This window comes from Aulonocara stuartgranti (assembly GCF_965226115.1).
Source record: "Aulonocara stuartgranti genome assembly, chromosome: 4".
Taxonomy (NCBI): Eukaryota; Metazoa; Chordata; class Actinopteri; order Cichliformes; family Cichlidae; genus Aulonocara; species Aulonocara stuartgranti.
This window is the reverse complement of record NC_138942.1, coordinates 21162607-21216486: the sequence shown is the minus strand read 5'-3', so window position 1 is coordinate 21216486 and position 53880 is coordinate 21162607. Positions and strand designations below refer to the sequence as shown.

General features: G+C 41.6%; 3 protein-coding genes across 4 annotated transcripts; 1 reads left to right on the top strand and 2 right to left on the bottom strand.

The window, feature by feature from the left end:
• Nucleotides 1–5556: 5556 nt before the first annotated feature.
• On the bottom strand, nucleotides 5557–9912 carry jpt2 (Jupiter microtubule associated homolog 2). The gene is made up of 5 exons (XM_082529567.1): nucleotides 9728–9912; nucleotides 8829–8980; nucleotides 8271–8422; nucleotides 7583–7619; nucleotides 5557–6963 (listed from the first exon to the last, which is right to left on the bottom strand). The coding sequence occupies exons 1-5, from the start codon at nucleotides 9781–9783 to the stop codon at nucleotides 6701–6703; spliced, it is 660 nt and encodes a 219-aa protein (XP_082385693.1). The 5' UTR covers nucleotides 9784–9912; the 3' UTR covers nucleotides 5557–6700.
• Nucleotides 9913–10539: 627 nt separating this feature from the next.
• On the top strand, nucleotides 10540–26308 carry LOC309704429 (protein cramped-like). 2 transcript variants are annotated; one of them, XM_082529565.1, is made up of 20 exons: nucleotides 10540–10818; nucleotides 12587–12963; nucleotides 14758–14960; nucleotides 15055–15208; nucleotides 15661–15744; nucleotides 15922–15970; nucleotides 16202–16287; nucleotides 16727–16850; nucleotides 17696–17777; nucleotides 17947–18888; nucleotides 19182–19353; nucleotides 19529–19701; nucleotides 19809–19883; nucleotides 19988–20069; nucleotides 20245–20355; nucleotides 20993–21150; nucleotides 21813–21999; nucleotides 22267–22434; nucleotides 22671–22816; nucleotides 23739–26308. In XM_082529565.1, the coding sequence occupies exons 2-20, from the start codon at nucleotides 12588–12590 to the stop codon at nucleotides 23850–23852; spliced, it is 3486 nt and encodes a 1161-aa protein (XP_082385691.1). In that variant the 5' UTR covers nucleotides 10540–10818; nucleotide 12587; the 3' UTR covers nucleotides 23853–26308. The 2 variants fall into 2 exon arrangements, with proteins under 2 accessions (XP_082385691.1, XP_082385690.1); XM_082529564.1 differs by lacking the exon at nucleotides 10540–10818 and adding an exon at nucleotides 12032–12203.
• Nucleotides 26309–26764: 456 nt separating this feature from the next.
• Nucleotides 26765–30904, bottom strand: dhrs7b (dehydrogenase/reductase (SDR family) member 7B). Its single transcript, XM_082529566.1, has 7 exons — nucleotides 30789–30904; nucleotides 30138–30312; nucleotides 28560–28678; nucleotides 28232–28442; nucleotides 27965–28057; nucleotides 27714–27866; nucleotides 26765–27292 (listed from the first exon to the last, which is right to left on the bottom strand). Exons 2-7 carry the CDS (start codon nucleotides 30289–30291, stop codon nucleotides 27087–27089), a joined length of 936 nt encoding a protein of 311 aa, XP_082385692.1. The 5' UTR covers nucleotides 30292–30312; nucleotides 30789–30904; the 3' UTR covers nucleotides 26765–27086.
• Nucleotides 30905–53880: the final 22976 nt, after the last annotated feature.

The window sequence follows — 53880 nt, the reverse complement described above, 5'->3', positions numbered from 1 at the left end:
AATGATCTTAACTGCTTTCATAGAGAAACACCTTTAAAAAAGCCTTATAATTTAACTTATAACTTTCTTACAAGTGTGGTGTGTATTCTCAACATAGGAATGTACCGCATTAGGATTTAATGCCGCATTTGACCTCCGACCTTTTGTTCTGACTTGTCATACAGACTATAGTGAGGGTCAAAAAGATGATAATGTTATTTAGAGCTATGTTCCTTACTGCTTTTGGCAACATTTAGGAGATTATATACCAATATATGTGGATTCTAATATCACATATCCTGTCGTCCTGTATCTCTGTGAGGTCAGAGGTCAAATTTACAAATAAATACCTCTTATCTGTGACCTACTCCTACATAAAGTTTGTGTAATCAGAGTAAAACATCTGCCATATTTTAATACAATGGTTGCTACTAAAATGTTTGATTTTGAATAGAAGACAAGCACACATGTTCAGTCTAGGCTGAAAATGTACACATTTGTGTGACAATGAAAACATGCAATATTCACAATATAATTTTTTTTAGGACTTTATTAATGAATAAAAAAAATCAATTTGGAATCCCCAATAAGATCGCAGGGCTCGCAAAATCGCCCGTCGGGTTATCATAAAGCCCGACGGGCGATTTTGCGAGCTCGATTTTGGTCGCCCGACCGAAGATATCGCTAGCTCCGGGACGTCGGGCTAGCGATTTTGCGAGCCCTGAGTTGTGTATTAGTTGACAAAAATAAAACCCCAATAATCTGACAATTCCCTCTGAGCAAGCACTCGGCGACAGTGGGGAGGAAAAACTTTCTGCAAGCTGCACTACATGAGAGACATCTTCATTAGGAGGCAAGATAAAGATCACTATTTTACATGTTTATAGTGAAATAAATTTATATTAAAAAATACTTGTATGTGCATGAATATGTTAAGAAGCATATTTGATTGTTTGTTCTACTTTTTAAAATTTATTTATACTGTAAAACTGTTCATTTTCATTTGTTGCCTCAAGGCAACACTGCGCAGTTAGCCCAATTTTTTTCAGGCAATATAATGCATTTGGATATGTGTGTAGAGATGTGTTTGTGTGCATTTATATGATCATAGTCAATGTTTTTTACTTTAGAATCTACTCATAATTACAGGACATGGATGTAAAAACTTTTTATGCAAGGAAACCAAAGGAATGTGCACTTTCTGTCCTCAGAAAGTGAGGACAGTGAGTTTTCAGGGAGTGACAGTGAAGTAGAGGAGTGGATCCCTGAATGAGGTTTGAGGGACACTTAGGAGCTCAGGGGTCAGGGGTCAGTTGGTAAAGTAACTGTGTCTGTGTGTGTGTTAGTGCCCACATACCAAGCAGGTCTGGCCAGGATCTGGTATCAAGCCGGGACTTTGAGTAATCTGGGAGAGTAGAAAAGCGCTACATAAAAATCAGTCCATTCACTGTCTGAACAGAGTTTCAGCATGTTACTTTTGCACTGTTTTGCATGTTCTGGCACATGTTGTTATTGCATGGCTTGATTAAGGTACACATTATGCTGACATCTGGGGCCAGAGCTGAAACCGTTCTGGGCCAGCACAGGGCCAGAAGTGTGTCTACAACTGGCCCGTGGCTGCACACCACCTACAGATGGCCCACATACCGCAATGAATAACGGCCCTTTGGTGGCCCAGATCATGTTTGCCAGAGGTAATCTACACATGGGCCAGCACAGGACGACCAGGGTGTCTGAAACTGGCCTTGTGCTGGCCCATGTGTGGGCCACCTCTGGCAAACCAGGTCTGGGCCACCAAAGGGCCGTCATTCTTTGCGGTATGTGGGCCATGTGTAAGCACATTGTGTGGGCCTGATCCCTGCCATACCAATATTGCTGTGTGGGTGTCAGTGTGTGTGGTCATGTATTACTTATTGTTGTGGGGACACAAATTTGTTTACACACTCATATTATGAGGTCTCGCCTACTTTATGGGGACAAATTGCAAGGTAAATCATTCAATTTTAGGGTGAAGGCTTGAGTCAGGGTTAGGGTAAGGTTCAGGCAGGGACTTGTGATGGGTAGAGTCAGGATAAGTCTCCAGGAAATTAATGTAAGTTAATGTAATGTCCCCAAAATTTTTTGTGCGTGTGCGAACCCTACAGCTCGACCCACAGAGGAAAAGAAGCTTCTGATGAAAGGTTCACTTTCTAATATGGTTACAGCATGCTCTTTGTAGACCCTAATAATGAGCTCGTAAACATATCTGTGGTCTAATGCCATGAATGTCAGTATTACATCTGGGTCTTTCCACTTCTCTATGAGAGAATTGTACATCATATTACTGAGGAATATCACATGTACAGCGGGGATTGGAATCCTTTTGATTCGAGGCCAGACTTTACTGAACAACTGTTTGGCGATAGTATCAGCTTTTTCAGAAGAGCAGGGTGAGTCTGCATTTTCGACAATCTGCTTCACCAAGTCCTCAATACACATTTCCACAGAAGACTTGTATTTTTGAACCTCTCCAGCTGCCCTAAGGGCAGGATTCTGCAACGATTTGATCAAGTGATTTTTAATTGTATGAACCGTCACCCTGCGCATTAAGGGGTTCCTGTCATTCAGTAACTTTAACAAAGGTTTTTCTTTGCAAAGTGTTTGGAGCTCTTGGTAAATGGCCTTATCGAGACCTTTTAATTTTTTTTCATCTACATACAGGTCTTTGATGTTGACATCAGACAGCACATTGTCAAAGAGCAGCTTGTGTAGTTTAGCTGAAGGTTTGTAGCGGGACGTTTTTTCAGCATGTGAGAGTACACCATGAATAAGTGCGCTCACGTGCTCATTTTTGCCAGCATCATAAGATCTGCCAGTAACTCCAGATGATGATTTTTCTCCCGGTATTGGAAATATAATATCTTTAAATTCGTTCAAAAGTGTCTGGGAGATATTGTCAGTTTCTGGTAGCTGGTCTTCATCATCCTCTGTTTTTCCACACCATGCGAAAAACCTTGTAAGTAGGTTTCGCTTCTTTCGAAACAGGTGGTCTTTGAATATCGAAATCACCACTTGTTGGTACGGCGAAGGTACAGCCAACGCAATGATAACAAGGTTAGGTGTAATACCCAGTACCTTTGTAATGTCTTTGAAAATTGCCTTTGCAAGACTTTTGATCCTCTTTTTTTATATTTAGAGTTTCTTCTTTAAGTTGCGCCCACAGAGCTATGAAGAGACCCTGCTGAATCTCATCGGATGGCGACACATTGGCCTCTCTTGAGGCATGTGTGATTACTGCCTTTATGAGCTCTTTAACAAGCAACTGTTCCCCTGACAGTGGAGCTTCCACTGTCACATCATTACAAGGTGCAGAGGGCTCAGCCTCGCACACGTCACACTCCTTTGTGGAGTCCTTGGTGGGCTCAGGCACTGGTGCATCTTTTGGCCCCTCATGATTCAGTTGCTGGGTGCATGAATTGTGGCAACATGCACAGTGCTCCGATTTCTCCCCCAAGTTGACACCCGGCCCTTGGCCGAAACCACCCTCACAGTCCTTGATCATTGCCATGAGTTCCGTTAAGCAGATGTGAATCACCGATGATGTAATGCTGCCAAGTGAACGCATGGTGTTTTGATGTGGGCACCCTGTTTTCAGTGCACCCTACTGTTCGTCTGTCATAGTAATAAAGAAGTCCCTAATTTTGTCTTTTATATTATCCCTGGAAGAATTCATGTTTATATTTTCAGGCGTTTTCTGCAAACTATTGTGTTTGGCTGTGAAACACTAATGCTTCTTACTAAACTGAACGGGTAACTAACAGTTTCACTCAGTAGGTGGCAGCAAACTACAAACAATGGTTGCATTTTACACTCATCCGTTTTCATTAGAGGCAGAACCCAGAAGCACATCCAGGTTTAGGTCTACTGCTTGGTGCTACACGAGGGCTCAACAGACCAAAACTTACATACATTTGGATAAATCCAAGTAAGAAGAAACCATGTCAGTGAACATCCATAACCAGACATGGATTAGCCTACACCTAAACCTACTGATATGTTCACTGACTTTTTCTCTTAGTCTGGAAATGGACTTAATCAACCCATTACTCAATTGAATTGATTATCATGACCCTCACTAATATCCACTTAATAAGTTAAAAGTGATGTGCAAAACCCATCAGCCAAAGTAGTATAAATATTTTAACTTTTAGCAAACCCAGCAGGTTATTTAAGTGATTTCACATCATATTTTCAAACGGCTTGTCCATTGTTAATATATCCCACATAAGAGAAGAGCAGTCATGGAGTTGTTGCTCCTCATGATTTCTAACTAGTCAAGCTATTTAATATTTTTGTCCAGCCAGTCACTCAGAACCCATTTTTGTCATGTTTGAGTCACTTATAGCCACCACCTTCAGCTCAGGAGGACGCTAACAAGTCGAATGACCTGATAGATGTTTGCTGAACATGGTGGTTAACATCAGCACCTACATTAAAACCAACACAAAGACCCTGTTTTGTGTGGGCTGCTCGATACCATGAAGGAAGACCTCTGAACATCTCAGTTTTTATACATCTTAATACATTCTCAATCATCCAGGTAAGTAAATCTCCAAAAGTTGATTCTGTTCATCTGGACGTAGCGTTTTCAGTGGGAGAAAGTTTTCGTCACTTAAACAAGTGACTGCTTCGGTCTCAGCTGACTGCAGCTTTCCCCAGTCTTATACAGTACATTTGCAAAATGACTGAAACCAGCTCACTGAAGGAATAATGGGCTGGGAGGTCAGTTCCTTAATCTTAATTATGCAAATTCTCATGACCACTGATCAAAGACCACTGATCAATGGCCATGAGTACCATTCTCAGAGAGTTGGGGAATGGCTGCAATCACAGCTTTGTAAGATGGCGAAAGATGTACCCTTAGGCCCCCTCCTCGATTCAGAGATGACCTCCTTGACTCCGCTTAAACCAGCGTTCCTCCCTATCCAGGATGTTACATCCTCATCATTGAAACAGTGTCCACTGCCCTGTAGGTGTAAATAGACTGCAGAGTCCTGGCCTGATGAGGTAACTCTTCTATTTATAAGACTGAGGAAACCTGCAGTCAGCTGAGACTGAAGAAGTCACTTGTATGAGTGACGAAACGTTTCTCCCACTGAAAATGATACGTCCAGATGAACAGAATCAACTTTTGGACAGTTTTTATACACAAACACACAAGCAAACAGTGTTTTATGTGCTGTCATCTGTACCGTTGCTTCAAATAGAAATGTTTAAAAATTCTATACAGATTCTGTGGCTGCGAAGCAAAAATAAACTCCCTCTGGGCAGAAGTGGCCATTTTTGTATGTGGGGAGAAAAAAAGAAGCGGCTTCCAGAGAGTGCTGCCCGAGGACAAATTCAGACAAAAGCACCACTGTCAGTGATTCAAAATGGGACAGACAACACTGGATTGTATGTCAGATTTACACAAATCCTCATAAGCATCAACGGGAGAGACGAATTCCAGTTTAACAAAATGTACATGTTTAAATTAATCACCCCTGAGTGTTTCTCAGTTTTTAGTAGATGATGAATGCAGACACAGTAAACAAACTCTTACTGCAAAACAACCATTTTATTGCAATACACAGGTTTTCTTTCTTCTGCTGCGCTCGCTGCCTACCAGGCACATCGACACGGAGGAGACAGGCTGGCACCAGAACACCACAGGTCTGCCCCGAGATGAGTGTGAAAATGTGATTATCATCGAGCCCACCTGGACTTCAGGTAGGCCGCACGCTTGTCCAGAGTTCACTTTGTCTTCAAGCCGTTTTAATTTAAAACATAAACTGAGGCCTACCCCAAGCTAAAAGAAGGCAGATTATGTTCTCAGATAAAGCAAGCAATGAGGGCGAAGCAGAGAAAGTACCTGCACAATACATTCACATAAATCAAAATGGAATTTCTTTGAGGACACAGAAACATCTGGGGAGTAAACAGCTGTTTCAATTCCTAATCACAGATTGTGCTCTGTTGTACACGTTTTTAGTAAGGCATAATTAACAAAAAGGCTAGAGAGATGAAAGGATGCCAAGCTTATATCAGGCCTCAGTCACATGGATTGTTTCTTAAATTCTGAAATTAAGTGGTCATCCAATAAAGATCTGGCACTTCATAAATTAAACTGATGAGAGGCTGTGTTCACCCCAGAAAGCTCCCAAAAATTTGGGCAAATGTCTGCTGTGAAGTTTTTAGCCAAACCAAATTGCAGGTCAGTTTTAAATCTGAAAATTGTGCAAGTATGCCAAACTCTAAACCGTTCTTGAGATGCAGAAAAATTACACACAAAAATTAGATGATTGTGCCTCCAGACAAATTACTCTTACAAATGCTTGTAACACAAACGGTGAAAACAGTAACTGCAAAGTTGAAACCAAACTGTGTTACAGTTAAAGTGATAAGGTGACAGCTAACCATTCAGCTGACTCATTGGTGATTGTAATGATTGCAGGTTTCATTATAGAAGAATATCAAGGAGAAGACAGATGGCAGGAAGTCAAAAACGAGGGATGAAAGTGCAAGATGTTGAGGACAACTTAGGAGCCCAGGCGTCAGGTGTGAACAACAACAATAACTGGGCTGTATTTAGGTGTACAGATCACATTCCATCAAAAGAGCAGTGTAGGAATGAGAGAAGATTAACAGGGGAGCACACAGAGGTTTATGGACACAAATTCGGAAAGGTGGCACGCTCAGCTGATCAGTAGAACACCACACTAGATTTTCCTCCAGGAGGGTTGAGGACCCTGTTGTGGGAGCGAGGCTTGGGTCCCAGGTGAGGCTCGTGGTTCTTCGGCGAAGTGTCATCAGGAAATGAGGAAGGTGTGGGTTCAGGCTCCGAGGGTGCCGAGACAGCAGCGGCAATGGCAGCGGGTGGCTCTTCCTTAGCTAGTGTATCGGCTGGGGGTGCAATTTCTTCTTTCGCCTCAGGCTGGCTGGCTTTGGCTTCAGGAGCTTGAGGAACTGAAACAAACACACTGACATGTGATATCAAATTGGACACAGCCACCGTGACCCGACCCCCTGGTTTTTGCACTGTATGTGTTGTGTGTAGTGTGATGGACACCACCATGTTGATTTTTTGGATTCAGAAGTGATGATCATTAGACGAGAGCATGGAGTACCAAATTATAATCTAAAGCCAGAAAGCTTGAGTTCATGTAAGACACCACAAGCCCTGCCGTTTTCAAGTGCAGTTCACTAACTAACAGAGGAGGGGGAAATCACATATTTGTTACATTTGAGATCTAAGTGAAACTAGTAAGCTTTTTATAAAAAAAAAAAAAAAAAAAAAAAAGAATTGCAGAGATTGAGGATAGTTTATTGAGACTATCACATATTTTTATTGTTTGCATGAAGCTATATGCAGTTAAGCAGTGGAAATGCACAGATGAGAGCATAAATAGACTCAATTTATTTTTCTCTCTCATTAACTGAAGACTGATTAAAAGTTTAGGGTGTAAAACTTAGAAAACGGTACAATATGATTAAATCTGATCTGTCTGAACAGCAAGGCTTAGCAGAGGTAGTTTAATAGTATAATGCAAAGAAATTATACACAAAGAACATGTACAGTACTCACCTGGTGATTCAGGTTCAGGTCCCACACTTAGGTTGTCCTGTATTAAAAAAACAAAACAGTAAAGATAAGGAAGAAAGAAAAAAACCCCACAGGTGTTCTTGTTTCACTGCACACAGTTAAAATTGAAATTAATAATGTTAATGGGTTAATGTCAAATGGACATGAGAACAGGACAAGAAAGTGCAATTATTATACATGACTGCATACATTTCTTTAGTTTTAAAGGTCATAATGGTTATGTTTGCCACATTTTTTTTTTACTTTTGCAAATAATCTGAATGACCCTCAGTACCTACAACTCAAAGGTTACCAATATCAGGACCTTTGTTGAGTCATTAAACAATGTGCTAAAGCTAGAGGTGGCTTCAGGCTTTCGTGCTGACTTAAACACACCTTTGCTGATTAGTAATCACAGACATCTACAATAACAGGCTGACATCAGCCAGGTTTGCAGTCACTATCTATGCAAATTAGAGATCATCTCTGAGGTTACCGTACCACCGGTCTCACTGGAGGCACAGACAGGTAGGTGTTAGGGTGGGGCTCAGTTAGTGTGTATTTATTAGAGATTATTATTGAAGTGCTGCCTGTCGCAAACCTATGTATTCCTCACTAAAGAGACTTTTTTTTTTGCACAGGCTTGGAATAAAAATGTTCTGCAACTCATAAAATACAAGTCAAAAAGTACCTTTGGCTTATTTGGGTGGCTTCGGCTTGGACTTTGGGCAGGTCCCGTGCCTGCAGGCCCAAATATGTTGCTGGTTGGTCCACCTGGTGGCATGGGTCTCTGTGGTTGAGCAGCAGGCTCAGATTCACCAAATATTCCACTACTCTTTCCACCTATAAAAGATTAACCAACATACCATATAGTGACACGATCTTCAGCAATGGTAAAAAAATAAAATGCAATTTCTGTGTCCATTTCATAAAGAGTCACTCTTCTGTACCAAATGTAGCACATACCCAGTTTAGTTTTGCATACTGTGTGCACTTGCTAAATGGCAAGAATGTTCTGACCATTTCAGAGAAAAATATTTATGACCATCAGGGCAATCAAGTACCCTGAACTGTAAATAAACCCAGCTATACCAGAGTAATATGAGCAGGTGTATTATGTGCAGGCACAGAGAACAGCCAACATGTTTACAGTCGAAATTTAACATTGTAGTAATAGTTTTCACACTCTGAACATGGATTTGCAGAGACAGAAAAGCCAAAGCATCAGCCACCAGCAGGTTAATCTCACCTGGAGGATTGGAGCGTTTCGGTGCACTCTGGGCTTCCTCTGGTGGAGCAAAAACTTTGGAGGCCATCTTATTGGGTCTTTTTGATGCTGCAGAGTCCTCTTCATAGCCACCAAACAGATTGCTGGAGCCACCTCCAGGAGGCTGCAACACCCTACAGATTAACATACAAGTTAAATCTTTAAATAAACAGAATGCGGATTCATGTTTACAGTCTACTGTTACTGTCATGTCTTACATTCAAAGACTTGTAGGAAACGTTAAGTAACCGGGCTATAAATATGTTAGCTGGGCCAACTGAGCTAAATAACAGGTTACTTGATTATAGACTCGGGAATGGCGCCATATACGCATGGAAACCATTGTCTGCTATAGATTATATCAGACAGACGCTTTACTTTCTTTCGTTATTGAAAGTTTGATCATTCTACTTGGGGGAGCTGATCCGGAAACTGGTGCTTTCGAGATTTAAAAAAAAAAAAAAAAAAAAAAAAAAAAAGCACCCGAACCTCTTGCTATAAGGAAAGTGTGACCATAACGCCTCTGTTGGCGGATACAAAGAAGAGCCTTCCGAGGAGCATTTCACACTTCCGCAGGCGCAGTAGACAACGCCTGAATGGCTAGCTCGAAAGCTATCATGACTAACAAGTTTGCTAACTCAAACCACTGCAGCTCCACTTAAGCGTCCACCCAGACATTTAAGCTTTCTGGGAGCACTGCGTGTTCGAGATATGCTTAAAGAAATTAGTGGAAGGAAAAAAAAAACCTACGAAGTTCTGACAGGCAACGTTATACTAAATTCTGGGCTGCTAACTGTCCGAGCTCCTGGCTGCAGTCGGAATAAAACGTTACTGGCGGCTCTTATTCGCACATAACCAAGCCGCGCAGCTGTTGTCTTTACCTTGAACTCGGTTTCGAACCACTATCCAACCCTTGAAACATGTTAGTCGAAGTCATGGTGGCTCTGTTTTGACCCTTCAAGTTTCCGAAGACAACTTCTTCGTCAGTTTGCCAACTGGACGACGAGCGAGTTCCCCCCTCTGCCTGCGCGTGCCCGGCTCAACTCCGTAGTGAAGAATTTCGAGCCCACCCAACTATGACACAGAGGATTATAACTGGTCCTCTGCCAAGCTGAGGTGCGCTCGTTTCACTGCACCCAGACTCCCATTACGAGTGAAAGACTTTGGAGAAGCAACTGTGCATTGTTCCCGGAACAGCACTGAGGCTATAGTTTTCTTATTTAAATATGATTTACACGGCTGTTTAATTATGGCAATAGGTTATACACATCTTCTACAAAAGCAGGAAAGTTTCGCCTTGTGAGTCTCAAAAACGCTTTAAACAGTAGTAGACATGGACTAATTTCCACGTGTGCGCTTGTTTTATTCTTAAACAGATAAGTCTGAGATGATGATATCAACTCAAAACGTAGTGCTCAACACAGTTAGTGTTTTGTTTCAGTTCTTCTTAGACATGTGGGGGTTTTTTATACTCCAATACAAAATTCAAGCGCATCCTCTGAGTTCCGCCTACTGAATTGTTCGTCAAAATGTCAATCATTTTTTGGGCGGAACTTGTCTTACAGGACCAGAAATGTTAATTGCAGTGATAAACTATTGTTAAAACAAACAAAAAAAATTAATAGCTAAAAAAAAGGTTAGATTATATATCACCCAGAGTCGCTTAAAATGTTTAGTGTACTAGTCGGTAAACTTGGCGAGGCGTGACAGGAAGAGAATGACAATTGGTCTTTCGTTGTTAACTCTTCCACTAACAGTTGGCGGAGGTTTCTGTCAATCAAACTTTAACCGCCGACCTCGTGTTTTTTTAGCCAATCACAGTCTTTGTTTTTGTATAGTAATGGGCGTGTCTGCGCGCGCTGACAACGGGGCAGCTGGAGCTGTCATCGGTAGCAAGCTGGAGGTCTACAGTCAGCTAGCAATGCTAAATTGTGTCTCGTTTGGGAATACTACCAGCAATCTTCTGCTTTAGGTAAGCTCAGTAATATTTACCAATTCAACAACCTGTTTTGGACTCTGTACAAAATAGCCGTTATGCTAGGAGCAGTTTTATAACGTAAAATCTTGTTTGACTTGTTATACTGTTAATGTTAGCTAGCCAACAACAGCAGCCATGCTGGACATAGTAGCGGGCTATCCACGGAAGAAATATTTGACTACATTTAATATATTTTGCTACATCTACTTACTAGCAACTGCTTGTAAACACCTCAAATTATTACACCACCGCACTTCCAAATACACGTGAAGCTTCCGATATAATATTATACTCGTGATGAGACTATTACAGCTGCTAAGTAGTTTTTAATGTAACACTGCTGTGGGACGCGAGTAATGTCATTTAGTGAAGTAAAAAGAGAACCGCGGTGTCAACTCAGATTGCACTGAAAGAAAATGATAAAACAGAATAAGTACAGCTATAGCTGTCCATCACTTGAAGTTTAAAGATCTTATTAAGCTCAATTGAAACATTAAATAGCTGAATCAATTATCTAAGGCTTTCATAAATTATTAACTCGTCTCAATTTGTGCCAGAATTGCCTGATAATCAGCTGTATGCTGACACGAACTGAGAGATTTAAATGCTGTGTGGCAAAAGAAGACATTCGTGATGTTTCCCCATACTAAAGCTGCCCAGGTCTGATTTTTTATTTTTTTTTGTCGTCCTTAAGCACTGGACATCCCCTCTCCTGATTATTCAGCAAGCATAAAATTAAGTTGTGGGAAAACAGTAGAGCACATAGGATAAGAAACTCTGCAGTGTTTACACATTTTAACACAAGTGCAGCACCCCTTCTACTCCTTCAGCTCCTTCTACTCAACGTGTACTTAAAGCCACGTCCTGATTTTCCTCACGTGCCATCGTGTGTATTTATGAGGGGCTGTAGTATTGCTGGCAATTAATAACATTATCATGGCAAAGGTTTGAGCATAAAATGATTTCTTTTGCAGGCACAATTTCTGCTTATGATGACGTAGTGTGAAGCGAAGTCCACTCACAGCCTAATAAAACTATACCTGCTTATATCAATTCAAATGAGCTCAACCGACACGGGCTTTTTGTAAATTATTATCCATCAAAATGCAGTTAAATATCTCGTATTTGCGGCTGGTTTTGTGTCATTTATGTCTCGTTGCATGGAAAGCATTGAGTAATGTTGTTGCTGATAGAAGAGACAGTTGAACTGCGCAGAGAGTTCAGCTCAGTCGAATCAGGAGCAAGGAGAGGGCATAAAAGCGGAGCGATCGCTCTCGGCTTTATTATGCTCAATTTGACCACTAATTGCCAGTCTAACCGCTCGGACCCATGGTGAAGAGAAAGAAGACATCGTCTACTACAGAGGAGCACCAAAATGGGTAAAATTAGGTTTGAAATAAACACTTTATTTAGAGGTCGAAGGCACCGAGGGGGTTTTCGTTGTCGTTTCTGCAGGGCGCTAAACTGAAAAGCGGTCGCTTTTGAATTCAGTTTAAATTAAATCGTCATTATTGGCCATTAGAGCGGAAAGCTACTCGGAAAAGCATCGCTGCCAGTCTTCTAACTGCTTCAGTTGTTAAATCTAATTTATCTCAAGGCATGAAATGCATATATTTGGTGTTGTTTTGACGGGACTGAAGAGGGGATTTGAAACAAACAGCGGCGGCCATGTTGAGAGACAGTGAACGTCGTCTTTAGAAGTTAATTTTGCACATCGCTTTGCTCCTAATGTGACGAATTTTGTGTAATTGTGTTGTGGCAGCATGACACCGGGCTCCAGGGAGGGGATCGGTGTCGATGGGAGGAGGAATCCGTCCAGAAAGCCCGACGGTTGCGACGAAGAGGAGAACGGAGAGCAGGCGAGCGAGGAGCGCAGTACAAAGGGAGAGGACGGAGTGGAAATTCTTAATCCATCAACCACGGGTCTCGGCTCCGGTTCAGCCCCGGTCCTTCCTGCTTCTGCTCCGAACCGAACCGGACCAGGCTCGACCCAGCTTCCCCAAATATCAGCTGAGCCCGGCCCTCCGGGCCCCGACCAGCATCATTTTCTCCGATCAAGCGTTCGACCTCCGAGCAAACGGATACGGAAGGATTCAATCGGCTCCTCCATCAATGGACATGGCGGGGCAAAATCGAAAGGTAAGTGAGTGACCAGCTCGGGAAAGAGTGTGTACAGGTGGGATCAGGAGAGATTGGGGGCTGCGCTGTCAGTTTTAGTTTTCTCTGTCGGTGCTTGCAGTGTGCTTGTCTGTGATGCCGTTGTGTTGCCGTGTATCCCCTGTGGGCCACTTGCTGGGTTGTACTCTGGGTACATTTTTTGGCTGCTCCAGCCCATGTTGCAACACCATCCTGTACACCACTTATGCGGGGAAAAAAGAAGCAAAAATCAGGAGAGGCCAGAAGTTAGATTTTAATTAAGATGTCACTTGATTGTTTTTGCAGTTTCTTGGAAACTGGCAGCAATAACAATAAAGGCACGGTGTTGTTATCAGCAGGAGGAATAAATCACAGGCTTAAAATGGACCTGATATCAGGACAGGAAAGGGACATTACTGAACAGGGTTGCTTACAGTTCTTTTGTCTTTTTTCTTATTATTTTCTTTTGGGACTATATAGGAAATTGGACTAGAATGGTGTTGCAGTTTTCAGCCAATCATTTCATTGACCCACAGATTTAGCCTAGGCTACCTTTGTTTTGTTTTTTTTATCACCCCCTTTTACAACAAATACCAGTAAAGCAGAGGTTGTAATTTATTTGCCATTATTCAGTTTTGGTTTTGCAAATAATCTGAATGAGCCTCTGTAGTAACTCAGAGGGTGACTGATATCAGGAACTTTCTAAACAATGAATCAAAGCTAGAGATGACTTAAGGCTTTCAGGATGACTTTTAAACACAATGAAGGATTCCCCTGTAGGCTACCAATCACTAATAGTATTGTATTTGCTAAGTGTGAGCTGGTTGGTGTCAGTTTATCTATGCAGACGAGGCATTACCTCCTGGGTTTCCACACTACCTGTCCCTCTGGAGGCACAGACAGCTTTGGGTGGGGCTGAGACTTAGTAAGGTGGTGGTGGTTTTTGAGTTTGTTAATGAGGCTATGCCACCCAGTAATCTGTGTGTTCCTCATTGAAAAGTGGAATTTATTTGGAAAAATATTTCAGTACATTATACATCTGTGATTTTAATTTGTACATTTTTCCTTTTAAAATTGCTTTGTCCACAAAACAGCAGCCATTGATCAGATCAGAAACAATATTATTTACTTGTGTATCCTTTGACAGGTATGACTGGTGGATTTTTGTTGTTTGAAACAGAAAAGCTCTGATTGTGTCAGAAACTATATTTAGATTGAGCACAAACGTTTGACTGTCTGACTAAGAAAGCCTCACTTATTTTTATGTGATGCTATATCGGTGCACTTCTATTTTGAAGGCGACACATCTAGGTTATTGTCTGTGAGCCAGTCACATGCTTGTGTTTGTAAATTAACACCCATTTGGGCTAAAAAAACCCAAAAAAAACAACACTTTTTTTTCTTTCTTTATTTTTTTTTATAATGTAGCACAGTACTGCAACAGCAACTCTCTGGGTGCTCCTGCTAATGTCTCCTGGTGTTGTGCACAGTACTGGGCCAGAAAACTTGGCCAGTGGAGCCCACCATGAGTTGGTTTTGGAACTGTGTAATGTAGACCTGACCATAGGGACTGATTGCTTTTCCTGTCTCCTTGCCAGAGCTTAACCACAGAGAGGGAAGCTCTGCAGGTTCTGTGCGCTGTAATGGCAGTGGGTGGCTTTGTGTGCATGTATTTTAACATCTCGCAAATCACACACCTCAGATCAACCTTTTTTCGTTATGACATAAAAAACAGCCAGGGTGGTGAGCTGATATTTAAGTTGTGCCTTTCCTCTGAATGTTTCTGTGTTAAAACAGGGGCAGAGAATGGCTCCTCTTCCCAGGGTGTGGTGGGGCAGACCGGGCCTGTGGTCAGCTCCACGGGGGGAGTATCCAAGACCTCCAAGGGCCAAGGGTCTACAGAGAAGGAAGAACAAGCTGGTAACCAGAAAAGAGCCCGTCGGCAGTGGGAATCCTGGAGCGCCGAGGACAAAAACAGCTTTTTTGAGGGTCTTTATGAGGTAAAGCTTGCAACAACCTTTTACCAAGTTAAAAGTTTACCATGTGTAGATCTTTTGACGTCGTAGATTCACGGCTGCCCTCCTTTGTTCCCAGCACGGGAAGGATTTTGAGGCCATCCAGAACAACATTGCAATGAAGTACAAGAAGAGAGGCAAGCCAGCAAATATGGTGAAGAACAAGGAACAGGTCCGCCACTTTTACTACCGAACTTGGCACAAGATCTCCAAACACATCGACTTCGCTAACGGTGAGTTGCTTTTTTTCTTTCTCTCTTAATTCACCTTGGAATTTTTGATCCCCAAATATGAAGTTTGTACACTGTAATGACTTTATCGAATGACGCCTCATAAAAATGTGTACAACTCATACAACAAGGTGATGTCTTAGGCTGATCTTAATTGGTTTATTTTAGGTTTGTGTTTAGTTGTTTCAGTTATGCTACTTACTGCAGACACTGTGAATGAGAAGTAAAGAAGAGATGCTGTTAAACAGCCACATATATTATTATTTTTTCCTACAACAGAACTCACACTGACATTTTTGTTTTTTAGCAAGCAAAACATATGTTAAAGAAGTTCACCAGATAAGCTGGAGCTCTTTTCCCCTACAAAAAGCACCCAGTGTTACTCTCATGTTATCTTTATGTAGCACGCACAGGCCTCCACCAGTGTTGTGACTTGTGCTTCCTTTCCTTCTCAGTGTACTCCAGGGTGTTAAAGAAATCTTCTCAAGAACTGTACGGCCTCATCTGCTACGCCGAGCTTCGCAAAAAAGTTGGAGGATGTAAGTGAGGGCTGTGAAAGCGCTTGGATGCAATGTAGACTGCGTGTGTTTTGCTGTTTGTTCTGCTGGTTGTGGACACAGGGGATGTGATTAAACTCCAGATGATCCCTGTGGCTCGGGGCAGTTGCCCCTGAGGAGCATGTCTTAACTAGCTGTCTTGTGTTTTGTCTTTGACAGTGATGGATGATAAGAATGTGGCAAAGCTGAACGAACTCATCCAGCAAGGGTAAGTCTGTGGCAGAAGCTTTGGCTAGTGGGTTTACGTACACATCTGGGATTGTGATACTTTAAACTGATGCACTAGATCACATTTGGAAAGATACAGATTAGCACTTTGCTAGTATGAAAAACAAATCTGAGGGCTGAGTTGACAGTATGTAGTCAGATGCTTTCTCTGTGGCACGGCAAGGTTTAGAGCTTACAACATATATGAATAAAGATTCTTCTGTTCCACCAGGGCCACCACCGTGCGCTCTAAGGGGAGGAACCTGCGGATCAAAGCTCCAATGTGCCGAGCGTTGAAGAAACTTTGTGATCCAGATGGTGAGTATGAGCCTGCAGAAACCCAGCACACGCGTTACAGAACAAGCACTGAAAACCTCACTGATGGTGAGACTGGGGGGTTCACGGGGGCGGGGCTTTTTTACAAAAACCATGGCATCAAGTGGGCTGGTGGTGTTTCCATGGTAACTTTGGGTGCAAAGTGAGGAGGATGAAGGAGATGACTGTTCTGACCAGCTGTCATCAACCCCTCTGCTCAATAACACCCACTCATCACACTTACTGAAAATATTTGCTTTCATCAAGGGTAGAAAAAGACTGTCTCTTGTCATTGTTGTATGTAAATCTGTGAATGGATCCCACTGAGATTGATGGCTGCCTTTTCATTTTGTCGTGGTTGATTAAGTGAGAGAGCATAGTTGAGTTTATAGGTTTTGGGCTTTTCTTATAGTGGCTGAATCTGTAATTTTGTGTCCTGCAGGAGTGAGTGATGAAGAGGACCAGAAGCCGGTGCGTCTGCCCTTGAAGGTGGCAGTGGAGCTCCAGCCACGCAGTAACCATTCCTGGGCCCGAGTTCAGAGTCTTGCCCACAACCCTCGCCTCAGGTCTGACATGGATAAGAACCACAATATATTTTCAAAAGCATAACATCCAAGAGTCGGAGAGATGTCATACCTTCATTAATTCATTTTCTATTTTATTTATTTATTTTATTAGTTCAAGCCATGGTGATGCAACAAAGCCTGAGCTAATTTAAGAACCTCTTCTTGGCTTCAGACTGCTTATTTCAGTTTGATGGTTTGCATGTTTTCCACCGTTTTCTGGGTCAGCTCTTTTTTTTTTTTTTTTTTTTTTTTTTTGTGCAAATTAAATATGTGTGTATATGTTTTTTTTTTAAGCTAACTCGTGAAATTTGAAAAGTGTAAACACCCTCAGACATGATGCTGTTCAAAGTTTAAACTCTATTTCTTTCATTTTTAATTTTTGTTCTCAGTTCAGTTTTCAGTTAGTGTTCAGACTGGGTTTGCTTCTTTTGAGGTTCAGTTTCGTTTTTACTGGTTTCAGTGTTAGGGGTTTTTTTTGTTTTTTTGTTTAATTATTATGATAATAAGGGTTATTTATCATGGGTAGGTTGAAGAAGGGTAAAGACTTTGTGAAAATGGCTGAATTACAGCAATGTCAGTATGCATTTGTTTGCAAACGTGACAAAACAAATATAGTAAAACTATACATTAATGAACATTTCTGTTTTATTTTAGTTATTTTTGGAGCACGTAGTTGGCGTTTTGATTTTTCCCACACAGGATTATTTCGGTTTTAGAAAACTCTATTAAATTTGATCCACAGTAGTCTAAGTGTAAAATGTAGAAGTAGTTTATGTCAGACGTATTCGACCTGGTAGTGTTGTATTTTGCAAAGTTGACATCAAATGTTTTTTCTGTTTTCTCAGGATGGTGGTGGAGCTCCACAGGAAAGTTTCCAGCCTCATAGAGTATCTGAAACAGAAGTGGGCTTATCATGACCAGCGGATTGTATCCTTTTAAAAAAAAAACATTACAGTGCAATATGTATGCAAAACTCTTCAGAGTGTTTTTCATTCCTAGTGTACATATTAGAAATGTACTGCTCTAACATGCTGCTTTCTGGGGCATATACCAGCTTGTGTCGAATATAAACTGGTCCTTAATGTTGAAAACTCAGCTTAAGAGTCTCATGGAGAGAGAGGCTCTAGAAGGCAACCAGACCAGCACAGCCTCTCCCAGCATAACTCAGAAGGAAGAACTTTTTCTTTTTCCAGCTGAGAGCTGCACATTGACTACACTGCCTGGGGTGGCACGTGTGGTTCACTCCAAAGCCTCCTGCACTGTCCATTGGATCGAGAGTGGCAAGAGCCGACCTAATGCCAAGGAGTTGCCAGCTGCCCAGATCCTGGGCATCCATGCAGCTCCACAACCTCGAACTGGCAGCAAATCTGGGCGGGGAAGCGCTGCTGTTGCTGGTGCTTCACTGACTATAACGGGTGATGCTCGTCGAACTGAAACCCCCAACCCTGATCCATCAGCAGACAGTTCTGCAAAGGTAGAGGAGAAGAGACTTCAGTCCCCTTGTGTCCCAGTTTCCTCTCAGCAGACTGTCAGAGAAGAGGGAGATGGGATGGGATCTTCTGATCCAGGAAAGGCCTGCACTGGCGTTGAGGTCAGTGGTGGTTTAGCCATGACCAGAAGCACGGACAGGTCATGTAGTGGTGCCGATGGCTCCGCTGAGCAGTACAAAGAGGAGCAGAGCACCAGCGCGTCTTCCTCGGAGGCAAATCAGCCTCCTTCAGTCAAACCTTCAGTGACTGGCTCAGACGAAGCCGTGTCGCGAGCTTCCCCACCAGCGACCAAAGAACGGGTCGTTGAGCAGATCAGAGAGGAAGGCTGGAGCGCCCGTGACGCAGAGAACGTCACCCTGGCCGAGCTGTACCTGATGTTTGGGAAGCCAGGCAAGCTGCAGCTGGAGTACGAGTGGCAGCCGGTCACAGCTCCACCCAGCAACTCAGAAGAGGGACAAGCCTCAGTGCAGCCAAAGCCCGACAGGACAAATCGAGTTTTGCGCTGCTTACTCAAGCTGGTTTCCACTGAAGTCAACCCCAAACCTCTGGTAAGTTTTCCCTTTTCTGTCTTCCAAGATTGTGGCCTGGTGTGTTGTTTAAATTACAAGTTGAAAAGATGAAAAATGTGTAATTATCAGTGGCATTAAGGCTTAAAATTAAACATTTTTAAGATGCAGCAGTGTGAAGAGTTTATATTCCGTACAAAGCCAGCTGATGAAAAACATGTTACTGGTTATGTACTATGAACACCACAGGTTTTTTTTTTTTTTTTTTTTTTTTTGTCTTTTTCAATGAAAGTGCTATTTCGAGATAGGAGCATATCATGTGCCTTTTCCTTCAGGCTCCAGAGCTGTGCTCCACAGCCACATCACCCCTCAAGACCTATCAGGAGGAGCAAAACCAGGTCCTCACACCTCCGGCGAAGGGTCCTGTTGCAGGCGCCCGTAGCCCCAGCTGTGGGCGGCCGCAGGCGTCTTTGCGCATGCCCAAGTTACAGCTGCCAAGTGCTGGAGGTATTTATGTCTCTCTCCTGCTGGCTTTTGTGATAAAGTCTTTTCTGTACTTACAGTGCTGTAGTTATTAAACAGCGAGAAGTAATTATGCAGCACCGATGCTTCCTCTTTAGAAGTTGTCTTCAAATAGCTGCCTTTCCTGATGTGGCACCACATCTGTTTCAATCCTGTTCAGGTGGGCGCAACCTTCCCCGCTCTCTGCTGGGTTCTACTGCAGTTGGCGAATCAGAAAGCAGCGTGTTCGCAGTACCCACCACGCTGCCACCCAACAGCTCACGGCACAACCGAATGTTCTCCCCTAACAAAGAGGCAGAGCTAGCCTTCAGACAGCAGCTCGACTCGATCAGTGTAAGCCAGAATAATGCATCATTTTTTGTTTATGCCAACTGTACAAAGACATAATTCATGTATTAACGAGCATTAATATGTGCTTTTTTCTTTTCTTTTTCTCACAGATGCAGTCAGATCTTTTCCTTTCTAGACAGAGAAAACCTCGGAACAGACAACTTCGCAAACCACTTGTAGTTCAGGTGAGAGCAAGATCATTATCCATTCATCAGTTCTGGGCTTGGTTGGGTGGAAGGCGGGTTTTCCTAAGTGTGTTTTTGTTTGGCCACTTCTTTCTCGTTCACAGCGAACACTGCTGCCCAGAACTACAGGAGACACTCCTCAACACGTCTGCTCCTTCTCCATCCTCTCCAACTCCTCTGCCACAGGTACTCCTCAGATGGCAGGACAGAACGATAGAATATGTCGTCAGCTGAGGCTGGAAATGTTTAGGGCGTAGTTTTACAGTATGCATTAATGAAATCACAGCTAAAAACGATTTCTCTTTTTCAGCAAGACCCTCTGGTAATTGTCTGCTCTCTCACTTCCTGTTTCTTCCTTCAGGAACTGGATCTTTCCGGCCGATCCATCCCCGACTAGCTCCTTCCTCTCGCTCTGTCCAAACTAAAACAACCCCAGCAACATCCAGCTCTGCGGGGGCCAGCCAGCTCTCTAGTATGGACTTCTTCTGTTATCTACTACATTTTTCTGTTTTATTGAAATATTGATAAACTCTACACCAAATATACTGCAAAAAATTACATATTGTTGTTTTTATGGGGTCAACAACTTTGCTTTTATAAGCACCCAGTTTCACACCTTGGCTCAGGCGATTAGAGGATCATCAGGGGTCCTTTTGTCCCTCTGTGGGGGGATACTCCCACTAGGTTTATATCTGGGACTCTCCACCATTTGACCTTAGAACTGAAAAAGCTTCTCGGATGAGAGGTGAAACGTCTTCAAGTAACTTAAAGAAGTCCAGATGCTTTTCTTTGTAAGCTCCTTTGACTACGATGACCTGGATGACTGAGAACCTTCACAGACCTATTTTATAAAATTGCTTAAAAACATATTTAAGGTCCAAGTTGTATTTGTGTAAGATTCCTGTGTCAAAATCTAGAACTCTGAGAAGGTCAGTGACAGACAGTATTTCTGTGCAGACGACAGAAGCAAAAACATTTTTCCAGAAGACCTTGGACCATCCTTTTTTTTTTTTTTCTTCCTGCTCTGCTCTTCACATGCTGTTGCTGTTGATGCTTATCAGGAGCGATATGACAAATCTCTCGTTTGCCTGAACTGTTAATACTTTCAGGTGCCATTGACCTGGCAGCTAAGTCTGCAGGCATCATCCCAGGCAGTCCCTGTCGGGAGGTGGATTCTTCCACTGTGGATAACAGCGCTCTTCTCGCCACCACTCCCATTGCTGATGCTGAGCCAGACTCTCAACTCCACCAGCAAAATGTTCCAGAGGTCAGAGAGACACACACACACACACACACACACACACACACACACACACACACACACACACACACACACACACACACACGGACTAGAACCCTCCTTCATTTGATGTCTCCTCCTTGCCTGTGGCATTAGAATAAATGCTATTGCCCATTACCATCTTGGAGTGTTACATTTAAAACGGTCAGTTTTTGATTTATCTTACTTTAATGAAAGTTATTGCTCACTCTAATGATTTTCTGTTTATCTGTGCGGTGTAGGCCAGGTTTTGCATAATGTTTTTCTTTTTACTGTGCATCTGTCGTACAAGACTTCACAAATGATTTAGTAATTTTTATAGATTTTCTTTGTAGACATTATTCTTGCATACAGTTGTCATATTCATGATCACCTGTTTATTTGTCTGTTACGGTTTAAAAACAAGCTGCTCCAAACAGTTTGCCCTGATGGGATAAATAAAGCTGTTTGTATCGCCATCAGGGCGTTTCCTTGCTCACAGTGGACCTTTGTGAGGGAACACTTGGCTTAGTTAAAGGCAGTGAGTCTGCGTAACCTCATTTGTTTTCCAGTCGTAGCTGATCACCATTTGGTAAAGAAAATTGTCAGCTATGCTTGAATAAATGGTTTAAAAAAATGTGATGTGCTAAGTTAAATCGCTCTTTCCATAGAATGGCGTACCACCTCCGTCTCCTGGAGTCACCGGCGGGGGAGACTCACTCCTCTCTCCCCCGAGCGTTGCCTCGCTCCTTGATATCTCACTCCCAGGCCCTCCTGAAGAGGCTCTAACCCCCGGAGAACCTCAAACGCAGATCAGCGACTCCATCATCGAGCTTGCCATCAACTCCACACATTACGGTGCGTGCACGTGCAGACGTCTTACCCGAGCCATATTGACACAAAACTGCTAAATAAAGCTTGATGATGTTTGTTTAGTGAAATGGAAAGTGAGAGTAGGTTAGAAAGGTTTTGTAATTACCACTGAGGTCAGCTTTGTGGCTCCACAGCATTAATTCCTCTGCAGGTTGTGGAAAAGAGTGCACGTTGACATCCAAGCAGCTAAACATCTGAGCCTGCTGAGTTTAATCGCTGATATCTCATTTCTGTTTGCCTGCTGCACTGCAGGTGAGGAGGCTGCTCTCTCTCCAGCCAAGCTGGGCAACAGCGACGGCTCCAAACTGCTGGCCTCGTCTCCCTCGCTCAGCCCATCCAGAGGCTGGATCCCTTCACCCAGCCACGACCCTCAGTGGTACCCCAGCGACTCGTCTGACTCCACACTGGGATGCCTCCTTTGTAAGAGTTTTTTTGCTTCCTTTCTCAAGAGTGTGTCAGAAGTTACATTTTAGGCCAAGAAGAACAGAATATTAAGTGGATGTATTTTTATCATTACTTCCCACTAAAAATGCTGCATACAGCAGCACGTGCAGTCAACATTTACAAAGATTTGTTTGTAAAATCCCCAATATTACTAACACAGCTGTATGATGAAAGGCCATTTACTCAGTCTTTTGCTCTTATTTTCCTTGCAGCCAGCATGGTCTCTCCTGATAAGGGCAGACGGACCACCCTAACCCCCACTGGCCCCTCCAGTGGCACAGCTCTACTCGGTCCTAGCCTCCTGGACTGCAATTCTCATGATTCCTTTCAATCCCGTGGCCTTCCTGATGTGGCAGAGGTAAGTAAATGCTTGTTGATTAAATGAAAGAAAGTTGTGACTGAGAAGCAACACTTGCCACAAACACAACACAGTCTGAATCTCAGCAACCAACATGTTATATGTTATTAATTAGTCTCTAAAATGTAAATGTAAAAACATCACTTCCCATTTTAAAAATAACCTGCATTTATATCCACTCTGAAAATGTGGTTCTTATCCCCTTTTGGATCTGTCCTGCTGTGCAAGTGGACTCTGACCCAGAGCCGGTTGTGTTAGGGACCACATGGTACCTTTTGGATAGATCAGCTTCTGGGCTGATCCACCAAATTTTAGGTGATTTTTAATGAAAAACTTGTTGAGTCACACCCTGAGATTCAGACACCATACCTTTTGAAATGCTGACAGCATTTAATATCTGAATCTCAGTCTGTGAACACGTTTCCATTTTTAGTGCTCTCTCTCGCTCTCTTGCGTGCTTTGATAGCGACTTTATGAAGAAATGAATCGGGAGTGTCAGTTAGCTGGTTCAGGTGTGGCAGGAGGGGATGAGGCAGAGAGAAGCTCTAAGTTTGTTAAAGATAACCTGCCAGTGAGCAGGTTTAGTTCAGATTGTGTTAAGTGATTCATCTCAGGGTTAACAAACGCAGACTTGTTAGCTTAAACCTGTTTCCTGGGATGGGGCCCAAACCTGCCTGGGAGGTGAATAGAGCCCGGTGACTGTTGCCTCCTGTGTTTGGACTAACACATCTGCTTTTTCAGTAAATAATTTAATTTCATTGACAGATATTGATGTGATGAACTTCCCCCCCCCCTGCACTCTTGACCTAAAGTATGAAACTGTTCGAGGGATGTCTGGAAAAATCTTGTTTTTTGGGGTTTTTTTCTCCTTCTTGGATTTGCCCTTGTTGTCAGTCTGAAAGCTCTTTGGTGTTGCTTGCAGATGGATTCTCAGCTTGCTTGTATGATGAGTGAGAGCAGCATAGACTACATCGCTCGCTTCAATGATCTGGCTCAGGAGCTCGCCGTAACTGAGCCCTCCATTCCACCTCCCTGAGGAAGACTCCACCAAGCCATGGTCATCTGTACCTCTAATCTACAGCCAGTTCCAGGCATTTCCACAGTTCCAGGAGAGAGAGACACAAACTTCTGGGCCCACACTTGGAAGCAGTGACTACTGCTAGAAATTCAAAACCGATTTGCAGCCAGCAGCTGCAAATTACCCCAACTTTTACCACGTCTGGTTCTCACACCTGTCAATAAGCAGGCCGGTCCTAAAAAGAGACCAAGGCAGAACTTTGCTCACCTAGAGCATCATGTTGTTGGTGACAAGAGGTACTGTAAGTGAGGAGAGGAGAGGTTTCCTCTCTGTCTTCTCCCTGTTTGGAGAAAGAAGACTGGGGAGAAAGGCCAACCCCATCCCCCCTCAAAGCCATCCATGGCCTGTTTGTAAAAGTGCAATAATAGGTGGTCAACCGTGACCATTGTTCAAAAGCGAGTTGCGTTGGTTTCACTGAACTGTTCTCTAAGGAACAATTCCCTTTAAATACAAACACTTTAGATAAAACAAATGAGTTTACAAAGATACAACCTCATGTACAGGAAAATACTATGCCATATCCGAACAAAATATCTGCAACGATCTTTCATGTCTCTTCCTGCTCTCGGTGTGTGAGTGCATGAATGTATCTGTGTGTGCGTGTGTATTAAAGGCTGTAAGGCTGACCGCTCAAAATGTGCAGTTCAGATCATCAGCTGGTGGCAAACAGCCACTGGACTGTGATTTTTATTAAAAGTAATGTCGGTGAGAAAGAGATACTTGGCATAGTTCAGTAGCAAAAGTGGAACAAAACAAAGTGATGTGTAGAAGTTCATTTTTCCTGTTGGCCTCCTTTTTTCTTTTCTTTTTGTTCCTCATCTCTTATGAGTTCAGGTGTTACAGATTGTGTTGTAGTCACACGTGTTTGGAATCGGGTTCTTCATTTCTCAAACCCACATTTTAAAAAACAAACAAACAAAAAAACAAAACAAAAAAAACAAACAAATACAAATAAAAAATGGCAGCTTGTTGGTTGACTCCACTTGGGTAGCTCCACAGATGCTGAAAATGTTATTGGAATTATTTTATTGTTGCATTCATTTCTCATTAGTTTTGTGTGCAGAGATGCAAGTTCAAATATTGGATTTTGTTGCATAAACAGGAATACCTTTTTAGATATTTAAGCCCTCTTCACACGTGTGGTATTTGGAGACTGAATCAGAATGTTTTAAAGAGTCTGTGCTGACAGTGCTTATAGCCACAAACAGCATAATGTGCGTAATGTACTGTTCTTCATGGTTGTTGCGTCTGAATGAAAGCCTTGAGGAACGTTCACATTAAAACGTTTCCTTTGACTCGGCGCTTTCCCAGCTCCTCATTCGCAAGCTGCAATAGGGAGAATTTCCCTCCTGTATTGTAGATGTGAGCGTGAATTGCACAGGAAGGTTTTAATGAAGGGAGATGAACAACTCAAAAAGATGCGCGTGAGCGGCAGCACTCTGATGCGTGCCTGTCTGTTAACATACATTCAGGCTTGCGCTGTTTTAAAAGGTGACCTATCCAGACCTGAAGCTTCCAGATCAACAGCAAGGAGGGCGTGTCTTTGTTTACTTTTGCTGTCGTTTTCAGTAACGCTGACACAACAGGTGGGCGCTCTCTTGCCGACGCCATCGATTACAAGGAAATCTAACAATGTTGCTCATTTACTTTCCTTAGTTCTGTTGCTTTCTTGCCGTCCTAATTAGTTCAAACAAATGAGCTGGCTGCAGCCACACATTCATTTTGTTTGACAAACTAGAATTATGAATGTCCTGGCTACTATTGAGTTCCCAGTAGAAATACACTCCATAAGAGCGAGCGGTTAATTTAATGAAACACTAAAGCCATAGTTGACTCCATTTATTTTAATTTTTGTTTTTTATTATATGCCCCCAAATTACTTTCCTCTGACTAGTGGATGCTAACAAAACACTATGACTAAAGAGTGGCTCTTGCATGTTACAGAAGCAGACATCGTTTCTCTGAATTTTTCATGCAGTACAGACTCATTGCCTTCACATTTAATTTGATCAACCAGCATCATCTCTATGCAGCTGTGTGAACCCGTTTGGTGTAAACTGTTAGACCTCTTTGTCATTCCACAAACGAGATTGTAAGACGATCTAACAAATGTAAGCGCTCCTGTGGTGTTAGTTTGTGAACATTTGGAAACGCTTGATCTTGTCACACTAGATGATTCTTAATAAGGAATCCTATTGAAGGATGTATTTGTACAAATGGAAATTCCAGTATTCACTGCGCTTTTGTAACATAATGTAAATCAATATTTGGACTATTTATTGTTAATATTTCTGAGACAAGTGTTTTTTCTGTTTTAATTTAAGGTGACATCCAAGAAAGGAGGAAAAAAAAATACTGTTTTCAGTTTGTAAAAGGTGTTTTATTCTGTGCATAAAGATAGTTATAAAAACCTGCCTGTTTTCTTGTATTCACTGTGTTTGGGGGATACACAGCAGTTCATATGCAAGCTTGTACAAAGTTCGGTCTTTGGCCTTGGGCTTGTTTCTGACAGGTTTGTCAGCTTCTCCAGAGATGGATGAGTGGTTTATCCGCACAGACTCCACACTGAATTCCTCGCTGCTCCCAATAAAAGTACAATCATGCGCCAATCCAGACGACACTTTAAAGTGACAAAGAATATTAGCCGGAAACAAAAACTCGACTGCACGTACGTGTGCTGAAGTGACTCATTTTCAGTGATGTGCTCTGCATACTGCATGGAAAATATGACCCAGAAACAGGTCGGGTGCTGCACCATTTTTCAATGAGAAACTGTTGGCAAACGTTGACTTTGTAACCACAGTAGATATTTTAAAGGAGAGTAAGTGACACAGTTGTGGGTAGACATTCTGCCAAAACATCAGACATGATTCCTTTACCACAGTTTGGTTTATTTAAGCTGTTCTGTTTGCATCAGGAGTCCCAAATTATGGAGTTCAAATTAAACCATCTCTTCTCACCAGCCTGCAAAATGTGATACTGCAGGCTTTTGCCAACAATTTTTGTTGTTTTTGGGTGGGAAGGGTAAAAGTTTCTCAGACATGACAGACAATATCAACATGTAAATTAGACATTAAACAATGAATAGTACAAAAACCCACTCCAGCTCTGTCCCAGATGTTATAAAACAGATCTCCTCATTTCCTCCAAAGTCTTGCTTATTTCAGGTCCTAGACCTCACCAGCTCGAACATCACTCATCCTTAGGTTTTTGCTCCTTGCGAGCGCGCGAGGACATGAGCTTGAAGAAAAGTGCAGGCCAGAGTGTGCGGAGGTATACTGCAGCAGTGGGCAGAGGGCCGGCCAAAACCACGTCTTTACTTTGCTGACGAACAGCCTTTAGGACTTCCCACGCCACGTCCCTGGGGTCCCAGCCCGTAGCTGTAGTTCTGTCCAATACTGAGCAGTAGTTGCAAAGACAAGAGACATGTTGCATCATTGATACAAGAGAGTACAGATTACTTCAATTAATTCAAATTACTTTTATTTATATAGTACCAAATCACAACAGCAGTTGCCTCAAGGTGCTTTTTAATGTAAGGTAAGAAAGACCCTACAATAACTTATAAATTACTCTGGTTATGTTGCTTCTTACTTTTATTATTTAGTTATAAAAATCCATTTGGCTTGTAGTCTTTTCCTTACGTAGTCAAAAAAAAAAATCAGTAAGAAAACACAAAATCCCAGCTGGCATCAAAGATCCACACACATTCCAACACCACCTTAATAACTCTGAGATTTATCACCTGTTACCAGCTGACTCTTAAAAATGCTGCTTTTGCTACTGTTACTCTTTTGTTCCATCCTCTCACTGCCTCACCTCCATACTTGGATCCATCTCCTGTGACAGCGTTGATCGACAGGTTGGTTCGGATGTACCCGGGGCTGATCACAGTCACTGGGATCCCGTAGCGCTCCATCTCTGCCCGCAAGCAGTCGAAGTAGGCCTGGGTGGCGTGCTTGGACGCAGCATCTGACCAGCATGAGACAAATCAGAGGCTTGCTTTAGTTACCCTCCTCCTGCTGGCAAACTCATGTTGTGTTTGTTTGCATTAATCAAAGACGACTTACAGGCTGACCGGTAAGGAATGGCTATCTTCCCCTGGACGCTGCTAATCACTACAATATGGCCGCTGCGCCGGCGAACCATGGAAGGCAGGAGAGCTGTGGAGAGAGGAAAGAAATGAAAGAGAGAGGGCTGACTCATATTCATGATAATCTTCACCCAAATCTCTACATAAATGACTTATTAACTTCACATTTAGCTCGGCTCTTTCAACCACAAGCCAAAATAAATGAAAACATCCCGTACGCTGAAACCAACAAGATTAAACAAACCTTGTGTAAGAGCAACGGGCCCGAAGTAATTTGTCTCCATAACATCCCGCTGAACTGAAATGTGAGTCTCTAGTATATTGCCACGGTAACTGATTCCAGCATTATTAATGAGGATGTCCACTTGTCCGTAACATTTCAGGATCTCTTCTGCAGCTCTCTCCACCGTGTCCGTTTTAGCCAGGTCGAAGACAACAGTACAGGGAGTGTGAATCTGGTGGATAACCAAAGCGAAACAAAACGACTCTTTACAAATGGATCCTTAGAGGCTAAGCTATAGTTCAGACAGACCAGACTTTATTGTGTTACTCCTTTGTGTGTATATACATACCAGTTTCTGTGTGTTTGCTGAACTCGCTGTTAGTTCTTGGACCACCTGCTGCAGGCGAGCTGCGTCACGTCCACACAGCACAAGCCGTGCACCTGCAGCGTGGAAGACCCGCGCAGACTCTACAATGCAGAATTCTCGTTGTAGATTAGTGAGCATAAAACAGGGGTGGGTGCAGAGAGCCACACCACTAAGCTGAACTCAAATCTGCTCAGTATCTCTTTAATTCTTACCAGGAGCACTTTATAAAACTGAAATAAGCATAGAAGAAAACTGCTAACATTTTTATCATGATATAATAAACATTCCCCAAAACAATTGTGCACAAAATGTCCATATTTTTGCAAAATTTAAAAGACTTAACTTTATTTTAAAATAAGTGCTATTGCTATTTTTAATTATTTTTTCTTGCTCAGCTACAGGAATCTAGTCCGTCTTGAGTTTCTACAAGTGCATCCAGTGAATCAACAGTGCAACAAACTGAAGTTAACGGTTTTAGTTACAACACCAACAGCATGGTTCACTGACTTGCACAACACCTTCTGCTGTACGATTCAGCGGGGAAAAAAAAGCAATTTTACTTCTGGCTTCATTTCAGTCACTTTATCTTGCATCTGCTTTAAAAGTCCCACATTTTTCCCTGTCAGATTTTGACAGGTGTAAGTTGTTTACAAACAAACAAACCTTGGTAGTCCCTTTTACTGAGCCTGTGGCTGCTAAACTCTTTTCGTTGTCCCATGTAAAAAATTCATTAACAGGGCTGGGTCATCACAACTGTCATCCACAGCCACCAAGCACTCTTTGATAAACTCCTCAGAGGATGGCTTGTTTGAAATCACAAAGCTGGTCTTGCCTGCTCCATCCCTGGATGTGTGAGGCTTAGTGAAAAGTCCTGTTGCTTTTCGCAGATTTGCTAGCAACAGTCCAGCTCTTTTCTCTCTCTGTTTAGTCTCACAAAGGGGATTCAATCTGTAATCCATAAACAGAGCACTCTGCTCTCCACAAACTAAACACATGGCTTTACCTCTGACTTCAGTAATTAAATATTGAGAAGTCTACGTCCTGTTAAAAACTCTACACTCCGTATCAATCTTTCCTGTTTTTAAAGGTCAGCTGACATCTTTCGGGGCTAGAAACTCTCAGAAACAAAAGATCAGGCACACTTACAGAGGAGATGCATTCGCTCACAAACATGTGTTTGTAAAGTAAAAAAATAGCATTCATGTTCAAAATAGAAGTGACAAATTTGTAATGTGGTTTCCTACAAAAATCAGGAATCCACTCTCTGACCAGGAATTTATCAAAGAGTGTTTGGTGTCTGAAATGGGACAAAATGATTCATGTATACGTATATATGTTTAAATCCTAATTTCCCATTGATCGCACGCAGACTGGTCCGAGACAACCAACGGGCAGTACAATGTCCAAATCTGATAAAGAACTACAACTACATGTTGGCATCTGCACAACAACACTGAAGAATGAGATTGCACATTATCTAAATAAAAGCCTACTAGCACTAAAGCAGTATGGTTTAGAGAGTTTGCACATGTAAGCTGAAATGAATGAATGGAGGCTGACCTTTCCCGAGCCCAGAGCTGGCCCCAGTTATGACCACTACAGCACCTTGGACTGAAGCCCCTTTTCTGAGACGTACAAGTATCCGGTACAACAATACGACTCCCAAACCGGTTAAAACCACCGGTAGCATTCCTCCTGCCATCACACGCTCCATTACTTGGCAATCACCAGCTACCTGCAGGTAAAAAATAAACAGTAAATACCTTATAAGAAATTACTTACTGTACCTTTAAAGTCCATCTGAATGCAACTACCAACATGACAATAATAAACACACATACAGCCAAAATGGTAATTCATTGTAATAAGAACAGTAGGAGTTATGGATCTTCCTTTATCTTCTTAACCACTTAAGCCCCACCTGCTAGCAACAACCAATAACTTGATATCACCAGACTTCGGACAATCTTATTAAGCAAATGTTAACTAAATACATGCATCACTTAGCACATTAATATTCGCATGGTTAAAAAGTACAGTTCAGTATGCCAGGTGAACACCTTGCACATGCACACACTGGGTTTAGCACTAGCTTGTTCTGCGCAGGCAGTGTCAAAATAACGGCTACTGAGGCTAAAGCTAACAACAGCTAGCATCTCTAGCAAATACTAACAAGTGTTGGTTTGTAGTTCTGTTTTTTACAGGTCTCACCTGAGCCGAGCTGCTGAGCAGAGCAGCAGTAATGTGTCAATGTGTCTCCTCTTCTTTTAGCTGATCTTCTTCCTTCTGTTTTGTCTTTATTGACGGTTAGAAAAACAGCTTTTGGTCGCTTTAGCGCCACCGTCTGATCTGGAGTGCGCTCTTTCAAATGATTAACAAATAAGGAAATAAGCTATTATTTCTCGTAAAGCTCATAATTTGATAATTTGCTATATTAATGCTTTACATTTATATTTAGAGGTCTTTTTAAACCACTAGTGCCTATTTAATCAGCTGCTATCTTCTTCATTGCTACATGATCCATTAGAAGTGTGCTCTACATCTCATTTCAGTTTTTCTTTTTAATTATTTAAAAATTCTTAGTTTACTTTATTTTTTATTATTTATTACAAATTGTAGGGTATTTGTCAGGTTCATATTCTTCAGAAGTCCATCCATCCATCCATTCACTTCCGCTTATCCTTTTCAGGGTCGCGGGGGGCGCTGGAGCCTATCCCAGCTGTCATAGGGCGAGAGGCGGGGTACACCCTGGACAGGTCGCCAGTCTGTCGCAAGGCTAACACACAAGGACAAACAACCATTCGCACTCACATACATTTGCACATTCACACCTAGTGACAATTTGGGTTATCCAATTAACCTATCCCCACAAGCTTCATGTCTTTGGACGGTGGGAGGAAGCCGGAGTACCCGGAGGGAACCCACGCAGACACGGGGAGAACATGCAAACTCCACACAGAAAGACCCCGGCCTGATGTTGGAATTGAACTCAGGACCTTCTTGCTGTGCGGCAACAGTGCTAACCACCGTGCCACCGTGCTGCCCTTCAGAAGTTCAGAATGGAAATTGCATCACAAACACAGGAAGTTGACTCAGAGTCATGCAGACATCCTGAGTGTGAATAAATACAGCTGAGGTCAGAAGTTTACAGGGACTCACTATGGACTTTAATTTCATGATCTCTTTGAATTGTCCTGGGTGAAATGATTGTACAGCACGCATTTTTAATTTCTTTAAAATGAACAAAAATTAGGTAAACAAGTTTGAACTGGTTTTGAACTTTCTCTAATCCAAGGTTACACGAGGTCAAACGTATGTACCTCTAAGGCTGTTGCAAGTTAAAATTTGTGCTTTATAAATATAATTATAAACGATTTTAATGTAACATTTTTTTCAAGGGATGATTATACAGCGTACATCTTTAATGACTTTTAAAAAAATACTTCTTTATTTTGGATTTTCTCTAATCCACACAGGGTCAAAAGTATATATAGGCCCAAATATATACATACACCCCCAGTAATATTTGGTTAAATGTCCTTTAGTAAGTTGTACTTCAACCAGATGCTTTTTGTAGCTATTGATGCTACCACCCTGGTTAACACTGTTACTAAGTTTTAAAGACTCAACATTACTGCCCTGAACTTACCTCTTGTCATTGTGGCCAAACAGATCAATCTTTGCTTCGTCTGACCATAACACTCCGATTTATAAATCAAATCAAGGTACGGTTTATCATCTCATGTGACTTCTGATGTAGATGTGAGTTCCGGCCACATTTGAGACCTATCCAACACATTTCCCAAGGATACCAAGAATACACCGTTGTGTGGATTGTGATCTGGACTTTCAGAATCAGAATAGTTTATTGATCCCTTGGGGCAATTGTGTAGAAAGCATTATTTTTGCAAGAATTAGTTTCCAACCTGTGTGGTGTTGTAAACAGGGACTATAACTGTTTTGTTTTTTTAAAATCATGTCTAATAGGATTCTTTTTTTGTTATAGTTGTTGATGCATCTTTAATTAAATCTTTCCCTGCAGGTCTTCTATGGGTGGAGCCTCTAACCTGTTTGTGAGTCAGTTTTCAGTCCAAGCAAACAGTGTTTTATGTGCTGTCGTCTAAAATATTATAAAATTGCCTAAAATAGAAGTGTTTAAAACAGATCCTGTGCAGCTGCAAAGCAAAAATAAAAAACTCCCTCCAGGCAGAAGCGGCCATTTTCGTATGTGGGGAAAACCCCCACAAAAACAGAGGGGACAGGCTGGCACCAGAACACCACGGATGTGCCCCGAGATGAGTGTGAAAATGTGATTATCAACAAGCCCACCTGGGCTTCAGGTAGGCCGCACGCTTGTCCAGAGTTCACTTTGTCTTCAAGCTTTTTAATTTAAAACATAAAGTGAGGCCTACCCCAAGCTAAAAGAAGGCAGATTATGTTCTCAGATAAAGCAAGCAATGAGGGCGAAGCAGAGAAAGTACCTGCACAATACATTCACATAAATCAAAATGGAATTTCTTTGAGGACACAAACATCTGGGGAGTAAACAGCTGTTTCAATACCTAATCACAGATTGTGCTCTCTGTTGTACACGTTTTTAGTAAGGCATAATTAACTAAAAGGCTAGAGAGATGAAAGGATGCCAAGCTGATACCAGGCCTCAGTCACATGAGTGGAGATGTGGACATGCAATAAAGATCTGGCACTTCATATATTAAACTGATGAGAGGCTGTGTTCACCCCAGAAAGCTTCCAGAAATTTGGGCAAATGTCTGCTGTGAAGTTTTTAGTCAAACGAAATTGCAGGTCAGTTTAAAGCGCAAAATTGTGCAAGTAGTCCAAACTAAACCGTTCTTGAGATGCAGAAATGTTGTCACACACACAAAAATTAGACGATTGTGCCTCCAAACAAATTGCACTTACAAATGCTTGTGACATAAATGATGAAAACGGTAGGTGCAAAGTTGAGATTGAACAGTGTTACAGTTAAAATGATAAGCCAATGGCAATAGTTCTATTAAAATAATTAACGGCTCCACCCCGAGATTTGACCTGAAACGTGCTATTCGCCAAGGATGTCCTATTTCACCATATTTATTTTTACTTTGTACACAAATTCTTGCAACTAATAGTTCAAACAGTGTTGTACAAGGAATCACCATAGCTGATAAGGAGCTTGCCATCAGCCAGTTAGCCAATGACACCACACTCTTCTTGAAGAATGCAAACCAAATCCCTCCAGCCCTTACTGTGATTAGTGATTTCTCTGAGGCCTCTGGTTTATGCCTAGATCTAAAAAAATGTGAGTTACTAGCAATTAAAGACTGCCCTGCAAATACTATCTGTAATATCTCTGTTAAACAAGAAGTCACATACTTGGGACTGTTAATATCCAAAGACCAAAAATCAAGATGCTCTTCAAACTTCACTCCAATTATACAGAAAACCCTAAAAAAGTTCAACCAGTGGCTGCAAAGGGACTTGTCTTTGAAAGGTAGAGTGTTAATTACTAAAGCAGAAGGGATATCCCGATGAACATATGCTGCTCTCTCCTTACATCTGGATAAGAAAATTAGTAAAGATATTGACCGTATGCTCTTTAATTTTATATGGAAAAACCGTACGCATTATATTAGAAAAACTGTTGTGATGAATAAGTACGAATCAGGTGGGCTTAACGTCTTAGACTTTTCTACTTTAAATAACACTTTCAAAATTAATTGGGCTAAACATTTTCTTAAAAACTACCTCTATCTGGAACTTTATACCATATTATATTTTCTCTCATTTTGGTGGCTTTAATTTTATTTTAAATTGTAATTACAATGGTGAGAAACTCCCTGTAAAGCTTGTCTCTAGGGGCCACCGCATATATTTATATATAAACATATATAAATAAAACCACTTGTTTTTATGTTAGTAATTCCTTTTGTGCATAATTTTATATTATTGTTAATAATAAATTAATTAAAGCAACAAAACAACCTGAAGAGCCGGTTCGGAGCCGAAAGAGCCGGCTCTTTTTAGTGAGCCGAACCGAAAGAGCCGGATCTCTAAAAAGAGCCGGAAATCCCATCACTAATCTGAACCCAGGTTTGCTCAAACTAATGCAATAAAAAAATGTGGGTGCCATGAACATGCAGACTGATCTGTGCAAAGTGAGGAGGATAGCAGTGACATGGCATTTTCAAACCATATCTTTTAAAAGCCTGCACTGAGAAGCAAAATTTCTAGCTTACTTAGTTTTTCCAATTCAAGACAACTCAAACTGGGTTGATCAGCTTTTTGAATAAAAACTACTGGTAACTTATTTAAACAAACTGATAAAAATTGAGTTTAGTATATCCTTACATTTTTTTAATTAAACACAATGTTAGATTTTACAGTGTACATGATAATGGAGTGCTGCTGGAATAAAAGAAGAAAATCTTTGTTTCTTGGGGCTTAAATTGCAAAATGTGAACAAATGCCTAAAAACGTTCCAGAAGCTCGTCGTCCAAACTGCAGTGTAATTATAAAACAGAAAACCTCTGTTAAATAACAGAAAATGCCCTATTTAATTATTTTGTGTGGACATATTCTCAACAAAAACATTTTTATATTTCATAACACTTTACAGATATTTTTTAAAACTTTATTAATCCAGAAGGAAACTTGTGTGGTCAGCATTTACTTTATAAAACTAAATACTGAATACAAAACGTATTAATAAATAATCATTACATTGAAATTTTCTTCAGGAAATGCATTGTCTAGTTCTATAAAATCGTGAGTTTTTTCAGGTTTAAGGCTGGCAGTTTGCTATCACACACAACACTGAATAATAATTAAATACGTGTTTTTAAATAACACAAAATTCAAGTCGTTCTTTCATAAAAGTCTTTTTTTTTTTGTTGTTTTGCTGTGATAGAGCTCCTGACCCAGGCCAAGCTGGCTCTCTAGGAAGACAAGGAAAAACTCCCAGGTGCCAGATGATGGGAAGAAACCTCGGGAAAGTGTGCACAAATTCCACTTGACAACACAATAAAACGCAACATAGCACAAAAGGTCACGGAGGATCTCATAACAAGGACAGAGCAGGACGAATAGGACAATCACAGGAAAGGAACAAAATCACGAAAAAATTAACGGAAAGGACAAATAAGAAGGGGGTGCCATAACAATAGAAAAATAAGGATGGATAATGGAAAGGACATTACAGAAGGAGGTGCCAGAAAAATAATAAAAACAAAAAAAGCCTAAGCTAACACAGGACAAACATTAAAGATACTGAACAAAAAAACCCCCAATAAAACAGAAATCCCAAGAGTGGGAGAAGACACAGCACACTATAAAAGGAGGGGCAGAGAAGAGTTTCTTCATTTTAATTTGGCCAGCGACGCATGTGCACAGCCTGAAGACGGCACAGCCCAGCCGAAACGTAGCTACAGCCATGCGTCAGCGCTAAAAAGTGTTTTTGTTTGTTGTTTTAGTTTGTTTTTGTTTTTGTTTTTTTGGGGGGGGGGGGGTTCTTTTGATGTTTTTTCATTTACATATTGATTTACTGGCCTAAAAATTGGAATATCATAAATTTATAACCTAAAAATTGGATAATTTATGGATAAAAACAGTTTAAAAGCCTAAAAATTGGAATTAAAAATGACACAGAGACTAAATTCATTGAGCAAAGACAAATTTTATTAAAACACAGTTAGAAACCTAAAAAAACAGGACAAATAAAACACAACTTTGGTAAAATTAAACATAATTTGGTACTTACCTGAACCTGAAAAAGAAAAGGACGGTACTTACCTCAATTCGGGTCTCGGGAAGGGTCATGGTGCGGAGCGTGCACCTACTCCTGCCCTCCTTGTGCAGGGAGGAATTTCCATTCCCCTAACCTAACCCACCCTAATAGTGATGGGATTTCCGGCTCTTTTTAGAGAACCGGCTCTTTTGGTTGGGCTCACTAAAAAGAGCCGGCTCTTTCGGCTCCAAACCGGCTCTTCGGGTTGTTTTGTTGCTTTAATTAATTTATTATTAACAATAATATAAAATTATGCACAAAAGGAATTACTAGCGTAAAAAAAAGTGGTTTTATTCATATATGTTTATATATAAATATATGCGGTGGCCCCTAGAGACAAAACACGTACAAACTTCAAAACACATTTCTAGCATGAACTGAACTTCCAAAGCAGAGCTACTAGATCACTTAAATTACACAATTAAAAGCATGTGTGTATTGTTTGTGTATTTATACACACGCACTCATATATATTCAAATAATTAAAAAAAAAAGTTCATTTACCTGTTACTACCACACACCAAATCCGGTCGTTGGTACTTGCTGGCTTGTGTAGCCACTAGGTAACAAAAGCTCAACACTGCGCCTAGCATCCTGGAGCACTTCTGTTGTCTTTTGTACGTGTTTTGAGTTTTTACGTGCTTCAGAGTTTTTATGTGTTTTGGAGTTTGTATGTGCTTCAGAGTTTGTACGTGCTTCAGGGTTTGTATGTGCTTCAGAGTTCATACGTGATTTGAAGTTTGTATGTGCTTTGTCTGTAGGGGCCACCGTAAATATACTTTTTATTCACTTCACATAAAATGTAATAAATAAATCATATAATACAAAAATCAACTATTCACATTTCAACTTTTAACTATTTAAATTTTCAGCTTTTTCCTTTTACAAATTTAAAGTGAAACAACACAAAACACTGCAAACCACAAAACAATTAAATATAGATTAAAATATGAAAACAAAAAGAAGATGCATATTCTGCTGTCTTTTCTGTGGTTTTCCTGCTCTGTGCTTAGGGCCTTTTTTAGGTCTTCATTTTTCTTTTTCAAAGAATCAACTTCATCTTCGACCATAGCCTTCATTTTCTTTTCCAAGGCCAGAGCTCTAATATTACTCTGACATTTCCGTTTGATCTCCATATTCTGGGCCTTTTGGTTGTCTATTACTTTGCCCATTTGATCTTTCTCATCTGTTAATTCTTTCACGGTTTTATCCATCAATTCATTTTGGTCCTGTAACTTTGTATTACGTGTCAAAAGACCCTCAATCCAACACTGCGAGGATTGATGTTGTTCCTCGCGTTCTTTAACCGCATTGACGGCCACACCTCTACTATTTTTTACTGTTCTCTCAAGCTTTTCTATTTTGGAATCATACATTTCTATGAGCTTTTCTAACTTTCTGTCTGCAGCATTGGCTTTGTCTTCGAGTTTTTTTTAGTATTTTCCTCGTAAAATTGCTGCATCTTATTTTTTTCCTCTTTGTGGCGTTTCAATAATAATTCAACAACTTGGCTGTTGTGAAATTCCTGACGTACCACCTTTTCTTTTGCTGTTTCCAGCAGTCCTTGCAGGACTTCGACTTCGTCCTCATCATCTGTGATTAGGTATTGAAACAGCTGTTTACTCCCCAGATGTTTGTGTCCTCAAAGAAATTCCATTTAGATTTATGTGAATGTATTGTGCAGGTACTTTCTCTGCTTCGCCCTCATTGCTTGCTTTATCTGAGGACATAATCTGCCTTCTTTTAGCTTGGGGTAGGCCTCAGTTTATGTTTTAAATTAAAAAGCTTGAAGACAAAGTGAACTCTGGACAAGCGTGTGGCCTACCTGAAGCCCAGGTGGGCTTGTTGATAATCACATTTTCACACTCATCTCGGGGCACATCTGTGGTGTTCTGGTGCCAGCCTGTCCCCTCTGTTTTTGTGGGTGTCTTCCCCACATACGAAAATGGCCGCTTCTGCCTGGAGGGAGTTTTTTATTTTTGCTTTGCAGCTGCACAGGATCTGTATAGAAGTTTTAAACACTTCTATTTTAGGCAAATTTATAATATTTTAGACGACAGCACTGTTACGAGTTCAAAAATTGGGGATGGAGACAAGAGGAAAAACCACAATAACAACACTGGTCCGGCCGGGTTAAGTCAAACGATGATTTTAATGATCACACGCGTGGGAGATGGACACTGTATGCAGACAGCCTCAGATCTCAAAATGGTGGAGCATTGATCAAACTCTTATAGCCTCTGGTGCCCCCACCTTATCATAAAAGCCTAAACATTCACATGCTTTCTCTCACACGGCGCCTAAGCTACGACCTTGGCTCCCTGTTTATCTGCTCCTGCTGAGATGGGGCAGAAAACTCCAGCATGTTCCGTTCTCTTCTAATCAGACAAATAAGGCGATGACTTTTCTGCAAACAGTATTTCTTATAACTCAGCAGTATAATGCATCATGAAACAATATCATCCATTCACAATAAATCAGCAGTGTAATGCAAATCAGTTTAATAAATGCAACAGTTATCACCCTCTCCTAATTCAGGAGAATAATGCAAACTAAAACTACATAATAATTCACAATCTTTAATTAGGGGTCTAACATGGCATAAAATAATATTATAAACCTCACAGCACATAAAACACTGTTTGCTTGGATGCGTGTGTTTGTGTGTAAAAAGTGAGATGTTCAGAGGTCTTGCTTCATGGTATCGAACAGCCCACACAAAACAGGTTCTTTATGATTTAATTTAAGTGCTGATGTAAACCACAATGTTCAGCAAACATCTATCAGGTCATTGGACTGTATTTTTTTAAAGCTTAAGTATGCGCACATGGGATATATTAAAAACTGACAAGCCGTTTGAACACATGATGTGAAATCACTTAATCAACCTGCTGGATTTTCCAAAAGTTAAAATATTTATACTACTTTGGCACATTGCTCTTAACTTATTAAGGTGGCTATTAGTGAGGGTCATGATAATCAATTCAATTGAGCAGAAGTGACATTCTTACTTCGATTCGTCCAAATTCATGTGAGTTCCAGTCTGTTCAGCCTGTTTCTGTGTAGCACCAAGCAGTAGACCTAAACCTGGATGTGCTTCTGGGTTCTGCCTCTAATGAAAACGGATGAGTGTAAAATGCAACCATTGTTTGTAGTTTGCTGCCACCTACTGAGTGAAAAAAAGAACTGAAGTTGTAAAAAGTCAGTATTCCTAATGATAGGCTTCGTTTTGTTTCAGTTTCAGTTCACTATACAGCTCATCAAACTGTTTTCCCTTTACGTTTTGATATAATAGCTTTTTAGTACTACTGAGACACATACTGCCTTTTTCTTCCGTTAGAGTAATATTTTCTTGAGCTGTGTAACTGGATTTGTTCAAACATAGAGGTAGTTTGGATTCACTGACACAGGAGCCATACGCCCTTTCTGCAGTTTCTATGCTTCCTTAGCTCGTTTATGTCGCCATTGTTAATCCTGTCCTGTGCAAAGAAAAGCCCAAGCTACACTTGTCTGACTGACAGAAGGTTCAAGAGAAGGACATTTGCTCTCAACTCTTTCCCTGTTGAAATGTTATTCCAAGCAAGTGAGTTTCCTACAGGGTATGGAGGGTTAGTATGTGTTAATGATTTCAGTGTCATGCAGGGGAAAGTAGCATTCAGTGGAAGCTTCTCGGTGATTGTTTTAAATCCAAATATGACCCTTATTTGTGGCGCATGTTAGCATACAGTCAGCTCAGGAGTTAGTATCAGTCATGTGGTTGTCACGAGGTTGCGCACAGCATCACCGGCAAGAGGGCTTGGTTTGAGAGGTTTTTGGCATCTGTGATGTGATTTACAACCATCCACCCATGTACAGTAAGAAGCTGCACTCACAACCGTGGGCATCAGCAAGTTGGTGAAATTTAAACAAAACAGCATTCCATCTGAAACTCTCTTATTGTACCCAAAATACAAATTTTAGTGATTACATGTGGCTTCATTAATTATGTTCAAAAGGATGAATACATAACGCAAGTAATAACTTTATAATCAGTCAGTGAATGAAGGAGCTCAAGAGTGCAAATATAGTTGCAATAAAGTGACAAATATGCCCTTTTATGTCAAACAAAGACCGAAATAAGTGGCATCAGTGTGAGGATTAAAATGAGCGATCCAACCTCACACTGCAGATATCAGGGCAACGCACAGTGGGGGGGCGGGGGAGGGGGAGGGGGGGTTGCAGTCTGCGCGCACAAGAGGGCTAACAACGCTGTGAATGACAGAATCCACCCAAACTGAGGAACAGCTTCTTCCCCAGAGCTGAAGCCTGCACTGTTTGCACTATAATATAATATATTATAATAAAATATGTTGCTATTTAATGTTTTTTGTTCGTGTTGCAGCTGCTCTGTGAGCCAAGCTTTCGTTGTCTAAATTCAATGGAAATATATCTCTGCACCACACGATGGCGATAGATTCTCACAGTCTGTGCTCTGCTTCCGCCACCAGTCATCTTTAAATCTTTTTTTTTTTATTCAATGAAACCTTTAACTCGCAGCATTACTTTAAAAAAAATCATATTTATATACAAAAAAAATTAAATACATGAACGACAGTAGTAGAAAATTGATAAAATAACACCAAATAAATATATTTACAAATGATAGCAACATCAATGGAATAAAACCATGAACACCAGCAGAAGGAGAAAGAGGCCTGTATCTACATTATTACTCTGGCAGCTCTCAGTCTCCATACAGACAGGACACGTTGCAGCGTAATTGCAGACAGGTGCGTGGGCCTGAGCTCCGCCCAGGCAGAATGACGAGTGGAAGAAAGCAGCAACACAATAAACATATGTAACCTTGCGGAGCCGGCCGGGCAGACATCGAGACCGTGACAGAGTGCAAAACTTTTATACTTGACAACACACACAAAAACCCCCACACACAACAAAAATCTGAATTTTTGTGATTTGGATTTTTATTTAAAGGTGAAACCTTTTTTCTTTTCTTTTTTTTGCCAGATTAGACATTTTGATTAATTTCATTGAAGTATACTTTAGTTTTTTTGTTTTACTTTGATGCTATAATAGATGTTTTTAAAATTTAGTAATATTTAATACTATATTGCATCATGGCAAAACAACAGTCTCCTCAAGCTGCTTTATACTGTAAGGTGAAAACACTACAGAAAAAGCCAGAAAACCCCAACAATCCAAAGATCCCCTTTGAGCAAGCACTGGGCGACAGTGGGGAGGAAAAACTCCCTTTAGGAAGAAACCTCCGGCAGAACCAGGCTCAAGAAGGGGCGGCCATCTGCTGCGACCGGTTGGGGGTGATGGAAAGAGAATAGAGGGAGACAAGATGAAGTATACTTCTAATGGCCTATTCCAATTGGTGGTAATACATCATAAGAATTGAGGAAAGGTGGTGTTGATGGAGACTCTGGGGAAGGCCTTCGTCTGCCAGGGTGTTTTGGAGCCACTTGAATAAATTTAGTTTGCACTGGAGGTGGACGAGGTTTAATCTGTGGAAAGATCTGAGACGGAGTCGGAGTCTCCCCATAACATCTCCCCATCACGCCTCTATGGACCAACGGTGCGAGCTTTTGTCCTTTCTGTTTTTCTAATTTAAGCTGGAGTTGAACGTCTTTCACTCTAGATTTTAGATGACCCATCTCTTTTTCTTCATTGCCAGCCTTTCTGATCATCTGGTTCACTGGTCCAATGAGCTCCTGTTTTTGTTTGAATAAAGCGTATTCGGAAGACTTTACCATATCATTGTACTGCTTTTTAAATGATTCCAGCTCCTGTGTTTTATCTAGTAAAGCTGCATCTAGATCCTTGCATCTGGTACGTAGACAGTTCAGCTGTTTTTCAAGAAACTCGGTCGTTCCAACAAAGGGGATGCCTTCCACACCGTCTGTCACGGCTGCCGAGGCGAGCCGTGTGGAGTTGGAAAAAGGACCCAAGAGCAAGCAGTGTATGAAAAGATTAGTGGAGTTTATTTACAAGGTGTCAGTGGCAGGAACAGAAAACGAATAATGAGACAAACTAACGGAAACCTAAACTGGGAAAACTAAAGAGCAACTAGAAATCCACAGGACACGGGGAGAAAGGCAGAGAGACGCAGACTGACGGAGGATACAGAGACGCAGAGAGACACAGATGAATGCAGAAAAGCGCGGACTTACATGGAGTAATACAGACGAACCGGCAACAGGCAGGAGAACACACAGGGCTTAAATACACACACCAGTAATCAGGGGATAAGAGACAGGAGGGCAACACAGCTGGGAGAAATCAGAGCTGACGGGACAGGGGAAATGTAAACTGAACACACTCACATCAGACATGAACCTTCAGAATAAAACAGGAAATTAACAGACAGAGAACCAGACAGGACACTGAACTTGACAGGCAGACTCATGAGCAGACACAAAAACACCATGGACAGACAGAGGGAACACAGAGAAGTGGGAGCAGGCAGGCAAAGAACAGAAACCTAACAAATGGCAAAATAACAACAGAATACACACTCGGAATGAACAAAAGCATAAGGAAACACAAAACACTGAGTCCTCAGACTCAGGACCATGACACCGTCTACGTATTTCTTTTTCAAGTTGTGGAATATATCCCTAAATTCCACCTTTTCTTTTTCTCTCAAGTGACCTGCATGTGGAAATGCCTTTTCAAAGGACAAAACGCACTGGTACAATTCCTCTTGGAAGTGGCGCTTTTTCTTTTCCAGGCAATTCGTTTTTTGTGTGAATATTTCTGTTTGCTTTTTTGTGGCGCGCAGTTGCTCTTCCAGTGAGATCTTTTCAGCCAGTGCCTGATTGTGTGCCGTTTTTACTTTATGCCTGTCCACTGCTGTCTTTCTGTGTTCTTCCTTCTCTTTACTTAGTGTCACAGTTCGGCTGTGTGGCAGGCAGGAGAAGGACCCAAACGCAAACTCACAGAGTCAAAAGTTAAACTCAAAAAACACAGCTTTATTGCTGGCGTGGAGTGGGACACGAAAAACAATACAAAATAACCTAAACTGGGAAAAACTAAAGCACAAGGAGCCACAGGGAAAAATCACACAGCTATGATGGAGGACGCAACACTGACAAAGAGAAACATGGGGCTTAAATACACTGAGGGATAACGAGGGGGAATGAGCCACAGGAGGAGAGCACAGCTGAGAGTAATTAAGCAGGACGAGGCAAGGGAAGCAAAACTAGAAACATTAACATAGAACAGACTGTGAAAGTAAGACAGGAAACACACTGACGGAACTCAAGACATGTGGACTTAACAGACTGGGGGAGACAGAACATGGGGATCTGAAACATGGAACAGAAAGGCACAGTAGATCAACATGAACATAACAACGCCACAGGGGAAGAGTAAAACTGAACACGATGAACACAGAAACACCAGACCTCTTCACAATAAAACAGGAAACATAATGAGACGTAGACATGACAACCCAAACTTCACAATGTAAGACACAGACATGAAACACATGAAAAGCAGGGGAGATTTACCATAGTTGGAAACACGAGGGGGAAATAATAAGAACTAGAAACACTTAAGCATGATAACAAATGAACTTAGGAACCTGAAGGGCTTACATAAACTAAAACATCAAAATGAACTAAAACTCAAAACACTGGGTCATAAGACCCAGGATCGTGACACTTAGGGCCTTTTTTAGGTCTTCATTTTTCTTTTTCAGAGAATCATTTTCATCTTCGACCCCAGCCTTCGTTTTCTTTTCAAAGGCCAGAGCCCTAATATTTCTCTGGCATTTCTGCTTGATCGCCATATTCTGGGCCTTTTGGTCGTCTATCACTTTGCCCATTTGACCTTTCTCCTCTGTTAATTCTTTCATGTTTTTAACCATAAATTCATTTTCGTCTTGTAACTGTGTATTACGCGACAAAACACCGTCAATCCAACACTGCGAGGATTGACGTTCTTCCTCGCGTTCCTTACCCGCATTGACGGTCACACCTCTACTATTTTTTACTGCCGTCTGCAGCTTTTCTATTTTGGAGTCATACATGTTGATCACCTCTTCTAACTTCCTGTCTGCAGCATTTGCTTTGTTTTCCAGTTTTTTAGTATTTTCCTGGTAAAACTGCTGCATCTTATTTTTTTCCTCTTTGTGGCGTTTCAATAATAATTCAACAACTTGGCTGTTGTGAAATTGCTGACGTGCCACCTTTTCTTTCTCTGTTTCCAGCAGTCCTTGCAGGACTTGGACTTCGTCCTCGTGTTTTTCTTTAAGCTCAGCCAGAGTTTTCTCCGTCTCTGCGCGGAACTTTACCAGAGCTTCGTGGTCATCTTTTATCGAGTCCAACCTGTCTGCGATGTTTGTCCTGTCATCAAAGACCGAACCCAGCATCTTATTGTTCTGCAAAAGTTCATTGTTTTCTTTTGTTAGATCCTCGATCCGTTTCTTATTGACTGTATGCAGGTTTTTGAAGTAGTCAAGCTCAGTTTTAAGCTTTTCAACCTCATCGATCATTGGATGCAGTCTGTGGTCGAACTGTCTGGCATATGTTTCTTTTTCACTTTTGTTAACCATTGTTTTCAAGAAATTAACATCTTTTTCTTTGTTAGGTTTCAAACTCATTTCTGCTTTTTATGTGCTGTATCACTCCAACAAAACGATAGCTCAATAATCAATCCACTTTGACAGGTTTCGTCTATTTAAGGACTTGAACATCAAAGGATGAAAGGACTGTCACTATGACATCACCACGTTCTGTGACGTAATGTCATTAAACGTCACCACGTTCTGTGGTATGTGATGGGCAGTAATTAGTAACAGTCTTAGTTGTGCAGGCGGAGACGAGACGTAGATGGGAAAGGAGAGGGGTCCGGGTGAGGTGTGAATGGAGTCCGAAAACACAAAAACTGTTGCAAGCTGGGTAGAGAGGCAGGTGCGTGGAACAAAGAAGCTGCGAGCAGACCGGCGTCGGACTGAGGTCAGGAATATGGAGGTGAAAAGCTGGCATCCAGCGGGCTGCTGAGAGCACAGGGAAAAACAATTAAAACAGAGTTTAACTATGATGAGGTTCTATGACTGAAGCCTTCACTAACTGCCAGGTTAGTCGACATCCTGGCACTGAATGTTTGAGGCCACCGGCACTAGTGATGTGCGATACCACTGATTTCCTTTCCGATCCGATACAAAGTAATATTCAGGGTGGTATCGACGATACTGATCCGATACCGATACTTTGTACAAAAACTTATTTTATTTATTGTATCTCAAATTATAGCATCATAATGACTACAGGACATCAGAGTACTTGTTTCCAACAATGCTTAGTTTTAATATTACTCTTATTTCTCTTTCTGGGTCGCAAAAAAACTTTTAACATATTTTCAGGTGAGAATGTTAACTTCAAAATATCTGAGCCCATCGACACATTGTTTTCAAACCCCTGTGGTCTTTCACTACTCGGGTTAAACATGATATATAAGTCACTTAGATAACTTAAAAATGTTATTGTTTGGCTTTTTCAGTGTTTTATTTGTTTGTGAGAAAATCAGTTTGGCTGAGATTAAAGTTATTAGATTAGATTAAATAAAATGTAACTTTATTAATCCCTCAGGAGGGTTTTCACACAGCTAAATAAACGTCAAACAGAAAACTGATTAAACAGAAGTGTGAGACGGTCGAGAGTTTACGCCAGTGCCCGGTTATATTTTGGATAGCAAGGAGCTGACGGCAGTTTCACTCCACCGAGGGAGCTCGTGCCGTACTACCCAGCTTTCTTTAGACCACGAAGGCCGGGCCCTCAGGTGGAACCAGCCTCTGAATTTGGACACCCCCGCTGTTTCCGGACATTTAATGTATTTTATCCGATAAATAAACACTGTAAAATGTATTTATCCCCCCAACAGCCTTTGTCTCCCTAGTGTGGCCACGACACCTCACGTTTTTGCCACATGTATCACAAACCACGTGTCAGTTTTTGTGGAGGTAAAATAGGTTTGCACATGACTCCAATTACGCTCAGCCATTGTTGTGAGTGCGCACGCCAAGGGGCTGCAAGACAGACAGCCTATTTCGCAAATGACTATGAAAGGCGGAAGAGGAAGTAGTTCCTTTGAGTGTAGACAATCCGAATGTTATCCGGTTGTTCAGTGATGACGCGACGAATCCTACTTCCGGGTCTAAAGTAGTCTGCGTTTAATATGGCTTTTGTGTTGTTAACATGTTTAATGTTATGTATTTTCTTCTATTTAGTCTCAAAAAGCTCCTAAAACAGTCAGTGATCACTGTTGACCTCCCTCGGCTTTTATTACCACTAATCATTTATTTAAGCTCAGTTTGTAAAATCTTAGGATGTAGCTACAGCCCAGCCCATGCAGCAGTATATGAATGACTGACCTCGTATTGTGGATGGATTATCTCAGTTGTTCTCCTGGCTGAAGTCTGGTCCTTTTACAGCATCCTGCCATGCGATTACATTTGTTCCTGACCACCGAGAACACTCACGTTAACTTTTATTGAGTGGAAAAAAAGTTAGCTTGTTTATATTATGCTAACATAGCTGTGTCGCTAGCGGTCACGTAGCACATCATTATATACCAGCTAGCCAAACTTCAGTAACCCAACAATCGTCACTGCTGTTTAGTTTTCTGTCTTCATTTATGTTGGAAGTGATAACAGAGCTGTACGTTTGAATTTGTTTCCAAAACCCCGCAGTCAGGACATGCTATATTTTATTTAGATAGAAGCTAGCGAGCTAACTCCCTGCTAACTTCTAACTCCGTTAAATGTCATAAATTCCGTTTTCATGGATGCCTGGATGTTAAACTCAATTGTTACACCCGGTAGAGCAGAACACTGATCATTTTATTAAAGATGAAAGACTTTAGACAGTTTTTCAACTCTCAGTAATGCCATAGTGATCGTTTGATATATGGACCTGCAGCGGAGTTTAGACCCAGACACGGCTAGTGACGTCAGACTGAACAACCGGATAGTTTCTTTCCACTGTGTTCCTGTTAATGATAAACTACAAATTTACCCTAAATTACTAAAATATCGATATTTTAATGTGAGAATCGATTCTAGAACATAAATGACTGGTATCGGAGGAATCGATATTTCAGGATCGATCCGCACATCACTAACCGGCACGCTGGAAAAATCCAGAACTCACCCGACCATGACAAAATCTGAATTAGTCAGTCTACACATGCTCCAACACATTGTGAGGTGATTGTATTGGAGCTAGAATCCCCAAGAGAGGCAGGTGCGTCTTCACAGATCGGCCAGTGTAGGTAAAAATGACAATCTCGTTGACTCACGAAGCAAACCCTGAGCTGTGGCTCCTCCTCCCGATCCAGCGATAAAGCAATTTAAACTAGAGGTGGCCCTACCCTTTACCATTGAAAAAAAAAACAACAGTGATCAATAGAGCAATTTCAGGTAGGCAGACTCTTGCTTTGACCAATCAGAGAGATTGGGTCTAACCTGAACTGGAAGTTATCGCCTGTCAGAGTTTGAGGTCATAGAATAGAATAGAATAGAATTCAACTTTATTGTCATTGCACATGTACAGGTACAGGGCAACGAAATGCAGTTTGCATCCATCCAGAAGTGCTTTAGTGATATAGATATATTACAATATATATTAGCAATAATATAGATATGTGAGTATATTACAGAAATGGGTCTATTATGGTATGTTATAATGTACACGGTATGAAGTATGTTGTGAATATTCTATAACTATAAGTATGTACAGGCTGTAGTGAGTACAAGCTATGTACAGGATATGAACAGGATATAAATATGAAAAACTATACAGAATATGAAATAAATAACTTTACAGAAATCTGAGATATACAGCTATACAGAAATGGGAACTATGCAAGTTGTAAACAGTTGTAGGGTTAAAAATTATCGAATGTACAGAATGATTATTTACACAGAACTATACAGTAGTGCAGTTAAGATAAGTGAGGGTGTAGGTAGTTTCTACAGAGGCTATATAAAGTGCTAGTGGTTGTGAGTGGTGGTTCAGTCCATGTTATTATTGTGTGTTTGAGGGTACAGTTGTCCATTGTGTGTGTGTGTGTGTGTGTTCAGTCCATGAGTTTAACGTGGGTCAGATGTCAGGAGGCAGAGTTCAGGAGTCTGACAGCTGTGGGGAAGAAGCTGTTCCGGTACCTGGTGGTCTTAGTCCGGAGGCTCCTGTAGCGCCTCCCAGAGGGCAGGAGGGTGAAGAGTCCATGTGATGGGTGACTGGGGTCTTTGATGATTTTCCCAGCCCTTTTCAGACACCGCTTCCTGTAGATGTCTTTCATGGCAGGAAGTGGTGCTCCGGCGATGCGCTGGGCAGTTTTCACGACCCTCTGCAACGCCTTCCGGTCCGAGGCAGAGCAGTTCCCGTACCAGACTGTTATACAGTTGGTCAGGATGCTCTCGATGGTGCAGCGATAGAAGTTCACCAGGATGTCTGAGGACAGGTGGTTCTTCCTCAGAGTCCTCAAGAAGAGGAGGCGCTGGTGAGCCTTCTTGACCAGCTTGGAGCAGTTGGTCGTCCAGGTGAGATCCTCGGAGATGTGGACTCCCAGGAACTTGAAGCTGCTCACACGCTCCACAGCCGTCCCCTTAATGTGGATGGGTGGATGTGGGTCAGCATTCCTCCTGTAGTCCACGATGAGCTCTTTGGTCTTCTCGGTGTTAAGCAGCAGGTTGTTTCTGTCGCACCACTCAGCCAGACGATCCACCTCCTCCCTGTAGGCAGCCTCATCGTTGTCACTGATGAGGCCAATCACCGTGGTGTCATCTGCAAACTTAATGATGGTGTTGGAACCATCAGCAGGTCTGCAGTCGTGGGTGAAGAGGGAATAGAGGAAAGGGCTCATCACACAGCCTTGTGGTACACCGGTGTTCATTGTGATGGTAGATGAGCAGCGGTTATCCAGCCGGACATGTTGGGGGCGGTTGGTCAGGAAGTCCAGTAACCATTTGCAGATGGGGGAACTGATGCCCAGGTCTGTCAGTTTCCTGATGAGTTGTGAGGGGTGGATTGTATTGAATGCTGAGCTGAAGTCTATTAACAGCATTCTGGCGTAGGTGTTGTTGTTGTCCAGGTGTGAGAGGACAGAGTGCAGTGCGATGGAGACTGCATCCTCTGTGCTCCTGTTCTGGCGGTATGCGAATTGGTGGGGGTCCAGGGTGGGGGGGAGACAGGATTTGAAGTGTGCTAGGACCAGCTGCTCTAAGCACTTAGTGATGATGGGGGTGAGTGCTACTGGGCGGTAGTCATTGAGGCAAGATGGGTTGGAGTTTTTGGGTATCGGGACGATGGAGGTGGATTTGAAGCAGGCCGGTACCACAGCGTGGGCCAAGGACAGGTTGAATATGTCTGTCAGCACTCCTGCAAGCTCCCCAGAACACGCTCTGAGAACACGCCCGGGGATGCCATCAGGACCTGCAGCCTTGTGGACATTGATCCTGCTCAGCACCGCTCCTACATCGGTAGGGGAGAGAGTCAGAGGTTGGTGGTCTGGCGTCACGTCTGCTTTGGTTGTGGTTGTGGGGTTCCCTCGCTCAAAACGAGCATAAAAGTTGTTGAGCTCGTTGAGGAAGGAGACATCAGAGGATGCGGGGGAGGGTTTGGTGGTCCTGTAGTCTGTAATGGTCTGGAGTCCTTGCCACATGCGTCGGGGGTTGGAGTTGGAGAAGTGTTCTTCTACCTTCTTTTTGTAATGGTGTTTGGCTTTTTTGATGCCCTTCTTTAGATTAGTCCTGGCTGTACTGTAGGCGTGTGCATCTCCTGACCTAAAGGCGGTGTTGCGGGCCTTCAGGAGGAGACGAACATCCCGGTTCATCCAAGGCTTCTGGTTGGGGTACATGGTGATCCGTTTCTGGGTGGTGACACTGTCTGTGGTTTCGGAGATGTAATCCAGTACAGATGAGGCGTACTGGTCCAGGTCTGTGTGGGTGAACATATTCCAGTCTGTGTTTTTAAATCTGTCCTGGAGCACTTCGTCTGTCCCCTCTGGCCACACTTTAATTGTCCTCACAGCAGGTTTCACACGTTGGATGAGTGGTGAATACCTAGGTGTGAGGAACAGGGAGAGATGGTCCGATTGTCCAATGTGGGGGAGGGGTGTGGCTTTGTAGGCTCCAGCCAGGTTGGAATACACATGGTCTAAAGTCTTGTCTCCTCTGGTGTGGCAGGAGACATGTTGGTGGAATCTGGGGAGGACTGTCTTTAAGTTGGTGTGGTTGAAGTCGCCAGCAACCATGTCAGACCAGTAGAAAAAAAGTTACGTTTTTACTGTAACACCACAAACATTTTTAACAAAATATCTTCATAACTTGAAATGCAAATAGAAATTTTTAATTTAAAAATGTATCCACAAGTTTTGCAAACAACAAAGTTACATGCAATCTTTTACCTAAAAATGCAGCAAAGGCTAAAACCGGTGTTTTAGCTAGCAAAGTGGTGTGGCTGATGTGGTGTGAAACCACGTTAATGACACCGTGTACAACCATTGGAGATGTGAGCAGGACAGACAGATCAATTGACGGAAAAGTGTGGACTTTATACTAGTTTTTAAATTGTGTTGATAGGCCACGTAAAACCAGAGTTATGCTAAAAATATATTCAATGTTTGTTTTTCTTCCTGAATACTATCGCTGTTTATATTTACTGCGGGAAGAAACAGTAAAAACTGCGTTTTATAAGGAAAACGTTCAAAAGCCTGTGAGCAAAAACCAAACCATTGAGATGTGAGAGATTTGAGACATTTAGCGCAAATCTTGTGTAGTGTAGTCAATAGTTTTGTTGTGTGTGTCAGAACAATGAGGCGACTGTTGAATGTTACAGGTGTTACAGGAGTGATACATCTCCTGTTGTTCTCCTTAATCTCATAGTGGACAGAAATTATTTTTGGAGTGGCACAAATAATTTGTGTGGCATCAAATTTGATGCAGAACAGCTGATTGTTCTGTAAATAGTTTGAAATGTTTATTTAAAAAAACGGCTTGGCTGCATTTTAAGTAAACAGCTGCAAAAAACTTTGTTTGCATAGATCAGTTACTTTTTTGAAGACGTAATTATATAATTAATTGCCCAACATTGGTCATTATATACTGTATTTTGCAGACAGAGAGTTACAGGACTCTCTCCCAGACCACAGACTCATACTCATAATACAAGTCAGAGCTTTTTTTTTTTTTTTTTTTTAAAAAAAAAAAAAAGAAAGTTGTGTTTTCAAAATTGGAGTTCAAGTTATTTTTACTTCCAATAGTGTTAACATACTACACAGGTCACGAACAAGATTTTTTTTTAAATTTTTGTTGTAAGTGGGCTAAAGGAGTTAATTAAAAAAAAGTCTAACATAAATTTAAATGTTGTAATTTGATTATTTTAATAAACCATGTAACTTGGATGGATTCAATGCTGACGTGACCACAGTGCACACGCCTGCTGTTGCTCACAGTGGTCCAAGGGACCGCTCAGAGAGTTTGTGTGTTCGCTCAGACACATGAAAAATTAGAGGGAACATTGGACCCAAGCTTCGCCCCCACAACAGGGTCCTCAACCGTCCTGGAAGAAAGTCTAGTGTGGTATTCTACTGATCAGCTGAGCATGCCACCTCTCCCAGTTTGTGTCCATAAACCTCTTTGTGTTCTCCCCTGTTGATCTTCTCTCATTCCTACACTGCTCTTTTGATGGTCATGTGATCTGTACACCTAAATACAGCCCAGTTATTGTTGTTGTTCACACCTGACGCCTGGGCTCATAAGTTGTCCTCAATATCTTGCATTTCCATCCCCCGTTTCTGACTCCCTGCCATCTGTCTTCTCCTTGATATTCTTCTATAATGAAACCTGCAATCATTGCAATCACCAATGAGTCAGCTGAATGGCTAGCTTATCACTTTAACTGAATTTTGATTTATGTGAATGTATTGTGCAGGTACTTTCTCTGCTTCGCCCTCATTGCTTGCTTTATCTGAGAACATAATCTGCCTTCTTTTAGCTTGGGGTAGGCCTCACTTTATGTTTTAAATTAAAACGCTTGAAGACAAAGTGAACTCTGGACAAGCGTGCGACCTAACTGAAGTCCAGGTGGGCTTCTTGATAATCACATTTTCACACTCATCTCGGGGCACATCCGTGGTGTTCTGGTGCCAACCTGTCCCCTCCGTTTTTTGAGTGCCCCCCCCCCCCCCCCCCACATATAAAAAGAGACGATTTATTTTATAATACTTTAAACAACAGCATATAAAACACCGTTTGCTTGCGCTTGTGTGTGTGTGTGTGTGTGTGTGTGTGTGTGTGTGTGTGTGTGTGTGTGTGTGTGTGTGTGTGTGTGTGTAAAACCTGAGATGTTCAGAGGTCTTGCTTCATGGTATCGAGCAGCTCACACAAAACAGGGTCTTTGTATTTTAATGCAGGTGCTGATGTAAACCACAATTTTCAGCAAACATCTATCAGGTCATTGCACTTTTCTTTATTTTTAAAGCTTAAGTATGCATACATGGGATATATTAAAAACTGACAAGTTGTTTGAACATATGATGTGAAATCACTTAATTAACCTGCTGGATTTGCTAAAAGTTAAAATATTTATACTACTTTGGCTAATGGGTTTTGCACATTACTCTTAGCTTAGTAAGTGGCTATTAGTGAGGGTCATGATAATCAATTCAATTGCGTAATGGGCTGACTAAGTATTTCCAGACTAAGAGAAAAAGTCAGTCAACATATCCGTTGGTTTAGGTGTAGGCTTAATCCATTTCTGAGAAAACTGAAGAGCATAAGTGACGTTCTTACTTGGATTTATCCAAATTCATGTGAGTTCCAGTCTGTTCAGCCTGTTTCTGTGTAGCACCAAGCAGTAGACCTAAACCTGGATGTGCTTCTGGGTTCTGCCTCTAATGAAAACAGACGAGTGTAAAATGCAACCATTGTTTGTAGTTTGCTGCCACCTACTGAGTGAAAAAAGAACTGAAGCTGTAAAAAGCAAACACGTTACAACAAAGTTGCTCCTAAATTCCTAATGATAGGCTTTATTTTGTTTCAGTTTCAGCTCACCATTCAGCTCATCAGACTGTTTTCCCTTTACATTTTGATATAATAATGATGGATTGCATTTATATAGCACTTTTCTAGGCACCCAAAGTGCTTTACAATTCCACTATTCATTCACTCTCATATTCACACACTGGTGGAGGCATCCCCAGAGCCACGGTCGCCCCATAATAGCTTTTTTGTACTACTGATACACATATTGTTAATTAATTACTGCCTTTTTCTTCCATTAGAGTAATATTTTCTTGAGCTGTGTTACTGGATTTGTTCAAATATTGTCCTTCAAGAGAAGGACATTTGCTCTCAACTCTTTCCTTGTTGAAATGTTATTCCAAGGAAGTGAGTTTCCTACAGGGTATGGAGGGTTAGTATGTGTTAATGGTTTCAGTGTCATGCAGGGGAAAGTAGCATTCAGTGGAAGCTTCTCGGTGATTGTTTTAAATCCAAATGTGACCCTTATT

Bases quoted from the DNA above. Each gene is read 5' to 3' on its own strand.
- jpt2 (XM_082529567.1), bottom strand. From the start codon at position 9,783: ATGACTTCGACTAACATGTTTCAAGGGTTGGATAGTGGTTCGAAACCG. The intron at 7,620-8,270 runs GTACTTTTTGAC...TTTTTAATACAG, and splicing joins GCCACCCAAATAAGCCAAAG to GACAACCTAAGTGTGGGACC. The intron at 6,964-7,582 runs GTGAGTACTGTA...TGTTTGTTTCAG, and splicing joins ACCTGAACCTGAATCACCAG to TTCCTCAAGCTCCTGAAGCC.
- LOC309704429 (XM_082529564.1), top strand. From the start codon at position 12,154: ATGGTGAAGAGAAAGAAGACATCGTCTACTACAGAGGAGCACCAAAAT. The intron at 16,288-16,726 runs GTGAGTATGAGC...TGTGTCCTGCAG, and splicing joins GAAACTTTGTGATCCAGATG to GAGTGAGTGATGAAGAGGAC. The intron at 20,070-20,244 runs GTACTCCTCAGA...TTCTTCCTTCAG, and splicing joins CTCCAACTCCTCTGCCACAG to GAACTGGATCTTTCCGGCCG.
- dhrs7b (XM_082529566.1), bottom strand. From the start codon at position 30,291: ATGGAGCGTGTGATGGCAGGAGGAATGCTACCGGTGGTTTTAACCGGT. The intron at 28,443-28,559 runs GTATGTATATAC...GTTATCCACCAG, and splicing joins CAGCAAACACACAGAAACTG to ATTCACACTCCCTGTACTGT. The intron at 27,867-27,964 runs GTAAGTCGTCTT...CATGCTGGTCAG, and splicing joins CATTCCTTACCGGTCAGCCT to ATGCTGCGTCCAAGCACGCC.